The sequence below is a fragment of the Marmota flaviventris genome, chromosome 9 (assembly GCF_047511675.1).
Source record: "Marmota flaviventris isolate mMarFla1 chromosome 9, mMarFla1.hap1, whole genome shotgun sequence".
NCBI lineage: Eukaryota > Metazoa > Chordata > Mammalia > Rodentia > Sciuridae > Marmota > Marmota flaviventris.
In genome coordinates, this window is record NC_092506.1 from 13,970,721 (window position 1) to 14,042,809 (window position 72,089).

At 36.2% G+C, this 72,089-nt stretch overlaps 4 protein-coding genes and 3 pseudogenes across 4 annotated transcripts; 5 read left to right on the forward strand and 2 right to left on the reverse strand.

Annotated features, from left to right (window-relative positions):
* The first annotated feature begins 3,602 nt into the window (after positions 1–3,602).
* LOC114100133 (olfactory receptor 5B17-like) lies at positions 3,603–4,547 on the forward strand. The gene has a single exon (XM_027944776.2). The coding sequence runs from the start codon at positions 3,606–3,608 to the stop codon at positions 4,545–4,547; it is 942 nt and encodes a 313-aa protein (XP_027800577.2). The 5' UTR covers positions 3,603–3,605.
* Positions 4,548–10,024: 5,477 nt separating this feature from the next.
* On the forward strand, positions 10,025–10,966 carry LOC114099977 (olfactory receptor 5B2-like). Its single transcript, XM_027944550.2, has one exon. It carries the CDS (start codon positions 10,028–10,030, stop codon positions 10,964–10,966), a length of 939 nt encoding a protein of 312 aa, XP_027800351.2. The 5' UTR covers positions 10,025–10,027.
* Positions 10,967–27,517: 16,551 nt separating this feature from the next.
* On the reverse strand, positions 27,518–28,444 carry LOC114099815 (olfactory receptor 5B2-like; annotated as a pseudogene).
* Positions 28,445–40,360: 11,916 nt separating this feature from the next.
* Positions 40,361–41,134, forward strand: LOC114099723 (large ribosomal subunit protein uL30-like 1 pseudogene; annotated as a pseudogene).
* Positions 41,135–47,603: 6,469 nt separating this feature from the next.
* LOC114099814 (olfactory receptor 5B2-like) lies at positions 47,604–49,415 on the forward strand. The gene is made up of 2 exons (XM_027944327.2): positions 47,604–47,659; positions 48,470–49,415. Exons 1-2 carry the CDS (start codon positions 47,604–47,606, stop codon positions 49,413–49,415), a joined length of 1,002 nt encoding a protein of 333 aa, XP_027800128.2.
* A 10,018-nt stretch (positions 49,416–59,433) lies between these two features.
* On the forward strand, positions 59,434–60,375 carry LOC114100114 (olfactory receptor 5B3-like). The gene has a single exon (XM_027944752.2). The coding sequence runs from the start codon at positions 59,437–59,439 to the stop codon at positions 60,373–60,375; it is 939 nt and encodes a 312-aa protein (XP_027800553.2). The 5' UTR covers positions 59,434–59,436.
* Positions 60,376–67,168: 6,793 nt separating this feature from the next.
* LOC114099665 (olfactory receptor 5B3-like) lies at positions 67,169–68,094 on the reverse strand (annotated as a pseudogene).
* Positions 68,095–72,089: the final 3,995 nt, after the last annotated feature.

Consider the following 72,089-nt stretch of genomic DNA (forward strand, 5'->3'; position numbering starts at 1 on the left):
CCATGTCCCTGCACATAGTTTAGTGGCTTCTTCCCTCCACACGTAGGTTGAGAAGTGGTGGACCTCAGAGGGAGGTTCTCCTGAGAGAGCCACAGCTGTACCAGGTTCACCTGGTTCCCTTTTGTCACTCCCTGAGATCCCACAGTGACCCCACATGACATTATTTTAAAGAGACGAGACTCTGAACACAGCCTATGGACATAATTTATTGAAATAAATGCTATTTTCTTATTATAGAGCAGTCTCTCCCCAAACTGAGTATTCATAGTTAATCTGCAACCACAGGCAGGGAAAGTGGCCTTAAGATTAAAACTGTATTGGTTCATGTGGAAGGGGTGGTTCCTAAGACCATACACCCCATCCTCATTTGCTATACAGAGACAATTCTGTGATGTACATGGGAGAGTAATTTTATTATTTCTAAATCACAAATAGGGAAACTGAACTCAGCACAAGGTATTTCACTCTTCTGAGTAAACAAATCCATGGTAGATACGAAATTTAAAGATGGGTTTCCTAGTACTGCCTTTATAATGCTATTTGTGAATTTGAATCCTTTTGACCAATACATGAGAGAGGAAGAGTTTCTTTAATATTATTTATTTATTCTTCCAGGGATGAGTTTCTGATTTCAGATGCACAAGCTTGCTTTTCCCTTCTTATCAACCTGCAAGGTAAGCTAAGCACTTATGTTCAATAAACATTTTTAGTGAAAAATGTAAATTGAAGCAAATAATGGAACAACTATTATGTGAGTTGTTTTAGTTCAAATATAGCTGAACACTGTATTTCAAACCTTGACATAAACTGATAATTCAAATAAAATGAATATTTTACCCAACAAATAATACAATTGATATTTATAAAATGGCACACTACCATCCTTAACAGGAAGAGCAGAACCTAGGATAGATGATGTTCTTCTTGAGCAGGTGGTAAATTCATTCTGCTTAAATATATTTTCCTTATCAATGAAGGGATAACTCATCAGTACACTGAAGTAGCACATTCTTAAACACCAGAAAATTCATCATGAAACTACCAGATCCATACTCCTTTTCATTTTAAGTGAAATCTCACCCTATCATTGCTTGTGCACTTAGTAAATCTGGCAGGCAGAGACTTAAGGCACACCAAAGCAATCAGCCAGACATGGATTTATATCTTGAATAGCTTGTACTAGGTTTGGAATTTTAGAGAAGCATATAACTTCTTAAATCTTCTGTTTTCCTTAACCGTAAATGAAGTTACATTCATATGTTTGTGAGAGTATTCTTCATAAACACTACCTCCTCTCTCACTGCTATCCAACTGTATCTATTATTTATCACTTATATGCCTATTATCATCTATATGAGACAAATTTCAAATAAGCATTTAAGTCTAAACTGTTACTAAACTTGGTAGATCTGCTTTGGAAGATGAATTCATTTTAGGTATGTGAACAGGGAAAGGTTTAGACTTCTTTCTGAATCTCCTTTGCAGATATGCAAAGAAATTGGTTCTGTGATCTGTAACAATGTCTCAGCTTCAAAATCTTTAACATGGCTGGACATGGTGATGCATACCTGTAATTCCAGTGACTCGGAAAGCTGAGACAGGAGGATCATAAATTCAAAGCCAGCCTCAGGAATAGTGAGACACTAAGTGACTCAATGAGACCCTGTCTCTAAATAAAATACAAAATAGGGCTGGGATATGGCTTAGTGGTTGAGTGTCCCTGAGTTCAATCCCAAGTGTACCCCTCACCCCCAAATCTTTAATGCTGAGATAATTTACCTACCACATGTTGATTTCATTAGACTGTTGTAGCCTGAATAATGACCATTGAAATATTTACATTACAACTGTTGAAACATATAAGTATGTTGCCCTACATGGTAAAAGAGATTGTTTACATGTGATTAAGTTAAATATTTTGAGATGGTAAGCTTTTCTAGATTATAGAGTGGGGCCTAAAGGGAACACATTAATAATCACAGGAAATGTGTATGTACACACACACACACATATGCATATGATACAATCGTAGCTTACATTTTTGTGTGTATTACAAGTGTAATTGTGTCATTGGCAAACAATTTAAATCTCAAAATGTAAAATGATGGGTTTTGGAGCCAGTAAGCAGGCAATAAATAGTGGTTACAAAAGAATGGATACCCTTCTCGAAGTTCCAAATAAGAGATTTAAATATCATGCCTGCGCAAGAACTAATGTGAGAGTGTTGACTCCCCAACAGTGAGCCTGTAACCCCCAACATCTGTGATCCAGCTTAGACTGACAGCAATGTGGATGAGGATGAATCCAAGGGGGACTCTTTTAACATAAGCCAAAATGTGGGTCTCCAGGAAGATACTAAATAAGAGAGGTTTTGAGGATCCCTTGAAGAACCAATGTCTCCCAGAGATAGAGGACAGAGCTGATATGTGATGCAAATACACTTTTCTCAGAGCCCTGGATTTTCCACGGTACTATATTTTTCCTTCAGAATTAATTGGTTTTTTTGTAGCTCGAGATTGAACCCAGGGATGCTTAACCACTGAGTCACATCCCCAGCCCTTTTTATATTTTATTTTGAGACAAGATCTTGCTGAGTTGCTTAGGTCCTCGCTAAGTTGCTGAGGCTGGCTTTGAACTGGCAATCCTCCTGCCTCAGTTTCCCAAGCTGCTGGGAGTACAGGCATGCATCACCACACCAAGCTTCAGAAAGAATTTTGCTGGCTGTGCATGTCTCTAATGCTGCATTTACCCTACTGCATTCACCATGAATTAATTTAAGAATCTCTCTTCCATGCAATAATTAGGCTTATTACAACAGAAACAATGATTAAGTGTAAACTTAATAAAATTAAAATAAATTCACTTTAAAACTGATGAGATAGATACATTCAACATATCAAAATTACAAAATGTATCAAAACATCATGTTATCCCATCAATATGTAATAATTCTACATATTTATATATCACTTAAACATTAATTTAAATTTAAAAAAAAATCAGTTCAAATTCACCAATAGCATATAAGTTAGGAACCACTATGGTTGGTTTTAAATCTTGGATCTGTCTGTCCTTTAATATGTGCGTAATCATGAATAATTTATTCATCTTCTTTGCTACTAAGTTACTTCATGTATACATAGGCATAACTAATCAATCCAATGGGATTGATGAAAGGATTAAGTGAACATACACATATATGTACACAGTTCTTTATGTGTGAGAACTTCATAAGTGCAAGCAGTTAGACTAAAAAGATCTTAAACTAGAGAAAGACTTCTTCTAAGCATGTGACCTTGGATAGCTCCCATTTCTTTCCTGCAATTTAGTTAATCCGTTCAGAAATTTAACAAGTAGATACTGCTTCTTCATAAGTCTATTGCTGCACAGATAAGTTATCCACTAAATTGCATTGTCATTCCGTACCATAGATGTCAGAATATTGAAAGAAAATTTTTGTTATAATAAAATTATGCTTATAGTTTTATTTATATAATAAAACTATGCTTATACATTTCAATTTTTGTTCGACTGACTTTTGTTCATCAATGTATTCTTTTAGCTCTCTTTGCTACACAGCACCTGGTGGTCCTAATGTACCACCCATGGAGAATAACACGGAGGTGAGGGAATTCATCCTGCTGGGACTGACCAGCGCCCCACAACTGCAGCTTCCCCTCTTCATACTGTTCACTGTCGTCTACCTCATCACTCTGGTGGGGAACCTGGGGATGATCACGTTGATCCTGCTGGACTCCCGCCTCCACACCCCCATGTACTTTTTCCTTAGTAACTTGTCTCTGGTGGATTTTTGTTACTCTTCAACAGTCACTCCCAAGGTCATGGCTGGGTTGCTTATGGAAGACAAGGTCATCTCCTACAATGCTTGTGCTGCTCAGATGTTCTTTTTTGTACTTTTAGCCACTGTGGAAAGTTACCTCTTGACTGCAATGGCCTATGACCGCTATGCAGCAGTGTGCCAACCCCTACACTACCCTACCATCATGACCACAAGGGTGTGTGCTTATCTGGCCATATGCTGTTACATCCTTGGTTTTCTAACTGCTGCTATTGACATTGGAGACATGTTCTGTCTCTCTTTCTGTGTGAATGTGATCCATCACTTTTTCTGTGATATTCCAGCTGTCATGACTCTGGCTTGCTCTGATAAACACCTTAATGAATTGATCATTTTTCTTATTTCAAGCTTTAATATCTTTTTGGCACTTCTTGTTATCTTGGTTTCTTACCTGTTCATATTTACCACCATTTTAAAGATGCACTCAGGTGAGGGATACCAGAAGGCTTTATTCACCTGTGCCTCACACCTCACAGCAGTTTCTATATTTTATGGGACTGTTATTATTATGTACTTGCAACCAAGTTCCAACCGCTCCATGGACACTGACAAAATTGCATCTGTGTTCTACACTATAGTCATCCCCATGCTGAACCCTGTGGTCTACAGCCTGAGGAACAAGGAGGTCAAGAGTGCTTTCAAAAAAGTTGTTGAGAAGGCAAAATATTCTCTAGGTTTAGTTTTTTAATTATGTAGTTTTGATTTGCATTTGCTCCTTGACCAATGATTTTGAAAATCTTTCATGGTACTTATTGGTCTTTTACAAATCTTTGCAAAAATGTCTATTCAAAGGCTTTGCCCATTTTTAAATAGAAGTTTCTTTTTTCATTGTTGCCTGAGGTGTATAAATCCTTTATATATTCTCTATGGTAAACCCTTATTAGATGTATGATTTACAAATATCTCTTTTACTATTCCATGGGTTTCCTTTTCACTTTCTTGATAACATACTTTAAGGCACAAAAGTGTAATGTTGAATGACTTTGTTTTTTCTTGTGGGTGTGTCATACACAAGAAATCATTGCCAAGCCTAAAGTCTAAAAGATTTGCCCATATTTCCAACAATTTTATGGCTGTGGCTTTCACATTTAGGTTATTAATCATTTTGATTTTTGTGAATAATATGAAGTAAGAATGCAGCTTCACTGCATATATTGCATTTAAGGTATACAGTATGATGTTTTATGTGCATGTACATTGTGAAGTGATTACTAAAGTCAAGCAAATTAACTTATTCATCATCTTATACCATCATTTTTCTTTTGTGTATGTTAAGGCTACTCAAAGTCTACTTTGTTGGCAAATATTCAATATAAAATACCCAACTTCACTCTTTTATATATTATTATCCATTTGTCCTAGAACCATTTGTTGAAGATTGTTCTTTTCCCATTAAATAGACAATTCAGCCTCATGAAAAATCAATTAACCATACATATATGGGATTATTTTGGAAGCATCAACTCTATTTCATTGGCTTAGACCTGTATTCTTAAGCCAATACCAAAATGCTTTGATTCCTTTTGATTTGTATTCAGCTTTGAAATCAAGAAGTGTGAGTCTTACTCTGTTCTTCATCAAGATTGTTTTGGCTCTTCAGGATCTTTTGTCCTTACATATAAATTATTTTCAACTTATGGAAAAAAATCTATTAGAATTTGAACGCAGGTTTTCTGGCAAAATGAAGGCTTTCCCTGTGTAGTCATTTAAAGATATAGGCTGATAAGGAATTCACCATATTTACCTGCACCTTCTGGAACATGAACTCTCTTCAATCTCCATGACAGGTGAGAGATACCTAGAGGGCAATGCATATGCTCCAATCTACCTGCCCAGAAATGACACGTACTCAGCCCTCCTATGGTTCATTTTCTACGGGTAGCTCATGTCTCAGTCACACTGCAATGGGGCAGGCACATGCAAGAAAGTAGATGGAAGGCTTTAGCTACACTATTTTTGTGACCCATGCTACCCATGCTACCTCAATTTTTATAAACTGTATAATATTAATGTATCTAACTTTATGCATGCTAGAAATTGTTCTCCAGCTTGTATATAAGTGATATGATAATCTTCTTGACCATCCTATAAGGAAGAGATGATGTTATTATAACTTTCATTACAGATGAGGCACTGAAATTTGATAGAGTTAATTTGCTTGATATGAAACCAGGCCATCTTAGTAAACAGAATAAACATTTAAATACTACTACACATGGTTGCAATGAGAAAGGTGTGATGAGTCTTTTTGGAATTGAAGGCTCAGAGTAGACTGTAGAAAAGAAAATGGATCTATTTTCTTTATAGGAAAAAAATTATAATAAAATAAAAACACTCCCAGACTTTAAATGTGATGATATATAAGTCTCTGTGTGTTTTTAGATTTTGAGGAAAAGACCCTTGATATATCTTTGAAAAACAATAAAAATGCATGGCCCTGAGGATGATTATAGTTAACAATGTTGTGTTATATAATTTAAAATATCGAGAAGAAATTTTGCATATTTTCATCACAAAGAAATGATAAATATTTAAAATGATGGATAACTTAAGTGTTCTAAGTTTGATACACAATGACTAACTATGCTTAAACATCACACCACATACCTCAAAGGATATTCAGCTATGATCTGACAATTTAAAAAAATAAAAAGAAACACTAAATAAATAAAAATAAAATGACACAATATAAAGATTTTGCTGGGAAAACTTGAGCCATCGTTGAGAAATAGCAAAAAGGAAGGTCAGATAAAAACTAAGTGCAAAAAAAGACATGATGAAATTGGAATGAATTGCTCTTGAGAATGAAAACTGATAGAAACACTTCCATAAACAGTTTGGGATTTTCTGTAAATGTTCCTGGTACTTGTGTATTAGCTTCTGAAGTTCCACATGATTCCCAGTGCTTCATTTCAGAGGGACTAGATTTCAATTCTACTTCCTTTGACCATCTTTATTTATCTGAATGTTGATAGTTGAAACAGTTCAAATAAACATATTTACCATATGATGATGCAATCCAATTCCTATCTATTTGACCTAATTAAATAAAACCCCCTGCTCGCACAAGAAAAGTCACCAATATTTAGTTCAACTTTATTAATAATCACCTAAACACTGGAGTCCACAAAAATGGTCCTGCATCAGGATATGACAAAAATAATGTCTACAGTTGACTTATGAAACATTAAGCCCATAAAAGTTCCATTGAAGATACAGTTAACAAAATTGATGGACCCCCCCCAAATGAGTTTTGCTAAGTAAAAGTTGTCAGAATCAAAACCCACATGTTCTAGTGAAAGATATTCTTGCAAAAGAAAAATTAAAAATTTTGTTGAGTGGCTTTCAGGACACTGGGTGAAAAAAGAGGTTGGCCACCAAGAAGCTTAGAAAATTAGTTCAGGTGATTTTGGTAGTGGTTGCATAGCTACATATTTATCAAAAAGTCAAAAACTGTATGCTAAAAAGTATGCATATCATTGTTATTGATACATTAACCTGTAATACAAAACACATGTGCATACTCAAAATTTCCAAATTGGTCCCCACAGGCAGTTTAATTGTTCTTCTTTAGGAAAGAGGAGTTACAGATGCTCTCTTGCAGGGCATCATCTGAGAGATTCATGTCTTCATAATTGACTCTTGGTCCCCGTATATTAGTTTCTGAAATTCAACATGACCCCAGATGACTTCATTTCAGAGGCACAAGATTTCAATTCTACTCCCTTCGACTATTTCCATTTTATTTATCTGAATGTTGATAGTTGCTCATGCATATAGGCCTTGTCCTGATTTGGGGATTTGCTAGAATCCTGCAACAGAGTTAAAGGAATACCTAAAAATAAAATTTATATTAAATGACATGAAAATATAACCCACCTTTAACTTGTTGTTGTATAGGCAGTCCCTTATTTGCTATCTAAAAGCATAATTCTGCAAATTTTGTGGAAGAGATCTTTATATTGTCTTCATTTTACAATTAAGAAGGAGGAGACCATCTCTGCCAAAGACCTAGAAAAAAATGCATTATAGACTCAGGACTTGAACACATGTTAATACCACTCTTTCCATTTTCTTTCCTGCCTTAGGCAGCTTGGGACCATTAACCACTACCTGAGACAGACAGCTTCTCTAAGATAATGGATGCGTTAATCTGTTGTTGAATTTCGTATTTCAAGCTCCCTGTTCAAGATTGTTGCATGCTCCCAAGAGGAAGGTAAGTTTCTATATTCAATAAAGACTCAGTAAAATCTGAAATTCTAGCAAAATAGTAGGATAGCTATACTCAATAGTTTGAATGTTTTTCTTTAAAACTGAGGTGGATATGGGGTGTAATGTCAACAGTCATATCAGCAGAGTTCCATGATATTTACAAAATATCATTGTTTTGCTAAACTAAGAAATTTCGGTCAAAAACAAGAGTATAGATGACGTTCTGATAATTAGGTGGTAATTTCACCTTCTCTGTATGTATGCTTATTATTGGAGATAAACAAAAAATGAACAAGTAAAATGGCTCTCATTTAAGCCAGAGAAGAAAGCACACAAAATTAAGTTATAAAGAATTAAGTTCTGACTTTTATTTTAATATTTTCTCCATAACTGTAATTATTTCTATCACATTTATATATATTGACTTTTATGTGAATAAAATAATAGGCTGGTGATTAAGACCAAACTAGGTTAAATCTTGAATCTTCTTCATCCTAGATATATAATAATAGAGCATAACAAAACTGCACAAATATTAATTTATCTTCCTGGTAAAATAAAAATGCCTGCACATGCATAACACATGCTCACACTTCTGTATAAAGACCCCCTCAATTGTCATAGAATAGATCATATACCAAAAAGTGCTCATGTGTGTGAAGACTGGCAAATATAATGCCTCCAAGGGTTTAGTTTATGCAGTAAGATTGCTGAAAGTTAAGAAGAAGATGGTAGGGAATTCTAGTTAGCCTTTGGTGCTTACCTTCAAAGACTTCATATTCAAATAAAAAGAATTAAAACATTGCTTCTACACAGAAACAGATTCAAAGGAACATTTTTTTAAGTTTGCATTTTTTTGATGTTGTAGGTAAATGTTTATTAACATGGATATTCATTATTTATTGTTAAGTGGAAAAGATGGGTTACCAATTTGTAGCACTACTACCAAACAATTCGTACTTAAAAACAATTAAGCTTGCATATTTTTAACATTTTAATTTTAATTTAATAATTGTGTATATTTATGGACTACATGAGATGCAAGATCTGCAGGCTACAGTAAAGCACAACTAGGAACTTTCAGCCCTAAATCTCAGTGATTTAAATAGATGAATATACCATAGAAAGAAAGAATTGGTATAAGAAATGGATATTCTTCCAGTGTAAGCCAAAATATGGATTTCGAGGAAGAAATTGAACAAGAACAGCAAAAGAAAAAACAGCCACTTGGTAGTGCTAGAGCAGCCAATCATGGATGGAGGAACAACAAAGAGAAGACATAGAAAATCTTAGTAACCCTAAGTGAGAGAAAATGGAAATCAAGAGGGAAACTACAAGACTGCAGAGCTCACTCATTCCTGAAGCTTCGTATAAGGCCACCTACTTCTAAGCCAACACCAATACAATCCATCATTGTACATAGATAATATTACTATAGCTGACACAAAGTCATAATCCCCCAGAATTTAGATGTTATTTTCACATTGAATTCTTACAATAATATTTTGCTTTAGATACCATTACTTTCTTCATTTTGTGTATGTGATGCATGATATACATATATATATATATATAAAATACTACATTATATGTTATAATTATACATATATAATTATATACACATTACCCGACATGTTATGTTGTTTGATTCATAAAATTTAGCATGCATTAATTTAAATCATTTAAAATTTGACAAATAGTATTTGACTTAAATTGAATTTTCAGATTTAAAAGTTTCTAACTCAATAAATAATTAATGCCCTAAATTTTGCAGCTAAGTTCAAATTCACACATTGGAAGAGTTTGAAATGTGTATTATTGCCGCAATGAAATAATTCACCTGTTTTGTATAAATGTTTTATTTTCAGGGAAATATTTATTTCATAACACCTATTTACATTCTTGTACTTTATTTCTCTCTGCTAAAGAGCATCTCCTGACTCCCAAATAGCATGGATGCAGAACAGGACAGAAGTGACAGCGTTCATCCTACTAGGACTCACCAATGCCCCAAGACTACAGGTGGCCCTCTTTATCATGATCACACTTATCTATTTCATTAATGTTCTTGGAAACCTTGGGATGATTGTTCTCATTCTCACTGATTCTCGTCTCCACACTCCCATGTACTTTTTTCTTGGTAGCTTGTCTCTGGCGGATTTAGGCTACTCTTCTGCTGTCACTCCCACAGCCATGGCTGGGCTCCTTCTAGGAGACAAGGTCATCTCCTACAATGCCTGTGCTGCTCAGATGTTCATTTTTATAACCTTTGCCACTGTGGAAAATTTCCTCTTGGCATCTATGGCTTATGACCGCTTTGCCGCTGTGTGCAAACCCTTACATTACTCTACCACCATGACTACAGGTGTGTGTGCCTGTATGGTCATAGGCTGCCATGTCTGTGGTTTCCTGAATGCCTCCATCCACATTGGAGAAATATTCAGTCTCTCCTTCTGTAAGTCCAACGTGGTTCATCACTTCTTCTGTGATATTCCAGCAGTCATGGCTCTGTCTTGCTCTGATAGACACGTCAATGAGCTGGTTCTTGTTTATGTAGCCAGCTTCAATGCCTTTTTTGCTCTTCTAATTATCTTGGTGTCCTACCTATTCATATTTATCGCCATCCTGAAGATGCACTCAGCTACAGGATACCAGAAAGCTCTGTCCACCTGTGCCTCCCATCTCACTGCTGTCTCCATTTTCTATGGGACAATTATCTTCATGTACTTGCAGCCCAGCTCCAGTCACTCCATGGACCCTGACAAATTTGCCTCTGTGTTCTACACCATGGTCATCCCCATGCTGAACCCCGTGGTCTACAGCCTCAGGAACACGGAGGTCAAGAGTGCATTCAAGAAGATAGTTTTAGAGGGAAAAGTGTTTCTAAAATTTTGATTTAAAAATTGTAGGATGCATAATAACTTAATGTCATGCTTCTCAGATCTTCTCCATGTGCTGAACCACATATTAAGGTGCATATCGAAGTCAAGTTCCTGAAGTCAAATACTTATCTCCTCAAAAATCAGTTTATTGTGTAGAAACGAGGAAACATATCCAGAAATATAATATTCTGTATAACAATGGTGAGAGGTGTCACAAGTTATTTTGCTTCTGGCTTATCAAAAGAATGTATTAAGGATATTTGATTAATTCATTTCACCTATATGCACTTTTTCTATCAAACATTAGTAGAAACACACATGTAAAGTTAGAAAAAACTTGTGACTGTGAACATTTTCATGAATATACCCACATGAGTACATATAAATGAGTAGAAAATTTGCCAGACATAAATAGAATGTGACTAATTTTGGTGAAAAAAAAATTTAAGTAATTGAGGTATTAGATAATTAATTTGACTAATATTATTTATTTATTTAGTTGAGTAAGTGTTCTAAGAGTGTTAGTGTAAAACTTAAATGATTATTTGTTTCATAGTAGGTCCTCAATAAATATCTGTTAAATGAATAAAATAATTGATCTTTGAGTTCAATTGTATCAATATTTTGAATCTTTGAGCCATTTATGGTAATACTTTTATCGGCAGTAAGAAAAGCCATTTAGATATACTTCTAGAAAAATTCAGGAGGCACATTGATTTTTCTGCTTTGTAGCAATATTGTTATTTGCATTTCCAGCCCCTCGTTCCCTTCCCACTTTTTGAAATGGTGATTTTTTTGGAAATATCCTCCTCAATTAGATCATTTGAAACTATCTCATAATTTGTATTTAGAAATGCTCTCATTAACTGGCAAGTAACATGGCAATTAGGTAACTATTTAGAAAAACATAAGTTATAAGATTAAAAGTTTTAATACCTGATCACATTTGGAAAATTACTTCCATCATATAAATTATACAAGTGAAATTATTTTAAATATTCATGAAAATCAGAGCATGACAGTTTCCATCAGCCACAAAGATAAAGTACTTTCTATATGCTAACATAGGGAACAATATTCACAATTTTTAATTATCAGAGAGCTCTATATAGCACAAAACCTATTCAAGGGAATGTGCACTCATGTCTAATTTACATTCTCTACACAGTAAGTGCCTTCTACAGCTCAGTACTTGTAAGATGATATTTGAATGTGCTAAAGTGCAGAGGCTGGTACTTCTGAGGCCATGTCATATGGCACAAATACTCACTACTGTCTATATGGTGATCTTTCTCAAGCTGTAATAACTGTCGTTTTTAAATTATAAATCATTATTTAATTGCACAAATTTATCTTGTACAGTATGATTATCTTTTTATATATTACATGAATTTTTAAAAGATACATAACTGTACATATTAATAGAGTAACATGATGCTTTTATACATATACACACTGTATAGTGTTTAGATCATAATTAAACACACCTCCTCACATTTTGTCATTTCTTTTTTTTAATATTTATTCTTAAGTTTTAGGTGGACACAGTATCTTCATTTTACATTTATGTGGTGCTGAGGATCGAACCCAGTGCCTCTTGCATGCTAGGCGAGAGCTCTACCACTGAGCCACAACCCCAGCCCCACATTTTGTCATTTCTTTATGGTATAAATATTCAAAGTCCATTCTTCTAGATTCTTGGCATTTACAGCACATCACTCACTATTCTGTGGGATCACCTGCTCTGCACGGCAGAATTTCTTGCTGTCAACTAACTACAACTTAGTTCCCACTGACCAACCTTTCTCTATCTCTCCATCCTCCCCACTCACCCCAGCATCTGGACCTACTGCTCTCTGGACTTGTATGAGAACAGCTGTTTGGGTTTCACATATAAATGGAATACCAGTGCATCCAGTGGTATTTGTCTTTCTGTGTTTTGCTTATTTTACTTGGCCTAATGATCTACAGTGCCATCCATATTGCACCAAAATTTTGGAAACATGCTCTTTATGGCTGAATAAAGTATATTATATATGCCACATTTTCTTTATCTTTTCATCAGTTGATAGGTTCTTTGCTTCCACTTCTTAACTATTGCGAATAGTGCTGCAATGGACATGGGAGTGCATATGTTTCAATGCTTAGTACCATCATAAGTATATATGTGTGTGTGTGTGTGTGTATACACACATAAAAATATATATTCTTAATGAATAACATGAAATATGAAATATTAAAAGGGAATAAATGAAAAATCATGAAACTAATATATATAAAAATTATATAAAATGCTTTGATGGCTAGTATAAATATTGACTATACAAAACTGAACTTAGAATTAACATATACAAGTTAGATTTTTTTAATTTTCAAAACACAGCTTAGAGATGGAAATACAAAAGACGATAAAGAGAAAGACTGCTTTCCCATTTGATGTTATCACAAGAGCATTTTGATGCTATAGATTCTTGGTTTTATTTCTTAGGCTGTGGGTCTCTTATTAAGGAAGATATTTGCTGCACCTATAGGTGGGTAGGAGTGTAGAACCTCTGTTTTGTTGTATCAGTTGTAATCTCTGGTCGGTCACCCAGGACTTTCAGGCACTTTGAGTTGAATTTAGTGCAGGGTGAGAGGGATCGACCTTCATTATTTTATAAATAATGGCTATCCAGTTTTCCAAGCACCGTGTGTTAAAAAGACTGTCTTTTTTCCTTCTTGGAAACTTTATCATTTTTTTTTTTTAATTTTTTATTGTTGGCTGTTCAAAACATTACATAGTTCTTGATATATCATATTTCACAATTTGATTCAAGTGGGTTATGAGCTCCCATTTTTACCCCATATACAGATTGCAGAATCATATCAGTTACACATCCATTGATTTACATATTGCCATACTAGTGTCTGTTGTATTCTGCTGTCTTTCCTATCCTCTACTATCCCCCCTCCCCTCCCCTCCCCTCCCCTCCCCTCTTCTCTCTCTGCCCCCTTTACTGACATTCGTTTGTCCCCCTTGTATTATTTTTCCCCTTCCCCTCACTTCCTCTTGTATGTACTTTTGTATACCTCTGAGGGTCTCCTTCCATTTCCATGCATTTTCCCTTCTCTCTCCCTTTCCCTCCCACCTCTCATCCCTGTTTAATGTTAATCTTCTTCTCATGCTCTTCGACCCTACTCTGTTCTTAGCTACTCTCCTTATATCAAAGAAGACATTTGACATTTGTTTTTTAGGGATTGGCTAGCTTCACTTAGCATAATCTGCTCTAATGCCATCCATTTCCCTGTAAATTCTATGATTTTGTCATTTTTTAATGCAGAGTAATACTCCATTGTGTATAAATGCCACATTTTTTTATCCATTCATCCATTGAAGGGCATCTAGGTTGGTTCCACAGTCTAGCTATTGTGAATTGTGCTGCTATGAACATCGATCGATGTAGCAGTGTCCCTGTAGCATGCTCTTTTTAGGTCTTTAGGGAATAGACCGAGAAGGGGAATAGCTGGGTCAAATGGTGGCTCCATTCCCAGCTTCCTTCTTGGAAACTTTATCAAAGACAAGCTGAACATGTCTATGAGGCTTTGTCTTGGTGTCCTCTATTTCACTGGTCTTCGTGTTTGTTTATATGCCAGTCCCATGCTGGTTTTGTTATTATAGCTCTGCAGTATAACTTGAGGTTGGAAGTTATGAAGTCTCCAGCCTTGTTCTTATTGCTCAGAGTTGCTTTGTCTATTCTGGGTCTTTGATTCCTCTGTGTGAAGTTTTAGGACTTTTTTTCATGGATATGTGAGGAATGACATTGGCATTTTGATGGAGATTGCATTGAATCTGTATATCACAGTTTGTACAAGACCATTTTGACAAAATGAGTCTGCCTATTCAAGAACCTGGGAGGTCTTTCCATCTTCCAAGCTTTCTTCGATTTCTACTCCTCAGTATTCTATGTATTTTAATTGTAGAAGTCTTCCTCCGCTTTGGTCCTGTTTATTTATTCCCAAGGCTTTTTATTTATTTTAATGTTATTATGAATGGAATTGTTCTCCTGATTTCTTTTCATTGGGTTCTCTGTTGGTGTGTAGAAAAGATGTTGCAGTTTGAGCTTGTACCGTGCTATTTTGCTAAATTCATCAGGGTAGGAATCTGGTGGAGTTTTTCGGATCTTCTAAATATAGCACCCTGTCATCAGAAAACAGAGATAATTTGACTTATTTTTTTCCTATTTGTATTCCATTAAATTACTTATGTTGCCTGATTGCTGTGGCTAGAGTTTCAAGAAATATGTTGAATAAGAGGGGTGAGAACGGACATCCTTCTGTCTTTGAATAATGACTTTGAATGACCAGTGGGCTATTAAAGAAAACAAGGTAGAAAGTTTTGAATTTCTAGAAACAAATGCAAATGGAAACACAACCTATGGGATAGTTAAAGCAGTACTAAGAGGGAAGTTTACAGTTATGATTGCCTAGATTTTAAAAATCAGAAAGATCTCCAATAAAAAAAAAAAAAAACTAATGATGCATCTCCAGGTCTTAGAAAACAAGAAATAGCCAAACCCAAACAGTAGAATTTTTGAAAGACAATAGAGAAAAAACAAATGAAATAGACACTAAAAAATACAAAGATCAATTAAATGAAGAGTTGTTCCTTCCAAAAGATAACAAACTTGACAAGTCCTTAGAAAACATCACCAAACGAAAGTGGGAGAAGACCCAAATGTACAAAATTTGAGTGGTGGTGGCAAAAGGGCATATTACAACAGGTATCACCGAAATCATAAGGGAATACTTTGAAAAATAATATGCCAATAAATCAGAAAACCTAAAAAAAAAGAAGTACAAATTCCTGGGTATGTATGAACTGCCATAATTGAGCCAAGATTTAGAAAACATAAATGATCAATATCAAGCAATATTATTGAAGCAGTAATAAACAGTCTCCCTACAAGAAAGGCCTGAATTTTACCATACTTTTAAAGAATATCTAGTGTTAAGGCTCCTCAAACTGTTTCATAACAGGGAAAGGTATATGTAATATAGCATATAAGTAGAATCAAGGATGTAAACAACATGATGATCTAAATAGATGTTGACAAATTTCAATATCCCTTCCTGAAAAAAATCTAAAGAAACTAAGTATATAAAGATCACACCTTAACATAATAGAAGCTGTGATATGAGAAACCCTATAGCCCTCATCATACTGAATGGAGAAAAACTGAAAGCATTTCCTTTAATATCAGGGACAAGACAAAGTTCCCACTCTCCCCACTCTCATACAATACAATACCTGAAATTTTACACAGAGCAGTCATGCTTGAGAAAGAAATAAAAGGGATATTAATACTAAAGAAGGAAGTTAAATTATCCCTGTTTGCAGATAATATAATTCTGTGTTTAGAGTACTCTATGTCACTTCCAAAAGACTCTCAAAGATAATAAACAAGTTCAGCAAAGTTACAGGGTAATATCAACATACAAATTTTTGAAGCTGGTTCATATACCAACAATTAATTGACTGAGAAATAAATAAGGAAAACAATCCAATTTACAATTGTCCCGAAAAGCAATACTTAGGAATAAAACTAACCAAGGATGTGAGAGACCACTACAATAAAAATTATTAAAAAAACTCCAAAACAATATTAAAGATGACACTAGAAGATGAAAAGACCTCCTGTGTTCATGAATTGGTAGAATTAGTATTGCTAATATGGTCATATTGTCCATAGGGATCAATAAAGTCAGTGAAATTACCATCAAAATACCAATGACGTTCTTCAAAAGATGCCAAAGCACCAAAATTGCCAAATGACCACAGAAATCTCACACAGACAGAGCAATGCTGGAGGCATCTTAATACCTGGCTTCAAATATACTATAGAGGCACATTAACAAAATAACTTAATATTGGCATGGAAACTGACATGTAGATCAATGAACTAGAAAATAGGGCACAGACATAAACCCATGCATCTACAGCCATTTGCTTCTCAACTGAGGTGCCAAAAACATACATTGGATTAAAGGCATCCTCTTCAAAGAAAACAGTGCTGGGAAAATTTTATATTCACTAGCACAATTTTGAAACTAGACCCCTGTCAGGAGCTGCTCTGGACAGGAGCTATGTACACAGCTTTAAGTCCTGAGTCAAGAGGTACTGAACTGGTATTGTACCCATTGCACTGCAATTGGACCTTACCTCCACTGGGATAAGAGAGGTCCAGCTCTAGGAGTGGGCATCACCGGATGGAGTTGGATCACACCCACTTGTTTGTTGTAACCCTACCCCTTGCTCATTTGAATGGCTTCTCCCCAATGAAACCCAGGTTTGAGGCGTGCTCCTCCTCTTTCTTGCCTGCCTGGCCCCCCCTTGTGGGAGCTGTGGCTGAGGAGCAGCCACTGAACCTAAAGAAAAGGTGCTTTCTGTGTCTGTATCTTTATTTAGTCATACCAAAAATCACTTGGAGTGTCCCTGACCGGTTTAGTCGTGTGTCATGACAGATCCCTAGGTCTCATCCTGAACAACAAAAAAAAAAAAATCAGTTCAAAATAGATCAAAAATCTTAATGTAAGATCTGAAATTATGACGAGAAAAACACAGGGGAAAGATCTCAAGATATTGACATAGGCCATTATTTCCTGGACAGGACTCTAACAGTTTGGAAATAAAAGCAAGAACTGACAAAGGAGATTACACCAGATTAAAAAGCTTCTGCATAGCAAAGGAAACAATCCACAGAGTGAAGAGATAACCTACAGAAAGAGACCAAATCTTTGCCAGTTGCCTATATGATAGGCAGTGGATTAATATCCAACACACATAAAGAATTCAAGAATGTTATCTACAATTAACACCAAAAAATAACCTAATTAATAAATGGATAGAAGAACCAAACAGGTATTTTTTCCAAAAATACAAATACCTAACAAATATGAAAAAAAAATGTTCAACATCTCTGACAATCATGGATGTGTAAATCAAAACTACCTTGACGTTTCATGTCACTCCATTTAGAAAGGCAGTCAGGAATTCAAATAACAATAAATGCTGTTGAGGATGTGGAGAAAAAGGTACACTCAAGCATTTTTTGGTGTGATTACAACCACGTTGGGAAGCATTATGAAGATTCCTCAAAAAACTAGGAATGGAACCACCATATGACACAGCTAACCCCCACTTTGGTGTATATCTAAAAGAACTAAAATCAGCATACTATAGTGATTCAAACACACCGGTGTTTATAGAAGCACACTTTGCAGTAGCCAAGTAATGGCATCAACCATGTACTGGTCAACAGAGGAGTGGATAAGGAAATTGTGGCATATATATACACACATTGGAGTTTTTCTCAGCCATGGAGAATAATGAAATTTGCTGACAAATGTACACAATTGCCAAATATTATGTTACATGAAATAAGCCAGACCTAGAAGTCAGGGGTCAAATGTTTTCTCATATGTAGAAGCCAGAACAAAATAAGGATAAAATAATGGAGGGACGAATCCCATGAAAATAGAAATCAGTGGATGAGAAGGAGGGGGTTGTGGAAGAGGAAGGAGAGACAGTGGGATGAAATTAATCAATCTATCCTATGTGTGTATATGAATATACCACAGTGAATTTCACAGTGAATGTATATTTATAAAACACTAATTTTAAAAACAATAACTATATGGAAGACCAGTAAAGTAGAGGAAAATGAATGGGGGGGGAGAGAGAAAGAGAAATACTGGGGACTGAATTGAAGCAAATCATACTGCATGTTGGTATGATTATGTCAAAATGGGGTTGTGGCTCAGGATTAGAGCACTCACCTAGTGGGTATGAGGCACTGGGTTCAATCCTCAACACCACATATAAATAAATAAATAAATAAATAAATAAATAAATAAAGGTATTGTGTCCATCTACAAATAAAGAACATTAAAAAAAAGATGAACCCCAGTATTGTATGTAACTACAATCCTCTAATAAGAAGAAGTACAGGACCGACTAGTTCTGGAGTTCATAGTATATTCCATTCTCCTGAACTGAATTGAGATTGTGTCATATTTTTAATGAAAATGTCTGATATTTATTTCAAGAAACATGAATATAAGATTTGTTGTTAGATTTAGAGTTTTATAATTCACACATAAATGTAGCTAATAGATTTACTTAAGATTATTTTTTGTAAATGTAAATCCATAAAAAAAGGGAACTAAGACTGAAAAAAGAAAGAAAGTCAAGTATCAAATTTTTCCTGTCATATGCAGGAACTAGACCGAAATAATGAGGAAAGGGGGAAGGGAATCCATGAAAATAGAAGAAACAACAGTGGAGCAGAGGAAGGGGAAATATTTGGAGGGATGAGGGATGGGAAAAGGGAGGAACAGTGTAATGAAAGTGGCCAAGCAATCCTGTGTGCATATACGAATATATCACAAAGGGTTTCACCTTTTTGTATGTCTAAATTGGACTAATTTTTTTTAAAAAAAAATATATATATAAATATATAGAAGTAAGACCAGTAGAATTGAGGAAGGGGAAGGGGAAAATTGAGAAAGAAAATTGAGGAAAAGAGAAAGCACTGGATACTGAAATGGAGCAAATTATATTTCATGCATGTATAACAATAATGCTCTAATAAAATATTTTTAAAAGATATCAATAAAAGATTGAGTATTCCAATCAAAAAAAGAATAAATGATCTAAAAATGATCTAAACAGACACCTCTGAAAAAAAGTACAAATTATCAATAAATATGTGAGAAAATGCTCAAAAGTTTTAACCATCAGTGAAATGAAATCCAGACTACATTGTGATTCCATGTCAACCTAGTCAGAATGTTTATAGGAAAGACAGTCAAATGAATCAGACATAACTTTCCTATATTTCATATATGAATACACCACCAATGACACTAAACTTCATCTATAACGACAATAAAGGGGACCTAATTAGAATAGGTTATACTTGATGTATGTATAATACATCAAAAAACACTCTATAGTCATGTGTATCTAAGTAGATCAAATAAATAATAAAATAATAATAATGACAGCAACACATGCTAGCAAGAACATAGAAAAAAACAATTTCTTGGGCTGGGGATATGGCTCAGTTGGTAGAGTGCTTGTCTTGCAGGCACAAGGCCCTGGGTTCAATCACCAGCACCACGAAAAAAAAAAAAGAATTTTTTCACACATTTTTGGTGAGAATATAAATCAGCACAAAAACTAGAGAAAACTGTAGAATTCTTTCTCATAAAATTAAAAATAGATCTACCATAGGATACAGCTATGCAATTCCTGTGTATATATCCGAAGGGAGGTCACCACATGCAGGTATGTCAAGAGAAGTATGGAATCAGGATAGGTGCTCATCATGTTAGCAAAATAAGTCATACACAGAAAAAGACTATTACTTGTTCTCTCTTAATGTGGAAGCTAAGGGGAAAAAAGAGGATGGTCTGAAAGCAATAGAGGAACTACTAGGGAAGGGACAGAGAACTGGTGAGTAAGGAGACTGTCAGAGAGGAGTACGAGTAAGATCAAAGCATGAAATATGAATTTATGGAAACGTTATAGTGAAACCATTAGTTTGCATAATTAATATGCATAAATTATTATACTTCAAAACTACCAACATGATGGGACCACGAAAGACAGAGAAAAGTTAAAAAAAAAAAAACCCTGAGATGTAGAGGAGGGAAAGAAAAAAAACAAAAGCTAGAGAAATCACAATATCTGACTTCAGAATATACGTTACATCTTTTTTTTTTAATTTTTTATTGTTGGTTGTTCAAAACATTACAAATTTCTTGACATATCATATTCCACACTTTGATTCAAGTGGGTTATGAACTCCCACCTTCACCCCATACACAGATTGCAGAATCACATCAGTTACACATCCATTGATTTACATATTGCCATACTAGTGTCTGTTGTGCTCCGCTGCCTTTCCCATCCTCCACCCTCCACCCTCCCCACCTCTCCCTCCCCTCCCCTCCTCTCTCTCTACCCCCTCCACTGTATAACCCTGAGGGTCTCCTTCCATTCCCATGCAATTTCCCTTCTCTCTCCCTTTCCCTCCCACCTCTCATCCCTGTTAAATGTTAATCTTCTTCTCCTGCTCTTCGTCCCTACTCTGATCTTAGTTACTCTCCTTATATCAAAGAAGACATTTGGCATTTGTTTTTTAGGGATTGGCTAGCTTCACTTAGCATAATCTGCTCTAATGCCATCCGTTTCCCTGCAAATTCTATGATTTTGTCATTTTTTAATGCAGAGTAATACTCCATTGTGTATAAATGCCACATTTTTTTTTATCCATTCGTCTATTGAAGGGCATCTAGGTTGGTTCCACAGTCTTGGTATTGTGAATTGTGCTGCTATGAACATCGATGTAGCAGTGTCCCTGTAGCATGCTCTTTTTAGGTCTTTAGGGAATAGACCAAGAAGGGGAATAGCTGGGTCAAATGGTGGCTCCATTCCCAGCTTTCCAAGAAATCTCCATACTGCTTTCCAAATTGGCTGCACCAATCTGCAGTCCCACCAGCAATGTACAAGTGTACCCTTTTCCCCACATCCTCGCCAGCACTTGTTGTTGTTTGACTTCATAATGGCTGCCAATCTTACTGGAGTGAGATGGTATCTTAGGGTGGTTTTGATTTGCATTTCTCTGACAGCTAGAGATGGTGAGCATTTTTTCATGTACTTGTTGATTGACTGTATGTCCTCCTCTGAGAAGTGTCTGTTCAGGTCCTTGGCCCATTTGTTGATTGGGTTGTTTGTTCTCTTATTGTCTAATTTTTTGAGTTATTTGTATACTCTGGATATTAGGGCTCTATCTGAAGTGTGAGGAGTAAAGATTTGTTCCCAGGGTGTAGGCTCCCTATTTACCTCTCTTATTGTTTCTTTTGATGAGAAAAAACTTTTTAGTTTGAGTAAGTCCCATTTGTTGATTCTAGTTATTAACTTTTGTGCTATGGGTGTCCTATTGAGGAATTTGGAGCACGACCCCACCGAATGTAGATCGTAGCCAACTTTTTCTTCTATCAGACGGCGTGTCTCTGATTTGATATCAAGCTCCTTGATCCATTTTGAATTCACTTTTGTGCATGGCGAGAGAAAGGGATTCAGTTTCATTTTGTTGCATATGGATTTCCAGTTTTGCCAGCACCATTTGTTGAAGATGCTATCCTTCCTCCATTGCATGCTTTTAGCCCCTTTATCAAATATAAGATAGTTGTAGTTTTGTGGATTGGTTTCTGTGTCCTCTATTCTGTACCATTGGTCCACCCGCCTGTTTTGGTACCAGTACCATGCTGTTTTTGTTACTATTGCTCTGTAGTATAGTTTGAAGTCTGGTATCGCTATACCGCCTGATTCACACTTCCTGATTAGCATTGTTTTTGCTATTCTGGGTCTTTTATTTTTCCATATGAATTTCATGATTGCTTTCTCTATTTCTACAAGAAATGCCGTTGGGATTTTGATTGGCATTGCATTAAACCTATAGAGAACTTTTGGTAATATCGCCATTTTGATGATGTTAGTTCTGCCTATCCATGAACAGGGTATATTTTTCCATCTTCTAAGATCTTCTTCTATTTCTCTCTTTAGGGTTCTGTAGTTTTCATTGTATAAGTCTTTTACCTCTTTTGTTAGGTTGATTCCCAAGTATTTTATTTTTTTTTGAAGATATTGTGAATGGAGTGGTTGTCCTCATTTCCATTTCAGAGGATTTGTCGCTGATATACAGGAATGCCTTTGATTTATGCGTGTTGATTTTATATCCTGCCACTTTGCTGAATTCATTTATTAGCTCTAATAGTTTCTTTGTAGAGCCTTTTGGGTCTGCTAGGTATAGAATCATATCATCTGCAAATAGTGATAATTTAAGTTCTTCTTTTCCTATTTTTATGCCTTTAATTTCTTTCATCTGTCTAATTGCTCTGGCCAGTGTTTCAAGAACTATGTTGAACAGAAGTGGAGAGAGAGGGCATCCCTGTCTTGTTCCAGATTTTAGAGGGAATGCCTTCAGTTTTTCTCCATTCAGAATGATGCTAGCCTGAGGCTTAGCATAGATTGCTTTTACAATATTGAGGTAGGTTCCTGTTATCCCTAGTTTTTCTAGAGTTTTGAACATAAAGGGATGCTGTACTTTGTCGAATGCTTTTTCCGCATCTATCGAGATGATCATATGGTTCTTATTTTTAAGTCTATTGATGTGGTGAATAACATTTATTGATTTCCGTATATTGAACCAGCCTTGCATCCCAGGGATGAATCCTACTTGATCATGGTGCACAATTTTTTTGATATGTTTTTGTATCCGATTCGCCAGAATTTTATTGAGGATTTTTGCATCTAGGTTCATTAGAGATATTGGTCTGTAGTTTTCTTTCTTGGAAGTGTCTTTGTCTAGTTTAGGTATCAGGGTGATGTTGGCCTCATAGAATGAATTTGGAAGTTCTCCCTCTTTTTCTATTTCCTGAAGTAGCTTGAAAAGTATTGGTATTAGTTCTTCTTTAAAGGTTTTGTAAAATTCTGCTGTATACCCATCCGGTCCTGGGCTTTTCTTAGTTGGTAGTCTTTTTATGGTTTCTTCTATTTCCTCAATTGATATTGGTCTGTTTAGGTTGTCTATATCCTCCTGACTCAATCTGGGCAGATCATATGACTTAAGAAATTTATCTATGCCTTCACTATCTTCTAATTTTTTGGAGTATAAGGATTCAAAATAGTTTTTGATTATCTTCTGTATTTCTGAAGTGTCTGTTGTGATATTGCCTTTTTCATCCCGTATGCTAGTAATTTGAGTTCTCTCTCTTCTTCTCTTTGCTAGCATTGCTAAGGGTCTGTCGATTTTGTTTATTTTTTCAAAGAACCAACTTTTAGTTTTGTCAATTTTTTCAATTGTTTCTTTTGTTTTGATTTCATTAATTTCAGCTCTGATTTTAATTATTTCTTGCCTTCTACTTCTTTTGCTGTTGTTTTGCTCTTCTTTTTCTAGGATTTTGAGATGAAGTATGAGATCATTTATTTGTTGTTTTTTTCTTTTTTTAAGGAATGAACTCCAAGCAATGAATTTTCCTCTTAGAACTGCTTTCAATGTGTCCCATAGATTCCGATATGTTGTGTCTGTGTTTTCATTTATCTCTAAGAATTTTTTAATTTCCTCCTTGATGTCTTCTATAACCCATTGATCATTCAGTAACCTATTGTTCATTCTCCAAGTGATGTATGCTTTTTCCTTCCTTCTTTTATAGTTGATTTTAAGTTTCATTCCATTATGATCAGATAAGATGCATGGTATTATCTCTACTCCTTTATATTGTCTAAGAGTTGCCCTGTGACATAATATATGATCTATTTTTGAGAAGGATCCATGTGCTGCTGAGAAAAAAGTATAACTGCTCGATGTTGGGTGGTATACTCTATATATGTCAATTAAGTCTAGGTTATTAATTGTGTTATTGAGTTCTATAGTTTCCTTACTCAACTTTTGTTTGGAAGATCTGTCCAGTGGCAAGAGAGGTGTGTTGAAGTCTCCCATGATTATGGTATGGTGGTCTATTAGACTCTTGAACTTGAGAAGAGTTTGTTTGACGAACATAGCTGCACCATTGTTTGGGGCATAAATATTTATGATTGTTATGTCTTGTTGGTGTATGGTTCCCTTAAGCAGTATGTAGTGTCCCTCTTTATCCCTTTTGATTAACTTTGGCTTGAAATCTATTTTATTTGATATGAGTATGAACACTCCTGCTTGTTTCCGAAGTCCATATGAGTGATATGATTTTTCCCAACCTTTCACCTTCAGCCTATGTATGTCTTTTCCTATCAAATGCGTCTCCTGTAGGCAGCATATTGTTGGGTCTTGTTTTGTGATCCATTCTACTAGCCTGTGTCTCTTAATTGGTGAGTTTAAGCCATTAACATTTAGGGTTATTATTGAGATATGGGTTGTTCTTCCAGCCATATTTGTTTATTTATGTTACTAAACATGGTTTGTTTTCCTCTTTGATTATTTTCCCCCCTTTACTGTCCTACCTCCCACTGTTGGTTTTCATTGTTATTTTCCATTTCCTCTTCCTGTAATGTTTTGCCGAGGATGTTTTGAAGAGATGGTTTTCTAGCTGCAAATTCTTTTAACTTTTGTTTATCGTGGAAGGTTTTAATTTCATCTTCCATCCTGAAGCTTAATTTCGCTGGATACACAATTCTTGGTTGGAACCCATTTTCTTTCAGTGTTTGAAATATGTTATTCTAGGATCTTCTAGCTTTCAGAGTCTGTGTTGAAAGATCAGCTGTTATCCTGATTGGCTTACCCCTAAATGTAATCTGCTTCCTTTCTCTTGTAGCTTTTAAAATTCTCTCCTTATTCTGTATGTTGGGCATCTTCATTATAATGTGTCTAGGTGTGGATCTCTTATGATTTTGCACATTCGGCATCCTGTAGGCTTCTAGGATTTGGGATTCTGTCTCATTCTTCAAGTCTGGGAAGTTTTCTCATATTATTTCATTGAATAGACTGCTCATTCCTTTGGTTTGGAGCTCTGTACCTTCCTGTATCCCAATGACTCTTAAGTTTGGTCTCTTAATGTTATCCCATATTTCTTGGATGTTCTGCTCATGGTTTCTTAACAGTCTTGCTGAGCTGTCTATGTTCTTTTCCAGTTGATATACTTTGTCTTCATTGTCTGATGTTCTATCTTCTAAGTGTTCTACTCTGCTGGTAGTATTCTCCATTGAGTTTTTAAGTTGGTTTATTGCTTCCTGCATTTCTAGGATTTCTGTTTGTTTGTTTTTTATAACCTCTATCTCCCTGTATAGTTGATCCTTTTCTTCCTGGATTTGTTTGCGTAATTCATTGTCGAAGTGATCTTTCATTGTCTGATTTTGCTGTCTAATGTCTTCCTTGATACTCCAGATCATCTGAAGCATGTATATCCTGAATTCTTTATCTGACATTCCATCTGCTGCAGCTGTTACCTCTTCTAAAATTGCGTTGACCTGCATTGCTTGTGGTCCTTTCTTTCCTTGTCTTTTCATACTGCTTGCGTATCTTTCCTGCAGGCGCGGGCGGCGGCTCTGCTCTCTCCTTATTCCAATTGGGGTGTCGTGGCTACCACTCCGGTAGGTCACTGGGCCTGTTCTGGGCGCTGGCGGCGGCTCTGTTCTGCCCCTACTACAATTGGGGTGACGAGTGTACCACGCCGGCAGGCCACCGGGCCTGATCTGCTGGTCAGTTGCAGGTTTGCCTACCCTGCAGGCGCGGGCGGCGGCTCTACTCTGCCCCTACTCCAAATGGTGTGACTTGTCTGTCGTACCGGCAGGCCACTGGGCCTGTCCCGCTGGTCGGTCGCAGATCTGCCCACCTTTCGGGCACGGGTGGCAGCTCTGCTCTGCCCCTACTCCAATTGGGGTGTCGTGACTACCCCGCCTGCAGGTCGCTGGGCCTGTTCCTGGCACGGGCGGTGACTCTGCTCTGCCCCTACTCCAATTAGGGTGGTGTGTGTACCACGCTGGCAGGCTCCTGGGCCTGATCCGCCAGTCTGTCGCAGTCTGCCTACCTTGGAGGCGCGGGCGGCGGATCTGCCCTGCCCCTCCTACCACGCCTGCGGACCCCTGGGCCTGATCTGCAGATTGGTCACAGGTCTGCTCACCCTGCGGGCACGGGTGGTGGTTCCACTCCGCCCCCACTCCAATTGGGGTCACGTGGCCACCACACCGGCAGGGCCTGATCCGGGCGTGGGAGAAGGATCTGCTCTGCCCCTACTCCAGTTGGGGTGACGTGTGTACCACACTGGCAGGCCACTGGGCCTGACCCGCCAGTCTGTGACAGGTCTATTTACCTTGCAAGCGCGGGCGGCGGCTCTGCCCTGCCCCTCCTACCACGCCCATGTACCACTGGGTCGCGGGTCTGCCCACCTTGCGGGTGCGGGTGACGGCTCCGCTCCGCCCCCTCTCCAATTGGAGTCACGCGGTCACCACGCCTGCGAGCCGCTGGGCCTGCTCCGGGCGCTGGCGGCGGCCCGGCTCCTCCCCTCTGGCTCGACGACAAATTGAGGAGACTCGGGTGTCTGTGCCTCACCCCCCCTACCAGGAGACCAACTGTTTCTGTCGCCGCTGGTATTGATGAAGTTCTCTCCTCCGCCGCTTTCTGATGACATCAGATCTCTGCCATGTTGGTATCCTATGCGAATGGCAGCATTTCGTTCCCCTTGCCGGACAACCAAAGCAACGGGTGAGTCCTGACCGGCCCTCAGCAGGACCCGGACCGAGAAGCAGTTTCCGTGGGCTCCTAGCCCGGGGCCAGGGCAGTTCCGGGAGCCGGAACTCGGCCGCTCCATGCTCGGTGTAAGCTCCGATAAGAGTAGGCTCCAAGAAGCAGTCCCCGCGGGCTCCACGTTACATCTTTAAATTTGGTGATAGTTACCAAAATATCGTGTTCCTGGCATAACACATAGACCAATGGACCAGAACAGAGAACTCTGAAATTAAGTCATGCATACACAGAGCCAATTTTTGACAACGAGCAAAGAACATATTGCAAAAAGCACATTGTCTTCAAGAAATAGTGCTTCCAGTAACTCTTTTGAATGCGCTTTTCACTTCCTTGTTCCTGAGGCTGTAGACCACTGGGTTCAGCATGGGGATGACCTTAGCATAAAAGACAGAGGCAATTTTGTCTGTGTCCATGGAGTGACTGGAGCTAGGTCATAGATACATGAAGATAACAGTCCCATAGAAGATGGAGACTGCAGGGAAGTGGGAGGCACAGGTGGACAAAGCTTTCTGATATCCTACAACTGAGCTCATCTTCAGGATGGTGATGAATATGAATAGGTAGGACACCAAGGCGACTAGAAGGGCAAACAGGACATTAAAGCTGGCTGCATAAACAAGAATCAGCTCACTGACGTGTCTATCAGAGCAAGACAGAGCCATGACTGCTGGAACATCACAGAAAAAGTGATGCACCACATTGGACTGACAGAAGGAGAGACTGAACGATTCCCCAACATGGATGGAGACATTCAGGAAACCTCCCAGGTAGCAGCCTGCAGCCAGACACGCACACACACGTGTTGTCATGGTGGTGGTGTAGTGCAAGGGCTTACACACTGCAGCATAGCGATCATAGGCCATCGCGGCCAAGAATAAATTTTCCACACTGGCAAATCCTCCAAACAAGAAGGCCTGAGCAACACAGGCATTGTAGGAAATTTTGTAGTTTCCTAGAAGGAGCCCAGCCATGACTGTGGGAGTGACAGCTGAAGAGTAGCAAAAGTCCACCAGAAACAGGTTACCCAGGAAAAAGTACATGGGAGTGTGGAGACGGGAGTCCAAGAGGATCAGTATGATCATCCCCAGGTTCCCAACCACATAGATGAGGTAGATGAGGGTGATCATGATAAAGAGGGCCACCTGTAGTTCTGGGGCACTGGTGAGTCCTAGGAGGATGAACTCTGTTATTTCTGTTCTATTCTCCATCAATGTTGCTGGGGAATTAGGAGGTGCCCTATAACAAAGAGAAATAAAAATGGGGCACTGAACATAGTAGAGACTGCAGTGAGATCGGAATGTTTATGTACCATGTGCATTATTTTATTACTGTAGCCACACTATGTACTTCAAATTTCTCATAACTAAAAATGAGCTTAACAATATAATTGAGTGTATTACTTATCTCTACAGCTCCAGAATGTTGAATGAGGAGTCTACATGGATCATGTTCATGATTTATGAATTTGATATCTGTGTGAGCTGAGATTTTAAAAATTTATTAGATTATACATGACAGTTCTGGAATTTTTAAGTCAATCAGTTTCTGTTTTCCTGTCTTGGTGAAGGCATAAATTCCTTCTGTATACCTCATGTGCCAGAAACTTGTCTGGATTCTGGACACTGTATCTATAGTCCCTGATTTCTCAACAAGTTTATGAAGTTGGACAGTTGTTAATTTAATTTAGATTGTGTGACACCAGAGCCTGAGTAATGTATGTATGTTTATAGAAGTATTAATTGGAAAGCTTTTGTCCCATACATTTTAGTTACCATGACCGATGGCCTAAATTAAACTAGAAGTGAGTTGCAATTTACAATTACTCATTGTCTCCATTGGTTCAAGCTCAGTGTTTGGGATTTTGCAGCAGTCTCCTGAGATGTATGCATGGTGGAGGCGGTGAGATAACGGGGACCATGGAGACAGTTCTGGTAGGAGAGAGCACAGCCTCAGTGCAGGGCTGGTCTCTGGGCAGAGGTGCACATCAACCCTACATCTACAAGCTACAAATCACTGCTATAATCTAACTTCCCTGAACCAGATTTTCTTTATCTGAAAATGAAGATACTATTGACTCTACATCCTCTACACACTATTGTGAAAATTGAGGTGATACATGAAACACAAGTAAATTCTGAATGTTTACCTAAAAAGTTCTATCTATACTGTCATTACAAGGATGGACTTAGGGTCCTTCTGTGGTTTGAGAAAGGTGGGTGCCAACATGAAGGTCTTTACAGGTGGGTGAGGACATCTATTTGAAAACCTTATCCTCAAGGTGCTTTTCTTACTAGTCCACCAATTCCACTGAGATTTTATGTGCCTTCTGTTTACACTCTGTCCATGATCCGCCCATAGAGTTGAAGGCTTTGGGCATTCCATGTGAGTTCACCTTCTGTTTAATTTCTTTGAAGTCTGTATTTTCTCTTGAGTTGAAAGAGTGTTTATTTTCTCCTTACTATAAACCTATAATTAATCACACATATAAATGGTCAAATATTCATATTTTGGGGGGTTTCTTTAGCCTTCAAATCTGTTTTGGTGGAAAGCTCCTGCTTTCTTTTTTCTTTTTTAAATTCTTTTATTCTAATTTTTTATATATGACAACAGAATACATTATAGTTCATATTACACATATAGAGCAAAATTTTTCATATCTCTGGTTGTATACAAAGTATATTCACACCATTCATGTCTTCATACATGTACTTAGGGTGATGATGTCCATCTCATTCCACCGTCTTTCTTACCCCCATGCCCCCTCCCTTCCCCTGCCACCTCTTTGCCCTATCTAAAGTTTGTCTAATCCTCCCTTACTCTCCCTCCCAACCCCACTATGAATCAGCCTCCTTATATCAGAGAAAACATTCAGCAGAAAGCTCCAACTTTAAAATCTTTTATTTTTCAGTACATTGACCCCATATTTTAAAACTTTTTTTCATGCACACAAATCTTTTTTTTTCTGTTTTTTTTAATTAGTTGCTCAAGACAATACAATGATCTTGACATATCGTACATTTGATTCCAATAGGGTATGAATTCTCATTTTTCCACGTGTACAGCTTGCAGGATCACATTGGTTATACATCTATGTGTATACATACAGCAATCCTAGTGTCAGTTGTATTCTGCTGCCCTCCCTATTCCCCCCTCCCCTCCCTTCCCCTCCCATCACCTCTCTACCCATTCAACTGTGACACTTATCTCTCTCTCTCTCTTTTTTTCTTCCCTTCCCTCTCACACCATCGTATATGTATTTTGTGAAACCATGAGGATCTCCTTCCATTTGAGACATTTGAAAATACTCGTTGCCTGCTAACAATGATTCCCTATCATTCGCATTCTGTTCTTTGCAACTTTACAAGTCCAGCCCATGCGGGCTTTATGACTACTGACCTTAACATACATAACACTTTTGATACAGAGTTTCTGCAATGCATGATGGGAGCTTTACATGTAAGTACCTGTGTGATTCTATTTGCACCTCTGTATACGTAGGTATTCTTCTTATTATTATTTTACTATTAAGGCAACTGAGAATTTGTGAAGTTTAGTGATATTCTAACATTCCAAAAGTAGATTGAGAGAGATATAAGAATCGACATTTAAACTGAGTTGAATCTTAATCAAAAGCCTGTAACTTTAGCTGCATCACATCAGTATTTGTAGACTTGCCAAAAATAATAAGACTGAGTATGGATTATGGTCAGAATGTTACAATGAAGTTAAGATATTGCTAACTCATTAAGTCCCTTCCTGTTTAAAGAAGGGCCACTGCACTCTCTGTGCCCTTTACTCTCTAGTGAGAGACCACCAGGTTGTAAACAAATTGAGATTATGATATATTCATTCAGAGTTTGATCTATAACAAATATTTTTAGAAAGCAGCAAGATGACCTTTGATAAATATCACTAAACTCTTTCCTGCTGACCTTTTGATATGTATATTCCAGCCACACCTCAGTGTTTTAGAAAAATGGTCACTCTCCCAACTTCTGTGCTCACGTAACTCATAGAAGGTCCAGCTGCCCCACTACCTCTCATGAACATCAATTTTCAAAACGTTCATATTGATTATAGAAGCTTACTTCCCTCCTCAAACACAAATGATAGTCCTGAACAGAGTTTGAAGCCAGAAATTCTTCCATGGAAAAACACATGGTGGGAGCATCTCTCTGGTGGATAATGGTCAAAAGATTCTGAGGTCCCTAAGGCAGGAAGGGACACATGGAGAAAAGACTAGTAAGCATGTGAGTCTTGAATCTACAATGCATTCTTACTGTGTCTGTGGAGGACTCACCTCCTCCTTTTCTGTAAAAGAAACATTATAATGTTACATCTTCAATATCATCCACAGTAGTATGTTTGCAAATAATAAAATTTAAACACAGTTAGCTTAGTGGTTATTGTGTCATAATCAATCAATATAATTTCAATCTTGGGGTATTTTTCTTGACCATGTGCACTCACAGCAAGGCTTGTGGCTGGAAGAAAACCTGCCTGTACTCCCAGATAATAATATTCAGATGAATTAATAATGACCACAGGGGCACTGCATGCCAGCCTCTAAAATAAACACCTGGAATTCTGTCAGACTTCAGAGACAGATGCATGTACATCAGCAGGGAATGATGAATACACAGAGCTCTCCTGGGATGTTCTCCCATGAGGGAATCTTTAGTGTTTCATCTCACTTTGTAAGGAAAGAAGAATTAAACTACCTGTGGGATTAAGCTGGATAGTTTAAGTGTGCACAAATATAATTGTGTTATTATTTCTCATTTTTAATCTTTAATATATAACTGAAACCCCAATATGCATATTTGTTAGTATAGAGCTTTAAATTTTTGTTTTTCAAATGTATATTCATGGAACCACTATCACAATCACCCATAATAAATTTTCTTAACCATGATGGTCAATTGTATCTCCTGGAAAACACCATCAACTTTTTCCTTTTGGTTTTACATTTGCCTATAATATCCTTGACGATGCCCCTAGGATATTACACATTTGTTTCATTCAACTAGTGTAATGTAACTAAGGTCCATTCATACCAAGTTATGCATACCAGTAATCTCTATTATGCATATTGAGTTTTACATTTCCTCATTGAGGGACATTTATGCTGTTTTCAGTTTTGGAGATTACAAATAAAGCTAACCTAACTCTTCATTTCACTATTTTTTTATTTTAATGTATGTTTTATATCTTCTGGGTATATATATTGGAAATACTGCCTCACTCATTCTTCAAAGTCAGCATAACCTCATAACCAATCTAGACAAGAACATTAGTGAAATTAAACTATACTCTTGTTTAATATAGTGAAGCAATGTTAAAAAAAAAAACACTCACAGGACAAATCCATCCTGAATAAACATAACTATGAATATGACTGAGTTGAATTTACTCCAAAAAATGTAAAGGTTCTTCAGTATACAAAAAGTAATCCATGTAATAAACCATATTATTATAATGAAGAGAGCAACAAGATCATTTCTGTAATCCAGAATAAGCATTTGCCAATGTTCCACTTCTTTTCATAGAGAATATTCAGGAAGATAGAAACTGAAGTGAACATACAGAAGCTAAAAAGAACATACACAAACCATAGCTAAGATCATAATCCAAAGTGAAAGACTGAAGATTTCCCAAAAACATCAGATGCAAGTATTTCTGCTTTCATCACTTATACTCAAATTTGTACCAGAAGTTCAGGCCAGACCATAGGCAAGGGAAATAAAAGAAACTAAATTGGAAAGAAGCAAACTATATCTATTTTCTGATGACATGAAATTCTACAATAAAAGTCTTAAATATGTATTTAAAAAGTATTACCTAATAATATTAATCAGTAATATCACAGGATTTAAGATTTATTGACCAAATTCTACTGCACTTCTACATACTGGCCATAAGTAATCTTAAAAGAAAATATACAAAATAATTCCACTGATAGCAGCATCTAAGTCAATCAAATATTCAGAAATGGATTTTACCAAAAAGCTACACACATATATCTTGCATGTACAAAAAAAAAAAGTTGCTGAAGTGCAAAACCCCTACACTTTAAATTTTCATTGATTTTAAGAGTAAGTATTTTAAATGGCAATAATTTCCAAAGTAATCTATAGATTAAATGAAATCTCTACCAAGATGCTAATGGCTTGTTTTCAGAAATGTAAAAGCCAATACAAAAAGTCGTATTGAATTTCAAAGGACGCTCAATAGCCAAAGTAATCTTGCAGGAGAACAAAGTAGAAGCACACACTCATTCCAAATTCAAAATGCACTCCTCAACCCTCAGTCATTGCAATGTGGCACTGGTTTATGCAAACCCATGGAATGGAATTAACAGTTCAGGAAAACATCATGTGTCCATGGTCAACTGAATTTTGACAAGGGTGACGATTTTACTCAATGGAGAAAAACATTCTCATCAACAAATAACATTAGGACAAGTGGAAATACCAGATCAACTCAAAATATATCAGGAACTGAAACAAGAGTGAAAAACCATAAAATTGTTAGAAGAAACCATGGGTAAAATTCATGACTTTGGATTTCGTAATGGATTCTAGGATACAAACTAAATGATGAGAACCAACCCCAACAGTGTATCATAATGACCTCTGTGTGGGAGATGTGGCTGTGCTGAGTGTCAGAGATGGACTGTCAGAGCATTGTTGCTGGAGTTTCACTGAATACACTTATTTACTTTATTATAGCTTCAGATTTGCAGGAGGTGAGCTGTCGGTCTGTGCTAAACAGAAAAGTTTAAGAGGCTCCTGAATGTGTGGAAATCCAGTTTTTACTTGCTGGAGGCTAGCACTTCCCCACAAAGCAAGGGGGAGGGAGGGAGGAGGGAAGTAAGGAAAGAACTGGGGAATGAATTTGACCAAATTATTCTATGTTCATGTATGGATATATCACAGTGTATTCTGATTTCATACACAAATATAATTAACCAATTAAAAAATAAATAGAAGAAAGACCAATAGAGTAGAGGAAGCAGGGTGGGGAAGGGAAGAAGAGGGGAAATACTGGGAGTGAAATGAAGCTATGTTATATGCATTTATGAGTACGTCCCAATGAGTCCCACTGTCATGTATAACTATAATGCACCCATAAAAACATTTTTAAAGAGTAAGAACCGAAAGAAAAAATTTGATGACTTGGACTTCATCCAAACTTAAAACTTCTGTTCATCACTGGGTATCAAGCATTGCAAAGGCAGCCTACAAAATAAGGAATAAACTCCTTACAAATTTTATGTCTGATAGGTTTTAATGTCTGGATTATATAAAGAACCTCCACAAATTAACAACAAAAAGACTTGCAACCCTACTAAAAAATAGGCAAAAGACTTGAATGAACATTTCTTTAAAGACTACATACAAATGACCAGGCTGGGGATGGAGCTCAGTGGTACCTGAGAACCTGGCTAGAAGGCCAGAGGCCCCAGCCAAAACTACAACAACAACACAAACAAACAAACAAACAAACACCAAAAAAATCTCAGAACAAAAATAAATAAAACACAAACAACAACAAAAAAGGAAGAGAATATATGCAAATGACCAATAAGCAATATAAGTAGTCACTATGAAATTTCTAATCAAAAGCTCAATGAAATAGTACTTTACCATTGCTAGCATGACTTATTTTTTAAAAATTGAGACACATGTGTTGTTAAAAATGTGGAGAAAAAACAAACCTCGTGTATTGCTGATGGGGGTATACAATGGTGCACCTGCTGTGGAAAACAGTTTGGCAGTTCCACAAAAAGCTAAATTACCAGGACTCAACCATTAAGATCCTAATTATGCACTCAAAGATTTGAAAGTAGTTAGACAAATATTTGTACATGATTTTCGTAGTAGAATTATTCACAATTGTTATATCAAATACTTGTCATCTGAGGAATGGAAAAACAAATATGGTATATCAATACAATGAATATTTTTCAGTCATAAAAAAGTAAAGTATCCATAAAATGCTGAAGTAATGGTGACCCTTGAAATCATGATAATTGAAATTAGTTAGATAAAAGTCACCTATTTGATAATTTTTTTTAAAAAAACAAAATGCTCAGAATAGATGAATTCATACAAAAGCAGATCAGTGATCACCTTGGACAGAGGACATAGGATAAAACAGTTATATACTAATGTGTTTAAATGTGCAACTCTGTGTGCACTGTATAGATAATGAAAATGTTTGCAATTTGATCGATAGAGGTAGCTGCACCTCAGTGTGAATGTGCTAACTGTCATCACGTTGTACATTCAAAGGGAGTAATTCATATGTTTTGTGAATTTCAGGGCATTTAAAAAGATCAAGGAAAAGGGAAGTTAAAAAAGACAAAGTGAAGAAAGCAAGGTGGCAGTGGAGACAGATCGGATTTGCACTGGCAGAAGCTAAGGAATGAGGGCAGCCACCTCAAGATGGTGACAAGGACCAATTTGCCCAGAGGCTTCTGGAAGGAACATAGCCCTCTTTTTTGATTTCAGCTCAATGATACTGATTTTGGACATCTGGCCCTCAGAACTCCCTTGAGGAAGTTGGACTAGAATGAATTCAAATTGAATTGTGTGTATATGTGTGTGTGTGTCTGTGTGTGTCTGTATTTCATTTGCTTATTTTGATTTTGGTATGGTAAACATCATCTAAACAATTTTAAGTGTACTGTTCATATGTTGACATATGTGTTGATGCCAAGGGATGTGATCTGAGTTCCCCATCTGGTTCTTCCTCTTTGGTTCTTTGTTGTTGGTTTGAAGTTTTTGTCTCCTCCCTTCTTTTAGTTGGAATAGGACTGTGTAGGGGTGAGATTCACTGTGGTTTCACTGAGATGTATATCTTAGCTGCAGGGTCTCTACTCTTGGATCCTAAAGTGTCCAGTCTCTTTCCAGCCCCTGTAAATATGTTAATATTTAACATACCCACATTGTCTTTATACAATTTCTATTATCTTTCTGCTGTTGATTTTCAGTTTAATTTCATTATGATCTGATAGGATAAATGAAATTATATTGATTTTTTAAATATTTGATAAGATTTACTTTGTAGCCTAGAATATGACCTAATTTGGATAAAGTCCCATGCACATCTCAGAAGAAGATAAATTCAGCTTTTTGGGGATGCAGTATTGTGTAGATGCCCATTAGGTCAATTTGATTTATAGTGTTCTTTAGGTTGGAAATAGCTTTATTGATTTTATGTTTTGATGACCTGTCTATTGGTGATAAGAGGGTATTCAAATACCCCAATATTGTGTTGGTGTTTATGTGGGACTTAACGTCATGGAATATAATTTTTTATGTATTTGGTTGCACTGACATTTGGGGCATAAATCCTTACTATCACTGTATGTCCTTGTTTAATTTTTCCTTTATTAGCATGTAGTGGCATTTTTTTTTGTTTCTTCTGATTAATTTTTCCTTCAAATTTTCTTCTTCAGATATGAAAGTAGCCAATCCTGTTTATTTTCATGGTCTGAATGCATGAAAATATTTTTCCATCCTTGTACCTTTAGCCTGTGGGTGTCTTTGAAATTGTTCCTTATGCTTCTAATTTGTATCTCCCTGTTCTTTTCTATCCCAGTGATTCTTAAATTTGATCTTTTAATGTGGTTTCAGAATTCTTGTATGTTCTGGTCAGGTTCTATCCTTTTTTTGTTTCTTTATTGCCTTCTGTGTTCTGAAGATCATATAACCAACCTGTCTTCAAGGCCTGAAGTTCCATCTTTAAGGGCTCAGGGTCTATTTTCTACACATTTTAATCTGCTGGTGATGCCTTCCAGAGAGATTTTCATTTCATTGATGGTGTCTTTCATTTCTAGGAGTTCTGCTTGGTTTCTTTTCACTATGTTTAGTATTTTATGAAAGTGGCCTTTAATCTCATGTAATTGTTCTCTTAATTCCTTTTTGAGATTTTCTCTTAATTCATTGAACATTTTGGTAATCAGTTTTTATAATCTTTCTCTAGTATTTCATCTAACTCTGTATCAGTGGGATCCTTTGTGGGAGAATTGTGGATTTGGGAGAGGAGATTTATTTGCCCATTTCCTCATGTTTTCAGAGGTTTTAGACTTGGGCATTAATGGAGCTGCATCCCCCCACCAATTTTTTACACTTGTCCTTATGTGTGTACTTATTTCATTTGTTCTGGGGCTTCTGCTTTTGACATATGTGATGCCAAGGGATATGACCTGAGTTCCCTCTCTGGTTCTTCCTCTTTGGTTCTTTGTTGTTGGTTTGACGTTTTTGTCTCCTCATTTCTTTTATTTGGAATAAGACTTGGTAGGGGTGAGATTCACTGTGGTTTCACTGAGATGTATATCTTAGCTGTAAGGTCTCTACTCTGGGATCCTTAAGTGTCCAATCTCTTTTCCAGCCCCTGTAGAGGGAGGGGGAGCCAGGAGTGGTGCTAAGTCTGTCAACAAATGTACAACTCTGTGTTAAAGGTCTGGTGTCTACTTTGATGTCTGTGATACTATTTGTCACCCATATAAGAAAGGTGGAGTCAGCATTTAACAACATTACCAACAACAAAAACAAAGAGCTGGGAACTAGAACATGAATTCAGCAATAGGTGTCTAAGAAGATGTCTAGTGTATTAATGATCTCCTCAACTTGAATGGGGTTGGAATTGTATAGTCTAGGAAGTAGTTTGGGTTTTTGTCTCTTGTATTTATTTTATTAAAGTATAGCTGGAAATTGGGTGTCATTAATTTGTGTGTGAAGGTGTGCTGTCTTTCGGTTGAGTTTAGTGCATATGTGATATGTGAACTTTTACTGTCCCTGTAGGTTTCCAGCACCTCACATAATGGGGAGAAATAAAGAATAGAAAGAACCATCGCAAACAATACACAGCATTACAGTAAATACCCAGCCCCTACTATGACACCCTCAATAATAATTACCATCACTAAACAAGAATTGTGGATTCAGCAATTGTCAACAGTAAAAGTAATAACCATGAGCTAGATCAGACTTTAAAGGAAACAGCAGGTGTCAATTATGTTCATCCATAACAGTAATGATTTCATCAGCATTGATGATGGGGGCAGAGTTATATAAACCAATTAGTTCTGAAACATGGTAAAAGTACGGTTAATTAGGAAAAAAGAAAATGTGTTAGGAAGTTAAAAAGGAGTACATGATTTCAAAAAGTAAACAGATGTAGCAGGTAATGTTTACATGGAAAATGGGGGACAAACAGGAGAATCAAGTATTGCGAGAGAGGGAGAGAGAACAATAGAATTTGGCCATCAGCAGGAGAAGAAAAACAAGAGACATAAACTCATGAAAATAATACAAAACCAAATCCCCAAATCCTGAATCCTCAAAAACAAGGCAAGGAAAATTGACTACATTTTAAATACTCTAAAAATGAAACAAATAAATGTGTGTATTTATGTCCCTGAAGTCATCAGCATAGCAAGAATTCACATGTATACACACAAACATACAGAGAGAGAGAAAAAAATTTCTTAATAAAGAATGAAAAAAACCCTCCAAGAAGGTGGACAAAATAGTCAGCCAGTTTGGGTGGCACTGTCTCTATCCAACAGGTTTTCTTTCCAATTCTTCTTCAGTTCTGTACCATTAAGAGAGCAAGCAGTGGGAGTTCTTAACCCATTTCCATTTCTCTGCTGCTCTCTGAGTTGTCAGTTGGAGTGGCCTAAAATTGAAGCTGTTTGATATAAGACCCAACTTCCCTTCTCACCAGTATGAGTTGTTATTTTGTCCATTGAGACCAGTTCAATGAGCTCCCAGGGTACAGCTTCTGAGTTCTGTGAGTGAGGCTTAGACAGCTCTCAGGAACGTTGTTGGGCGGTTCCTTCTTTGGAGAGACAAGATTGACCCATCCCAAGACAGTAACCAATCTCTTAGGTGGGTCTGGAACTCAGGAGCTTCCAAGGATTCCACTGTGGGGCAGGGTGGGGCCAGTCCTCCACTCACTGCTGCCCACAAGCACACCCTTTCCTGGCTTAGTCCCTGAGTGTATCCTCCTGCCCACTCAGACCTCTGGCCTGCTTCAGCTGCTCATGTGAGATGCAGACCCAAAGGGGAAGTGAATCAAGCTCCCTTCCCTCTTCCAACTCACATCCCAGTGGGTAGAGTCCACTCGGTACCTGTTTCACTCACATCCCACCAGGCACATCCTAGGTCATGTGATAGTCACCTGGTTGGATTCGCAGTAGTGTTTTCTCTGATCTCCCATCTCCCAGAGCCACCTCTGTGGCCCACTGCCGCAGTCTGGCTGGGCACAAAATCACAAGCCACTCAGGCAGGAACAAACTTTATTTCCAAAACTCCCGCAAACGCCACGCACGCGGCCTTCTCCCGGGACACACCACACCAACAGGAAATCCCTCCTCCGGAAATCCCTCTTACCGCACATCCCCAACCAATGGGAACTCTCCCTCTGGGAATTCCTGCAAGAGCTCCAAAGTAGCAGGCCAAGGCAGACAGCAGGGGTCTAATATCCAATTGAATACACATTTTAACATAACCATTATCATCTCAATGGCTTGCTGGTGTCACCTTTCAACCAAAAATGCCATCCTACTCGGCTATGGCTCTCAGCAGCCCACTTGCCCTAAGATGGCTTCCACCTCAGCTCCATGAAGGGAGTGCACAGTGAAGCTGAAGGATCAGCTAAGATTACACAGCATTTTTTTATCTCAGGTTTTTCCATAGGAAATCTGTATTCTCCCTCCCTCTGTCTGTGGTGAACGTCCACTGTTCAGTGCTGATGTGAAATCTGGGTTGGTTCCCATGTTTATTGTACCCAAATATCTGAGTCCCTAAGCCACTTTGAATGTCCAATATTGAATTGTAGTAAAATCCATCTTTCAATCATCTCATTGAAAAATTGCACCCTCCTGCTTTGGTCCTGAGCCTCAGAAAAACTTGGAAGGCAGCTGTCCTCTACTTGGCCATCTTCCATTTCTCTTGACCCTTCCCATTTTCCAATTACTTTTTTCCTATAGGAAGTACTTGGATCATAGCTTGAAAGTCTACTTCATATGGCAAATGAGCCAATACTTCTTTTGTGCCTTTAGAAGACTCTTCTATGGCTTTTTTACATTAAAAAAGTGTTCAGGGCACATGAGCAGTAATCACAGCCCTGGGAAGATGGTGGAGGAAAAGCGAAGTAAAAAGATCTCCCTGGTTCCAGAAAATCTCCTGAAAAAAAGGAACAATTAGCAGGCCCTTAAAGCTACCCAGGCAAAGTAGGCACTTTGGATAAAGAAGGAGAGAGAAGGAAAAGGCTTCAGATTTAAGTGACTGGAATCATTCCTACATGATTCCTGGCATCAGAAACGCGACCAAGTGCATATTACATGACTAGAAGTAAAATCTTGTGCTTTGGAAATGCCTGATAGACACTTGTTGGCCTTTGTTGTAAGCATCCAAAGGATTGATGGGATGAGTTTACTGGTGCAGAAGACCATTGCAAGACTTCATCTGAAGGAAATCTTTAGTGGTGTCTTTCTTAAAAGTCACCTCTCAAAGCCTAAAAATGCTTAGTAGAAACTTATGTGACCTGGGGATTTCCAAATCTGAGATCTGGTCTGAGATCTGCCCTGGAACTCATCTTGAACAAGGACAAGCAAAGACAAAACATGGACAAACATCCTGCTGAGAGACAGCACATTGATTGAGCGGCTCCAGGGGTTTGATGTCATTTGTCTGGAAGACCTCATTCATAAAATTGCTTTCCTGGAGGAGTATTTCTGGGAGATCACTATGTTCTTGGCCCCTTTCCACCTCTCTGTGGCCCATGATGTTACCAGAAATAGAGTGGGCTTCCTTAAGAAGATGGGCTTGCCTGGATATTGGGGTGAAGGCATCAATCAGCATATCTAGCAGCTAAACTAAACCCAGAATATCTGAAAGCAGTGCATTGGAAGGATGTATTTTCATTTGATGGGACTGTTATCAAGTGTCTTCAGAGAAGATTATTTCCTGCCTGCAGAAACTGGAAGGAAGGGACTGGGGAGGAAACAGTAGGTTACGATCATGGTAGGCACCTCTCATCACAGCCCAGTTCCAAGGAAAATTCCATTGCTTTTCACATTGACCACCTTTGCCTCTACAATCAACATAGATAAAGGAGTCCTGCTTTCTCACATCTTTGGTCCTGGGGTTTAATGTTGGTGAATAAATAACCCAAGCACATATATAATGCTCCCTAAGACTCTTGCAACTGTGACAGTGTCCGGGAGCTTACTTGAATCTAGAGGTCCCAAGAGGCTTGTTTTGAAAACACTTGAAACACTTAAGAAGAAAAGCCCCAAAACAAACAAACAAACAAAAAAAGTGTTCAGACACAGAGGAGCACACCTGTAACCCCAATTTTCCAATATGAATTTTATGATCCGTTTACTATATTCTGCAAAGCCAGCTGAAGGTGGAAAGAGAAGACATCAACACTGAAGACACATTGAAGAGTATTTCCAACTTTAGGACTTTGAGCCATGAACAAAAGATGTCTTTCCTAATTTAGATTTTATTTAATGTCTTTCAATTGGGTTTGATGATTTTGAGCATCAGTATTGCCAAAACATGTTAAGTAGAAGTCATAAGGTCTAATGTCCTACAGAACTGTGGCATGAGTATAGTTCATAATAACCCATCGTGTGTCCCACCAAGAACTAGCTCAAAAGCTCAAAAGCTTCACACATATAAGTAATGATAAGGAGATGAAAGTGTTAAAAAGGGAGTCTGTTCCCCAGAGAAGACCATGGTTGCAAAAATTTTCCTAGCTGTATCCATTCCCTTTTGGCCATCATTTACCCAAGTGAATTGCTGAAACTTCAAGTACACACCCTGGCCTTTCCCTAAATGGAGTATTTTGAGTGATTCAGCAACTGTAGGCAGGAGAAACATGCCGAAATAAAAATTATGTCCTTTCCTGCTGAAAGGATAATGCTTTTACTAAAGTGCAGAGAAAACAGAGACTACTGAAAAATATGATTATCATAAAAAGTAATGCTTACACTTTTCTATTTCTGTTCAAATGAGTTTTTCTCTTCAAAATCAAAATTTTCCTCTTGCTACACAGCACCTGGTGGTTCTAACACACCATCCATGGAAAATAACACAGAAATGAGTGAGTTTATCTTCCTGGGTTACTGACCAGCACCCCAGAACTGCAGCTTCCCCTCTCCATAATCTTCACTTGATAAGGTCATCTCCTGCAATGCTTGTGCTGCTCAGATTTCTTTTTTGTACTCTTTGCCACTTTGGAAAGTTACCTTTTGACTGCAATGGCCTATATGGAATTTACATAAAATAAAATTTACTAGTTTGCAACTTAGTAGTTTCTGTTGCATTCATAATGTCCTTTAACCATCACATGTTTCTAATTCCAAAAGTTGTTTTTTCACTCACAAATATATCATACCTTCTCACTCCCTCTTCCACCTAATCTTGTGAACAAATAATCTACTTTCAATCTCTGTGGATTTACTTATTTTGGATATGCCATATGTAAGAAATCATACAGTATGTAAACTTTTATGTCATTTACTTAACACAATGTTTTCTTCCTTTTTATTCCTATTATTTATTTATTTAGTCATGCTGAGGGCCAAACCCAGGGCCTCACACATACTAGGCAAGTGCTGTACCCCTGAGCCACATCACAGCCAAGCATAATGCTTTCAAGGTTCATCTGTATTATAGTGGGTGTCAATGTTCCATTGTATTGGGTTCCTGTTCCTTTCCCATTATTGAAACATGCCACACTTAGGAAAAATCAATAGTCCACAGATAAATGCATGTGTTTCTGGACTTTTAATATGTTTCATTACTGTATCTCTAGTCTTAAAGCAATACCAAATTGCTCTGATTTCTTTTGATTTGTGTTGTGATGCATTTTCTACATGTATTCTTACTTGATGGATGTTTGGGTCATTTTATATTTTGTCAATAGTTAACAATGTTGCTATGAACATTTACATACAAATATTGTTTATGAACTTGCTCCCATTTGGGGGATATATAATTAGGGGTAGAATGGCTCACGAATGTGGTAATTCTGTTTGTTTTGAAGACGATTACAGTCAATCCTGTTTTCCAAAGCAATGGGAAAACTTTGTATTTCCATCCGTAATGTCAAAGTATTTTAATTTCTCTACATTCTTGCCAACACTTTTAGTTTCTGTTCTGTTGGGGCTTATACATATAAATAGTTATTCTAATGGGTGTGAAGAGGTATCAGACTGTAGTTTTGATTTGCATTTACCTCTTGACCAATGATTTTGAAAATCTTTTCTAGTACTTATTGGTCTTTTTCAAATCTTTGCAAAAATGTCTATTTAAGTGCTTTGCCCATTTTTAAATTGAAGTTTCTTTTGTCATTGCTGCTGCTGAGGTGTATAAATCCTTTATATATTCTCTATGATAAACCCTTATTAGATGTATGATTTACAAATATCTCTTTTACTATTCCATAGTTTCATCTTCACATTTTTGATAGTATACTTTGAGGCACAAACATGTAATGTTAAGTTTATGTATTTTTTTCTTTTGGGTTTTGGTGTCATACACAAGAAATCATTGCCAAGCCTAAAGTCTAGAATATTTACCAAAATTTTGTAAATGTTTTAGGTCTGTGGCTTTCAAATATAAGTTTTGTTCATTTTGAGTTGATTTTGGTAAATGATATGAAGTAGGAATGAAGCTTCACTGTTTTTATTTCATTAAGGTATATAATATGATGTATATGATATAATCATACAATGTGATTTATATGCACAATGTATAAGCACATTGTGAAGTGATTACTATAATCAAGAAAATTAACCTATTCATCATCTGATACTGTCATTTTTCCTTTGTGTGTGTGTTAAGGCTACTCAAAGTCTACTCTCTTGTGAAATATTCAATATACAATAACCAACTTCATACTTTTGTACACAATTATCCAGTTGCCCCAGAACTATTTGTTGAAAATTATTCTTTTCCTATTAAATAGAAATCCAGCCATATAAGAAAAATCAATTGTCTACAGTCATATAGGTTTAAGAGCATCAATTGTATTTCATTGACTTAGACCTATATTCTTAAGACAATACTAAATTGCTTTAATTTGTTTTTATTTGTGTTCAGCTTTGAAATCAAGAAATCTTTTTCATGATTATCTTGGTTCTTCAGGATCCTTGGCCCTTACCTGTAAATTTTATTGTTAACTTTTCCACTGATGGAAAAAAATTTATTAGAATTTGAACACAGGTTTTGTAGTGAAATAAAGGCTCTCCCTATGTAGTCATTAGGCTGATAAGGGCTTCATCATCTGCAATTACACCTGCTGGACTATGAAGTCTTTTCAATATCCATGACAGAAGAGAGACACCTGGAGGTAATGCATGTGCTCCAACCTACCCAGAAATGACACAGCTAGTACCTGTCTCTGTCATACTGCAGAGGGCAAGAACATGCAGAGAGGTAGCTGAAAGTCTTGGGCAACACTATTTTTATGACCCCTGCTACCTCAATTTTTATAAACAATAAAATATTAATATATTGAAATTTATGGAATACCTGATACATGTAAGAAATTGTTCTGCAGTTGATATATATGTGATCTGATAATCTTCTTCACCATCCTATGAGATATGACATTATAAGTTTCATTATCGATAAGACACTGAAATTTGATAAAGTGGAATTACTTGGTATGAATTCAGGCAATCTAACAAACAGGACAAACATGTAACCATGGCACATGCCTGGAATTAAAGGCTCAGAGTACACTGTAAAAGAGAAAATGGATCAATTTTCTATATGGTAAAAATATATGATAAAATAAAAACACTCCAAGATCTTTTATGGGATGATATGGTAAGTCTGTTTGATTTTATATTTTGATGAAAAGACTCTTGAGATATCTTTGAGAAAAATGGAAAATATATTACCCTGGGGATAATTAGAGCTAATAATTAACAATATTATATCATTAAAAATATCTAGAAGATTTCATTGTAGAGGTCTTTCATCTCTTTTGTTAGATTTATTCCTGAGTATTTTATTTTCGTTGAGGCTATTGTGAATGGGATCATTTTCCAAATTTCTCTTTCAGTAGATTCATTATTGATGAATAATAATGGGTTTTATTCATAGGTGTTGATTTTATATCCTGCTATTTGCTGAATTCATTTATTAGTTCTAGAAGATTTTTGGTGGAATTTTTGGATCTTCTAAATAAAGAATCACATGATGTGGTGTGTATATATGTCATGGAATATTACTCACCTTAAAGAAAAACGAAATGATGGCATTTGCCTATAAATGTATGTAGCTGAGAAATATCATGCTAAGTGAAATAAGCCAATCCCCCAAAAAACAAAACCCAAATGTTTCTCTGCTATGCAGATGCTAATTCACAACAATGGGGTCTAGAGAATAGAGTTACTTTAGATTAAGTAGAGGTAAGTGAAGGGAGGGGAGGGCATATAGAGGTGAGAAGCATAGTAGAATGAAACAGACAACATTACTTTATATTCATATATGACTACAAGACTAGTATGATTCTATAACATATACAACCACAAGAATGAGAAATTATACTCCATTTATGTATGATGTATCATAGTGCATTCAACTGTCAGGTATAACTAATTAGAACAAATTAAAAATACAAAAAATAGAAGAAAAGACTTTGCATATTGCCATCACAAAGAAATAATAATATTTTAAATGATGGATAACTTGTGTTCTAAGATTGAGAAACAAGGTCAAGATATAAAAATCACACTATATATACCAAAAGATATTCATCTATGATCGCTCAGTTAAAAAATAAAAAGAAACATTAAAAAATAAAAATAACTTGACACAAAATAAAGATTTTGTTGGGAAAACTTGAGCCATCTTTCAGAAACCGCAAATAGGAAATTAATTTATTTTAGTAAAATGAAAACCAAATTGAGTGCAAAAAAAGATATGATGAAATTAGAAAGAAGTACTTTTGGGAATTAAAACTGATACAACCACTTCTATAAACTGTTTGGGATTTTCTGTAAACATTCTTAGTCCCTATGTATTAGCTTCTGAAATTTAACATGACTCCAGGTGACTTCATTTCAGAGAGACTAGAATTCAATTCTACTCGCTTTGACCATTTTTTGATTTATATGAACGTTGATAAATCAAACAGTTCAAATAAATATACGTACCATATGATAAAGTGATCCAATTCCTGGGTATTTGCCCTAATGAAATACAAGCCTCTGCTTGAACAAGAAAGGTCACCCAATTTTTATATCAACCTTATTCATAATCACCAAAATACCAGAATCAACAAAAATGGTCCTGCACTAGGAAATGACAAAGACAATGTGTACAGTTGATCTTATAAAACATAAGTCCAAAAAATTAAAAGTTCCATTAAAGATACAGTTAACAACACACATGGACCTCCAAATGAATTTCTGCTAAGTGAAAGATGCCAGAATCAAAACCCACGTGTTCTAGTGAAAGACATTCTTGCAAAAGAAAAATTAGATGGAAAATCTGCTGAGTGGTTTCCAGGACACTAGGTAAAAGAAGAGGTTGGCCACCAAGAAGCTTGGAAAATTAGTTCAAGTGATTTTGGTAATGGTTGCATAGCTATGTATTTAACAAAAAGTCAAAACTGTATGCTAAAAAGTGTGCATATCACTGTTATTGATACATTAACATGTGATACAAAACACTTGTGCATACTCAAAATTTCCAAATTGGTCCCCACAGGCACTTTAATTGTTTCTTCCTTAGGAAAGAGGAAAGAAGAGTTACAGATGCTCCCTTGAGGGGCATCCTCTGAGACATCCATGTCTTTATAATTTACTCCTGGTCCCTCTGTATTAGCTTCTGAAAATCAACATGACTCCGGGTTACTTTATTTCAGAGGGGCAAGATTTCAATTCCGCTCCCTTCCACCATCCTTTATTCATCTTATTTTTGATAGTTCCTTGTGCACACAGGAATTCTCTTGATTTGGGGATTCTCTCTGAGGCTGCAACATGGCTAAAGGAATACCTGAAAATAAAATTTTTATTAGGTGACTTGAAAATGATAACCCCCGGTTAGCTTGCTGTTTCATGGCCATTCCCTTATTTGCTATTTAAGAGCACAATTCTGCAAATATTGTGGAATAGATAGTTTTATTGTGTTTATTTTACAATTGAGAAGGAGGTTAGTTAACTCCTCCAAAGACCAAGAAGAATGCATGAAAGACTCAGGACTTGAATCCCTGAGAATAGGACTGTTTTGATTGTTTCCTTCCTGCCTTAGACAGGTTGGGACCATTAACTACTACGGGAGACAGACAACTTCTCTAACATAATGGAACCATTAATCTATGGTTGAATTTCAGATTTCAAGCTTCCTGTTCAAGATTGTTATGTTTCCAAGGAGGTAAGTAAGCTTCTATTTTCAATAAAACTCAGTTTAAAAAAAACTGAAATTCTAGCAAAATAGTAGGACAGCTATACTCACTATGACTTACTGACCACAGAAATGGGTTTTGAATATTTTTCTTTAAAACTGAAATAGATCTGGGATGTGTGTGTCAAAGTTTACATCAGTTGAGTTTCGTGATACTTGGAAATTATCATTATTTTGCTAAACTAAGATCACCCACCCCTGAAGCTTGGCATACAGCCACCTACTTCTAAGCCAATACCAATGCAGTCCATCATTGCATTTGGATAACATCATCATAGCTGACACTTACAAGGTCTTAATCACCAGGAATTTAGATGTTATTTTCTATGTATTTTCACATTAAATTCTCACAATAATATTTTGAGTTAGATACCATCACTTTCTTCATTTTTTGTGTGTGATGTAGGAGATATATATATATACACACACACACAATAACATACGATATAATTATACACACATATATAATTATATACATGTTTCTCAACATGTCTTGTTGTATGTTCATAAAATTTGTCAAATATTAATTTAAATTACATAAAATTTAACAAATACTGTTTCACTTGGATTGAATTTTCAAATTCAGAAGTTTGTATCTACAAAAATAATTAATGCACTAACTTCTGTGGTTAAGCTCATATTTACACATTCTTGAGCTTAAAATCTACATTATTGCTGTAAGAAAATAATTCACCTGTTGTATAAATGTTTCATTTGGGGGAAAATATCTATTTCATAACACCTATTGACACTCTTGTGCTTCATTTCTCTTTGCTAAAGAGCATCTCCTGATTCCCGAATAACATGGATAGAGAACAGGACAGAAGTGACAGAGTTCATCCTACTAGGACTCACCAATGCCCCAGGACTACAGGTGGCCCTCTTTATCATGATCACCCTCATCTACTTCATTAATGTTCTTGGAAACCTTGGGATGATTGTTCTCATTCTCACTGATTCTCGTCTACACACTCCCATGTACTTTTTTCTTGGTAGCTTGTCTCTGGCGGATTTAGGCTACTCTTCTGCTGTCACTCCCACAGCCATGGCTGGGCTCCTTCTAGGAGACAAGGTCATCTCCTACAATGCCTGTGCTGCTCAGATGTTCATTTTTATAGCCTTTGCCACTGTGGAAAATTTCCTCTTGGCATCCATGGCTTATGACCGTTTCACAGCTGTGTGCAAACCCTTACATTACTCTACCACTATGACTACAGGTGTGTGTGCCTGTATGGTCATAGGCTGCCATGTCTGTGGTCTTCTGAGTGGCTCCATCCATGTTGGAGAAATATTCAGTCTCTCCTTCTGTAAGTCCAATGTGGTCCATCACTTTTTCTGTGATGTTCCAGCAATGATGGCTCTCTCTTGCTCTGATAGGCATGACAATGAGCTGGTTCTTTTTTATGTAGCCAGCTTGAATATCTTTTTTGCTCTTTTGGTTATCTTCGTATCCTACCTATTCATATTTATCACCATCCTAAAGATGCGCTCCGTTGCAGGATACCAGAAAGCTCTGTCCACCTGTGCTTCTCACCTCACTGCTGTCTCCATTTTCTATGGGACAATTATCTTCATGTACTTACAGCCCAGCTCCAGTCACTCCATGGACACAGACAAATTTGCCGCTGTGTTCTACACCATGGTCATCCCCATGCTGAACCCTGTGGTCTACAGCCTCAGGAACATGGAGGTCAAGAGTGCGTTCAAGAAGATAGTTTTAGAATGAAAGTGTTTCTAAAATTTGGATTTAAAAAATGTAGGATGCACAATAACTTAATGTCGTGCTTCTCAGATCTTTTCCATGTGCTGAATCACATATTAAGGTGCGTATGGAAGTCAAGTTTCTAAAGTCAAATATTTACCTCCTCAAAAGTCAGTTTATTGTGTAGAAACAAGGAAACATATCCAGAAATACAATATCTGTACAACAATGGTGAGAGGAGTCACAAGTTGTTTTGGTTCTGGCTTATCAAAAAAAAAACTCATTAAGGATATTTGATTGATTCATTTGATCTATATACATTTTCTCTAGCACACACCAGTAAAAAGCACACATGTAAAACAAGAACAAACTTGGGTTATGACCATATTCATAAATATACTAATATGAATATAAGTGTCTCCAGTGATATTTCTCTTTCTGTGCCTTTGCCTATTTGACTTACCATAATTATCTACAATTCCATCCATATTTGTTGCAAATTACAGAAACGTGTTTTTTATGAATGTATTGTGTTCCATTGTGTATGTATGTCACATTTCGTTGGCTTTTCATCAGTTGATGGGCACTTTGTTTCCGTTTCTTGGCTGTTGTGAATTGTGCTGCAATGGACACAGGTGTGCAGATGTTTCTGACATTCTGATGTCACTTTCTTTGGTTGTATTACCATGATGGTGGGATTCACTTAGGCATTTTCATATGTGTACATAAGAAAACAATGTTAGATTTATTTTACTATCTTTGGTATTCTTATACCACTCCCTTCCTTTCATTTTCCTTTGTCTAATCCTACTGAACTTTTCCTTTTCCCCTCCCTGCCTTTACTGTGGTTTAGCTTCCACATATCAGTAAAAGTATTCGACCTTTGGTTTTACCAGCTTTCTGTATATACTTTATCCTAGTGGATTTGTTACAAAAAATTAACAGACACAGGTAAAGACTGTGAATTCTAGAGCATGCTACGTGAGTTTTTACTTGCTATGGGATGGATGTGAGGTATACCCCAAAAACTCATGTGTGAGACAATGCAATAAGTTTTAGAGGAGAAATTATTGGGTCATGACAGCCTTAACCCAATCTGTGAATTGATTCCCTGATGGGATTAACTGAGTGATAACTGAAAGTGGGTAGCATGTGGCTGGAAAAGATGGGTCATTGGGGGCATGCTTTTGGGGCATATATTTTGTATCCAGCAAGTGGAGTCTCTGTTTCTCTCTCCTCTTCTGATCATCATGTGAGGTGCATCCCTTTACCACATTCTTCTTCCATGATGTTCTGACTCACCTGGAGCTCAGAGGAATGAAGTCATGGAATGAAGTATATGGGCTTATACCTCTAAAACCATGAGCCCTCAAATAAATGTTTCCTCCTCTACAATTGTTCTTATCATGTCTTTCAGTCACAGCAGTGAAAAGGCTGGTTAAAACATAATTTCACTTAAATTGTGAAAATAAATGAAACAAAATATATTGTTATTGCCAGGTGTGGTGTCACATGTCTATAATTCCAGAGACTCAGGAGGCTGATGCAGGAGGATTGCAAACTTGAGATCTGCCTCAGCAACTTAAAGAAATCCTGTCTCAGAAAATAATAATAAGCCAGGAATAGTGGTGCACTTCTGTAATCCCAACAGCTTATAGCCTGAGACAGGAGGATTGCAAGTTCAAAGCCAGCCTCAGCAAAAGTGAGGCACTAAGAATTCAGTAAGACTCTGTCTCTAAATAAAATACAAAATAGGGCTCAGGATGTGGTAGAGTGCCTCTGAGTTCAATGTTTCTCAGTGTTAGAGCACACTTATGTTCAATCCTTAGTACAACCAAAATATATATGTATATATGTATATAAGCTAACATAAATATATATGTGTATATATGTACATATAAATATATATATACCACATAAATATATATGTATGTATATATGTACATATATACACATAAATATATATGTTTATATAAATATATGTTTATATATATTCTTAGTGAACAACATAAAACATGATATATTAAAAGGTTATAAATGAGAAATCATGAACTAATATATGCATATTAACAATTATATAAAATACCTTGATGGAAAGCATAAATATTAAACTAGATGAAACTAAATTTAGAATTATCACATACAAGTTAGATTTTTAAACTTTCAAAATACAGTTTAGAAAGCAAAGGTATGGAAACACAAAAACAACTCAAGAGATAGGCAGCTTTCCATTTGGATGTTATCACACTCATTGTTTCTTGGTTTTGTTCTTATTCTTTGGGTGTCTTACTGAGGAAGGTGAAGATGAAGATGATTACTGTGCCTCTATGTTGCAGTGTGGAACCTCTGTTTTGTGGTATCTGTGACCAGGTCTTTCACACACTTTGCGTTGACATTACTGCAGGGTGATAGGAATCTAGCTTCCCAGCTTCATTCTTCCACAAATAGCTATCCAGTTTTTCCAGCACCATTTGTTAAAAAGATGTTCTTTTCTCCCCCTTATGTTCTTGGTGACATTATCAGTGACAAAGTGAACATATCTGTGAGGCTTTGCTCTGTGTTCTCTACTCCATTGGTCTTCATGTTTGCTGAAATGCCAGTTCCATGCTGGTTTGGTTTTACAGCTCTGCAGTATAACTCAAGGTGAAGTCTTGCGAAGTCTGGTTCATATTGCTCAGGATTGCTTTGCTGGGTCTTTGATTCTTCTGTGTGAATTTTAGGACTCTTTTTTTCCTTAATCTGAAGAATGACATTGGTATTTTGATGGAGATTTGCTTTGAATCTATATATCACTTTTAAGTTATACCATTTAAACAATTTAATTCTGTCTATCCAAGAATATGAGAAGTCTTTTTCCATCCTCCAAGGATGTCTTCAATTTCTATACCCCAAAGTTCTATTTTTTTTGTTTTATTAGTTCTTCTTGTTATGTATGACAGTAGAATCCACTTTGATAAAATTATACAAGCTTGGGAAATATTTATACTAACTAGGATTCCATTATTGTGATTGGGCATGATAGTGGGATTCACTTAGGTATTTTCATATGTGTACGTAGGAAAACAATGTTAGATTTATTTTACTATCTTTGGTACTCTTATACCACTCCTTTCCTTTCATTTTTTTTCTACTGAACTTCTTCTCTTACCCTCCCTGCCTTTACTATGGTTCAGCTTCCACATATCAGTAAAGTATTTGACCTTTGGTTTTGGGGGATTGGCTAATTTTACTTGCACAATAGTCTCCAGTTTCATCCATTTACTGGAAATGTCATAAAGTCATTCTCCTTTATGGAGAAGTAATATTCCATTCTGTATAAATACCACAATATCTTTTTCCATTCGTGTGTTGCTGGGCATCTAGGTTGATTTCATAGTTTAGTTATTGTGAACTGTGCTGCTATAAACATTGATATAAACAAGCTTGTCACTGTACTACACTGATTTTAAATCTTTTGGATATATGCCAAGGAATGGGATAACCAGGTCAAATGGTGGATCCATTCCTAGTTTTTTTGAGGAATATCCATGCTGCTTTCCAGAGGGGTTGCTGATTCAATGCTCAACTTCCATCAAACTTGCAATGACATGCTTCATAGAAATAGAAAAAGCAATCATGAAATTCATTTGGAAAATAAGAGCCCCTGAATAGTCAAAGCAATTCTTAGTGAGAAATATAAAGCAGGAGGTATCACAATCCCAAACTTTATATTGCACTACAGAGGTACAGTAACAAAAACAGCACGGTATTGGCACCAAAATTGACAAGAATACCAACAAGTCAGAATAGAAGACACAGAGACAAATCCACACCAATACAGTTACCTCATACTAGACAAAGGTGCCAAAAACAAACTCTGAATAAAAGATAGCCTCCTCAACCAATGGTAAAAGATAGCCTCCTCAACCAATGAAAATTCATATGTAATCAAATTAAAGTTAGCCCTTATCCTTCACCCTGCACAAAAATCAACTCTAAGTAGAAAAAAATTAATTATGTCTATCCAAGAACATGAGAAGTCTTTCAGTCTTTCCATCCTCCAAGGTAGTCTTCAATTTCTATTCCCTAAAGTTCTATATTTTTGTTTTATTAGTTCTTCTTAGTTATGTATGGCAAGAATCCACTTTGATAAAATTATATAAGCATGGGAAATATCTTATATTAATTAGAATACCATTATTGTGATTGGGCATAATGGTGGGATCACTTAGGCATTAGTGAATTAGACTAGGAATTAGACCAGAAATACAGCTAGGCCCAATGCTTCAACATATGACACAGGAAATGACTTCCTGAATAAGACTCCTAAAGCAAAAGATAAAATAAAAAATCAATAAATGGTATGGCATCAAACTAAAAATCTTCTTCACAGCAAAAGATACAATCAAGTGCATGAAGAAAGAGTCTACACAATCAGAGACAATCTGTGCCACCTGTACCTCAGAGAAATTGTTGATATACAAAGAACACAAAAAGCTTAACACACACACACACACACCAAAAAAAAGACATATAACCCACCCAATAAATAAGCAAAGGAATTGAACAGACCATTCTCAAAAAGAAGAAAAACGAATGATCAACAAATATATAAAAAAATGTCCAACATCTCCAACAATTAGAGAAATGCAAATTAAAACTACACTGAGAATCCATCTCACTCCAGTGTTCTATAATTTTTATTATATAGGTCTATATTATTTATATATTATTATATATGTTCTATATTATTTACTATATAGAGAAGAGAAGAGAGAAAGTGAAAATAGTGGGGACTGAATTGGAGCAAATCATATTCCATGCTGGTATGATTATGTCAAAATGAACCCCAGTATTATGTGTTAACTACAGTCCCCTAAGAAGAAGCAGTACAGGACTCCACTGGTTCTAGATTCCACAATATATTACACTCTTCTGAACTGAAGTGAGATTATATCACATTTTTAATGAAATGGTCTGATATTTAAGAAACATGAACGTAAGATTTTTTGTTACACTTATAGCTTTATAACTCACATAAATGTAACTAATAGATTTGCTTAAAATCATTTTTAAATGTAGATCAATAAAAGACAACTAAGATTGTCTGAAAAAAAAAGAAGGAAAGTCAAGGGTCATTTTTTTTCTCCCATATATAAGGAACTAGACCAAAATAAGGGGAAAAGGGCAAGGGACTCCCATGAAACTAGAAGGAACTCCAGTGGAGCCAAGGAAGGGGATCCAGGGGAGGGTTGAGAGATGCGAAAAGGGAGGAGGGAAGAGACAGGGAGGAAGAGTGTAATGACGCTGACCCACAATCCTATGTACGTATATGAATATACCACAGAGAGTTTCACCTTTTACTATGTCTAAAAGGCATTAATTTTTAAAAAACCCTATAAATATGTAGAAGGAAGACCAGTAGAGTTGAAGAATGATATTCACTAATGTATAGAAATGCGTTTTATTTATGGGTGTTGATTTTATATCCTGCTACTTTGCTGAATTCATTTACTAGTTCTAGAAGTTTCCTGGTGAAATTTTTCCGATCTTCTAAATACAGAATCGTGTCATGTGATTTATATACACAAGGGAATATTACTCAGCCTGAGAGAAGTATGAAATGATGGCAGGGCTGGTAAATGGATGGAGCTAGAGAATAGCATGCTAAGTGAAATAAGCCAATCCCCCAAAAACAAAGTCCAAATGTTTTCTCTGATATGCGGCTGCTGATTCACAATAAGTGGTGGGGGACTAGGGAAGAAGAGGGTTACTTTAGATGAGGGAAAAGGGAGTGAAGAGAGGGGAAGGGGTATAGCAGTAGAAGACAGTAGAATGAATCAGACATTATTACCCTATGTACATATATGAGTACACGACTGGTGTGAGTCTACATTGTGTACAAGCAGAAGAATGAGAAATTACACTCCATTTATGTATGATGTATCATAGTGCATTCTACTGTATTACTAATTAGAACAAATAAAAAATACAAAAATAATTAGTAGAAGATATTTTGCATATTACCCATCACAAAGAGTTAACAATTATTTTAAATGATGGATAACTTGTGTTATAAGTTTGAGACACAGTGTCTAAATATAAAATCACACTACATACCCCAAATGATATTCAGCTATGATCTGTCAAATAAAAAATAAAAAGGCACAAAATAAAGATTTTTCTGGGAAAGCTTGAGCCATCTTTGAGAAACAAAAATCACGAAAGTAAAATAAAAACTAAATTAAGTGCAAAGAAAGATATGATGAAATTGGAGTGAATTGCTCTTGAGAATTAAAACTGATAGAAACAGTCCAGTTAAACTATTTGGGATTTTCTGTAAACATTCTTAGTCCCTATGTATTAGCTTCTGGAATTCAACATGACTCCAGGTGACTTCATTTCAGAAGGACTAGATTTCAATTCCCCTCCCTTCGGCCATCCTTCATTTATCTGAATGCTAATAATTGAAATAGTTCAATTAAACATATTTACCATATGATGAAGAGATCCAAATCCTAGGTATTTGCCCTAATGAAATAAAAGCCTATGCTTGCACAAGAAAGGTCAGCCAATGTTTAGATCAACTTCATTCATAATCACTGAACGGTGGAATCAACAAAAATGGTCCTGCATCAGGAAATGATAAAAACAATGTGCACAGTTGATCTTATGAAACATAAGTTCATAAAAGTTAAAAGTGCCATTAAAGATACAGTTAACAACATTCATGGACCTCCAAACGAATTTCTGCTAAGTGAAAGATGCCAGAATCAAAACCCACGTGTTCTAGTGAAAGACATTCTTGCAAAAGAAAAATCAGATGGAAATTTTGTTGAGTGGTTTCCAGGACACTGGGTGAAAGAAGAGGTTGGCCACCAAGAAGCTTGGAAAATTAGTTCAGGTGATTTGAGTAGTGGTAACATAACTATATATTTAACAAAAAGTACAAACTCTATGCTAAAAAGTATGCATATCACATTTATTATATAAACGTGTAATACAAAAATCAGGTGCATACTCAAAAATCCAAATTGGTCCCCACAGACAGTTTAATTGTTTCTTCCCTAGGAAAGAGGAAAGAGGAGTTATAAATGCTCCCTTGAGGGGCATCCTCTGATACATCCATGTGTTCATATTTTACTCTTGGTCCCTGTATATTAGTTTCTGAAATTCAACATGACTTCAGGTGACTTCATTTCAGAGGGACTAGATTTCAATTCTACTGCCTGTGACCATTCATTATTTATCTATCTGAATGTTGACAGTTGCTCATGCACATAGGCTTTATCCTAATTTGGGGATCCGCTATGAGCCTGCAACATGACTAAGGGAATACCTCAAAATAAAAATTATATTAAATGACTTGAAATGATAAGTTATTTTATAAACAGCTCCTTCTTTTCTACTTAAAAGAATAATTACATGAATTTTGTGGAAGAGGTCATTTTAGTGCATTTATTTTACAATTGAGGAGGACGTAAAGGACTCCTCCAAAAACCTAGAAAAAATGCATGGGAGACTCAGGACTTGAATCCCTGTTAATACCATTGCTTCCATTGTTTCCTTCCTGCCTTAGGCAGCTTGGGACCATTAACCATTACCTGAGACAGAGAGCTTCTCTAACTTAATGGAAGCATTAATCTGTGGATGAATTTCAGATTTCAAGCTCCCTGTTCAAGATTGTTGCATGTTTCCAAGGAGGAAGGTAAGCTTCTATATTCAATAAAGACTCAGTAAAAACTGTAATTCTAACAAAATCATAGGACACCTATACTCACTATGACTTACTGACACAGAAATGGATTTTGAATGCTTTTCTTTAAAACTGATGTGGATGTAGGGTATATGTGTCAAAAGTCACATTGGTAGAGATTTGTGATACTTGGGAAATATTATTTTTTCTGTACTAAGAAATTTGAGTCATAAACATTAGTATAGAATGATGCTCTGATAATTAGGTGGTAATTTCATTTTCAGTGTATGTAAATTTATTATTGGAGATAAACCAAAAATAGACAAGTGAAATGGCCCCTATTTTATCTACAGAAGAAACCAGACAAATTAAGTAAGTTCTGTTTTTCGTTTTAATATATTCTCCATAACTGTCATTATTTCTAACACATTGACATTAATGTGACTAAAACAACAGACTGGTGATTAGGTCCAAACTGGGTAAAATCTTAAATCTTCCTCATTCCAGATGTATAATAATATAGCCTCACATCACATAATTGCACAAATATACATTTGCCTTACCAGTAAAATAAAAGTACTTGCACATGCATAACACACACACACACACTCCTGTATAAAGACCCTCCCCACTTGTCATAGAACAAAACTTATGCTAAAAAGTGGTCACGTGTGTTAAAACTGACAAACACAATGCCTTCAAGTGTTTAGTTGATGCAGTAAGTTTGCTGAAGGTTAAGAAGAAGATGGTAGGGGATACTAGTTAGCATTGGGTGGTTACCTTCCAAAGATTTTATATTTAAATACAAAGAATTAAAGCATTGATCCTACATAGAAAGAGATTCAAAGAACATTCTTTAAAGTTTGAGTATTCTTTAAAATTTTATTTTAATGAACATATAATTGTGTACACTTAAGGAGTACATGTGGTGCTTTAATTTACAACACTCAGTTTGCTACAAAAAAAGCTTTGCAGATTAACATCAAGTCAAAACTATGAACTTTCAACCCTCAATCTCAGTGATTCAACTGTGTGAATATACCATAGAGATAAAGACTTGGTATAAGACATGGATATTCTTTCAGCATCAGCTAAAATATGAATTTCAAGGAAGAAATTGAACAACAACAGAAAAACCAGCTATGTCATAGTGTTAGGGCAGCCAATCATATGGGTGGGGAACAATAGAGAAAGAGTTACTTAGAAGGCATCAAAAATCTCAGCAACCCTCTGTGAGAGAAAATACAAATCAAGAGGGAGACTCCAAGACTACAGAGCCCACACACTACTGAACCTTGGCATATGACCACCTACTTCTAAGCCTGTATATATAAAGTCTATCATTGTATTTGAATATTATTATAGCTGACACTTACAAAATCATAATCACCCAGAATTGAGATATTATTTTTGTGTATTTTCACATTTAATTCTCACAACACTATTTTGAGTTAAATACCATTCACTTCTTTATTTTGCACGTTGAAAGGATGAGCTTGGCAGAGTTGGATTAGGAAAATTGACTCATAGATGGTAAATGGCAGGTCTAATTTGTAACTTTTTCTAGAACCCAAACATCTATCAGATGCCACGTCTTCTGCTGGGCTCCCACTGCCCCAGGTGCCTGACGACATGAACTGTGCACATACCTCAGTGACTGCACTGTGAAACCCCAAATGCTGAGTTACACTAATGAAGACAATGAGTAACTACAAATTCAGCTAAAAAAATTATACATATATATATATATATAGATGTGATTATGACAATTTTACTTGGGAAACACTCTGCTTGGATTTGAAGATTGCATGTTATTAATTGTTATTAACACATTGTAAACATAACTAAATTACTAAACCAAGAATTCAATATAAAGAATCTAGAGCAATCCTATCAAGTGATCAATTCAAAGGTATAAGCTAGAGCAAGAAAACAGAATTGGCAGACAATTGTATATGTATCTGTACACATGTGTGTGTGAAGCATGATACACATTATACTATATTATATATATTATAATTATGTATGTAAAATTATATACATGCTTACCCACATGTCATAAGATTTATAAAATTTAGTAAATGTTAATTTAAATTATATAAAATTTGACAAATAGGGTTTGAATTGGGTTGAATTTTTAAATTCAAAAGTTTGTAACTACATAAATAATCAATGCATTACAATTTGTGGTTAAGCTTACATTTACATGTGGTGAAGCTTGAAATGTGTATTATTATGCTAATAAAACAATTCACATGATGTATATACATGGTTCAGGTTCAGGGCAATATCTATTTCACAAACTTCTTCACTATTTTGTCCTCCAGTTCTGTTTGCTTAAGAGCATCTCCTGACTCCCAAATAACACACATGGAGAACAGGACAGAAGTGACAGAGTTCATCCTCCTAGGACTCACCAGTGCCCCAGAACTCCAAGTCGCCCTCTTTATCATGATCATCCTCATCTACTTCATTAATGTCGTTGGAAACCTTGGGATGATTGTTTTGATTCTCACTGATTCTCGTCTCCACACTCCCATGTACTTTTTCCTCAGCAATTTGTCTCTGGTAGACTTTGGCTACTCCTCAGCTGTCACTCCCACAGTCGTGGCTGGGCTCCTTCTAGGACACAAGGTCATCTCCTACAATGCTTGTGCTGCTCAGATGTTCTTTTTTGCAGCCTTCGCCACTATGGAAAATTTCCTCTTGGCATCTATGGCCTATGACCGTTTCGCTGCCGTGTGCAAACCCCTTCATTATTCCACCACCATGACGACAAGTGTGTGTGCGAGTCTGGTCATAGGCTGCCATGTCTGTGGTCTCCTGAATGCCTCCATCCATGTTGGGGAAACATTCAGTCTCTCCTTCTGTAAGTCCAATGTGGTCCATCACTTTTTCTGTGATGTTCCAGCAGTCATGGCTCTCTCTTGCTCTGATAGACATGTCAATGAGCTTGTTCTTGTTTATGTAGCCAGCTTCAATGTCTTTTTTGCTCTTCTAGTTATCTTGGTGTCCTACCTATTCATATTCATCACCATCCTAAAGATGCATTCAGCTACAGGATACCAGAAAGCTTTGTCCACCTGTGCCTCCCACCTCACTGCAGTCTCCATTTTCTATGGGACAATTATCTTCATGTACTTACAGCCCAGCTCCAGTCACTCCATGGATACAGACAAAGTTGCCTCTGTCTTTTATACTATGGTCATCCCCATGCTGAACCCTCTAGTCTACAGCCTCAGGAACAAGGAGGTCAAGAGCGCATTCAAAAAGATAGTTTTAGAGGCAAAAGTGTTTCTAATATTTTGATTTTAAAATTGTAGGATGCATAATAACTTAATGTCATGCTTCTCAGATCTTCTCCATGTGTTGAACCACATATTAAGGTGCATATCAAAGTCAAGCTCCTGAAGTCAAATACTTACCTCCTTAAAAGTCAGTTTATTGTGTAGAACAAGGAAATATATCCAGAAATATAATATCTGTACAACAATGGTGACAGGAGTCACAAGTTATTTTGCTTCTGGCTTATCAAAAAAAATCTTATTAAGGATATTTGGTTAATTTACTTGATCAGTATTCACTTACTCCACCAGAACAAACTTGTGGCTGTGAACATAAATTTACGTTTATTAATTCATAAATATACCCATATGAGCACATCTAAATGAGGAGAAAATTTACCAGACATAAATGGAATGTGAATAAATTTGATAAAAAATAAGTAATTGAGATATTAGAGAATTAATTTGACTAATGTTATTTATTCATTTAGTTGAGTAAGCGTTCTAGGAGTTTGGGTGTACGAATAAAATTGACATTTTACCTAGAGATTCAAAAATATTACATATTAAATGAATTGATTTTTCTGTCTTGTCTGAGTCATTTTATATAACCAACCTACTCAAGTTTAATTTTCAAAATCAAAATAGCCAGAGTACCAGAAAATTGGAGGAAAATAAAAATATTTTCAACATATTCATATAAACATCAACTTTCACACTATTCAAAATATACAGCGGGTACCAATAATGCTAGACATTTTTTTTTTCTTTTCAAATGACTTGACTTTGGTAATGATGCTCATTCATTTATACTTTAGTTGCGTTGCATATCTTTGACATCCCTACAGTCTTCTATTTCCTCATGTTATTCTCACTGCCAACCTTGCTATTTCTTCACAACTCCAACCATGTACCACTTCAAGGCTTTTGCAGTTACTACATAGAATGTTCTTATTCCACTTGGGTCTTTTTAAATATTGCCTTACTACAGAGTCCTTCCCTAACCACCTTTATAAAATTGTCACTTTCTGTTCACCATGTAAGCTGTCCCTTCTCCCTACGTTTATCTTCATACCCCTTATCAACCCTCACACATTGTATCTGTTTATTTGTTCTCTTGTTTATTTCTCCCACTACAATTAAAACCCCATGGGTACAGTGGTTTTATTTTGTTCCATATTCATTATTTTCAAAACTTAAGTGAATGTTTGTTTCATAGTAGATTCTCAACAAATATCTGTTAAATGAATAAAATAATTAAGCTTTGAGTTCAATTGTATCAATATTTTTGAATCTTTGAATCATTTATGGTTATACGCTATCAGCAATAAGAAAAGCCATGTTCTAGAAAATTTCAGGAGGTACATTGATTTTTCTGCTTTGCATCAATATTGTTATTTGCATTTCCAGCCCCTCTTTCCCTTCCCACTTTTTGAAATGATGATTTTTCTGGAAATCTCCTCCTCAATTAATTCATTTGAAACTATCTCATAATTCGTATTTAGAAATGGTCTCATTAACTGACAAGTAACATGGCAATTAGATAACTGTTTAAAAAAATATAAATTATAAGATTAAAGGTTTAATACCTGATCACATTGTAAAATTACTTCATCCATATAAATTAAACAAGTGAAATTATTTTAAATATTCATGAAAAACAGAGCATAACAATATCTGTCAGCTGTAACAATAACATACATTCCATATGCTGACATAGGGAACAATATTTGTAATTTTTAATCACCAGAGAGCTCTATATAGCACAAAACTTATTCAAGGGAATGTGCACTCATGTCTAATTTACATTCTCTACACAGTTAGTGCCTTTCACTACTCAGTACTTGCAAGATGATATTTGAATGTGCTAAAGTGCTGAAGTTAGTACTTCTTATGCCGTGTGATATGACACGAATATTCACTACCGTCTGTATGGTGATCTTTCACTAGCTGTAATAACTGTCTTTTTATTTCTTTATTATTAATTATTTTTAATTGCACAAATTGACAGTATATAGTATGATTATCTTTTTATAAATTACATGTACTTTTAAATGATGAATAAAAACATGAAAACTGTACATATTAATAGAGTGCCATGATGCTGTGATACATATATTCACTGTATAGTGTTTAAATCAGGTTAAACACACCTCCTCACATTTTGTCATTTCTTTATAGTATAAACATTCAAAGTCCATTCTTCTAGATTCTTGGGATGTACAGCACATCACTGTTCTGTGTGGTCACCTGCTCCGCACAGCAGTATTTCTTGCTGTCATCTAACTGCAACTTAGTGCCCACTGATTAACCTCTCTCTTTCTCGCTCCCTCCTCCCCACTCTAGTAGTTAACACTCTACTATCAACTTCTAGGAGATCAACTGTTTGGGGTTTCACATATAAATGGAATACAAGTATATCCAGTGATATGTGTCTTTCTGTGCTTTGTTTATTGTACTTATCATAATTATTGACAATTCCATCCATACTGAAAAACCCTGAAGAAACTAAGTATAGAAGTATCACACCTTAACATAATAAAGGCTATGATATGAAAAACCCTATAACCGTCATCATGTTGAATGGAGAAAAACTGAAAGCATTTCCTCTAATATCAGGGACAAGACAAAGTCCCCACTCTCACCAATCTTATACAATATAATACTCGAAATTTTAGACAGAGCCCCTGCGGCTTGAAAAAGAAATAGAGGGGATATAAATAGTAGAGTAAGTAGTTAAATTATCCCTGTTTGCAGATAATATGATTCTGTGTTTAGAGGACTCTAAAGACTCCTCCAAAAGACTCTTGCAGATAATAAACAAATTCAGCGAAGTCGCAGGTTAATATCAACATATAAATATTTGAAGCTGGTCCCTATGCCAACTGTGAATTGACTGAGAAATGAGAAGGGAAAACAATCCCATTCACAATTGTTCCAAAAAAGCAATACTACCTAGGAATAAACCTAACCAAGGATACGGGAGACCACTACAATGAAAATTATGAAAAACAATGAAAGAATAAATGAAGATGGAAAGATCCCCTTTGTTCATGAATGGGAAGGATTAATATTGCTAATATGATCATATTGTCAACAGGAATCAATAAATCAATGAAATTACTATCAAAATTCCAATGACAGTCTTCGAAACGTGCCAATGCACAAGAGATGCCAAATGACCACAGCAATCCCACACAGATGGAGAGCAATGCTGGAAGCATCTCAATACCTGACTTCAAATATACTATAGAGTCATATAAACAAAATAGCATAACATTGGCATAAAATAGATGCGTAGATTAATGGACTAGAATAGAAGTAACAGATATAAACCCATGAATCAACAGCCATTTGTTTCTCAACTGAGGTGACAAAAACATACATTGGATTAAAGACATCCTCTTCAAAAATTAGTGCTGGGAAAATTGTATATTCACTTGCACAATTTTGAATCTAGATCCCTAGGTCTCATCGTGTACAAAAAATCAATTCAAACTAGATCAAAAACCTTAATGTAAGATCCGAAACTCTGAAATTATGACAAGAAACACACAGGAAAGACCCATAGGCCGTTATTTCCTGGACAGGAATAACAGTTCTGGAAATAAAAGCAAGAACTGACAAATGAGATTATACCAAGTTAAAGAGCTTCTGCATAAAGGGCAGTGGAATGTGACGGACATCATTATCCAAAGTACATGTATGAAGACTCAAATTGGGTGGCAACATACTTTATATATAAAGAGATATGAAAAATTGTGGTATATATGTGTAATAAGAATTGTATAGTGCAAAAAAAACCAAAGTACATGCATAAAGGCATAAATTGGCATGAACATACTCTATATACAAAGATATGAAAAATTGTACTCTATATGTGTAGTAACAACTGTAATGCATTCTGCTATCATGTATTAAAAAAAATAAATCAATAAAACTAAAAATAAATAAATAAAATACAAAAAAAGCTTCTGCATAGCAAAGGAAGCAGTCCACAGAGTGAAGAGACAATCTACAGAATGGGACAGCTACTCATATGACAATGGATTAATATCACACACACATAAAGAATTCAAGAATATTATCAACAATTAACACCAGAGAAACAAATAACCCAATTAATAAGTGAACAGAAGAATCAAACAGGTATTTTTTCCAAAATTACAAATGCCTAACAAATATGAAAAAATGTTCAACGTCTCTAACAATCATGGAAGTGTAAATCAAAGCTACCTTGGCATTTCATGTCACTCCACTTTAAAAAGGCATTCAAGAATACAAATAACAATAAATGCTGTTGAGGATGTGGAGAAAAAACATCCACTCATACATTTTTGGTGGGACTACAAATTAGTACAACTGCTCTGGGAAGCATTATGAAGATTCCTCAAGAAACTAGGAATGGAACCACCATGTGACCCAGCTAACCCACACTTTGATATATATCCAGAACTAAAATCAGCACAGTATAGTGATTCAGACACATCAGTGTCTATAGAAGCACACTTCACAATAGCCAAGTTATGGAATCAACCCATGTACCAGTCAACAGAGGAGTGGATAAGGAAATTGTGGCATATATACACATTGGAGTTTTGCTCAGCCATAAAGAATAAATTATGATATTTGTTGATAAATGTACACAACTGCTGAATATCATGTTACATGAAATAAGCCAGACCCAAAAAATCAGGGGTCAAATGTTTTCTCATATGTAGAAGCCAAAACAAAATAAGGATAAAAAATGGAGGGATGAATCCTATGAAAATAGAAATCAGTGGAGGAGAGGAAGGGGCTGTGGGAGAAAGAGGAGGGACACATCTATCCTATGTGTATATATGTATATACTACAGTGAATTTCACCTTTATGTATATTTGTAAAAAAAAATTTAAAAACAATAAATAAATAGAAGACCAGTAGAAGAAATGAACAGGGCAGAGAGAAAAGAAAGAGAAAGTAGTGGGGACTTAATTGGAGCAAATTATATTCCATGCTGGTATGATTATGTCAAAATGAACCCCAGTATTATGTGTAACTACAGTCCCCTAATAAGAAAGAAGTACAGGACTCCACTAGTTCTAGATTCCACAATATATTGCATTCTTCCCAACTGAAGTGAGATTATATCACATTTTTAATGAAATGGTCTGATATTTAAGAAATATGAACATAACATTTTTTGTTAGATTTATAGCTTTATAACTCACATAAATGTAGGTAATACATTTATTTAAGATCATTTTTGTAAATGTATATCAATAAAAAAGCAACTAAGATTGTCTGAAAAAAAAAGAAAGAAAGTTAAGTGTTAAAATTTTTATCTCATATGCAGGAACTGCACCAAAATAAGACTTTCAACTTTTGTATGTCTAAAAGGTACTAATTTGAAAAAATAATAGAAGGAAGACCAGAAGAGGTGAGAAAAGGAAGGGGGAATTGCGATAGAAAAATGAGGAAAAAAGGAAGTACTAAAGACTGAAATGGAGCAAATTATATTCCATGCATGTATAACAATACTGCTTTAAAAAAAACACTTTAAAAATGTAGCAACAAAAATTGAGTAATCCAAACAACAAAAGAATAGATGATCTAGACACACACTTCTCAAAAAAAGTACAAATGGTCAATAAATGTGTGAAAAAAATCTCAAAAGTTTTAGCCATCAATCAAATGCAAATTCAAACTACATTGTGATTCTATGTCACCCTAGTCAGAATGGTTATACAACAGATAGTAGGATGAATCAGACATAACTTTCCTGTGTTCATATATGAATATTCCACAAGTGACATCACATAGAGCCACAATAATGGGATCCTAATTAGAATATTATACTCCATGTATGTATAATATGTCAAAATGCACTCTACGGTCATGCATATCTTAGAACAAATAATATTAACAACAACAACAAATTCTAGAAAAATTTAGAGAAAAAAGAAATTCTCACACATTTTTGGTGAGAATGTAAAACAGTACAAAAACTGTGAAAAACTGTAGAGTGAGTTGTTTCTCAGAAAATTAAAAATAGATCTACCATATGATGCAGCTATACAACACCTCAGTATATACCTAAAGGAAAGTCACCAAGCAAAAGAGGTACCTGCGTATCCATGTTTCCTGTGTATATTTCATAATTACCAAGTTATGGAATCAGGATATATGCTCCATCAAAGATGAATAAGAAAATATGATAGACACATACATGCACAAACAGGAGTGTTATCCACCAAAAAATGAAATCATGCCATTTGCAGAAAAATGGATAGAATAAGAGTTTATCATGTTAGCAAAATAAATCAGAAAGAGAAAACAAGAAATACTTGTTTTCTTTTAATGTGGAAGCCTGGGAGGTGGCAGGGGGAGACAGCCTGAAAGCAGTAGAGAGACTTTTAGGGAAGGGAAAGAGGACTGGTGAGTAAGGAGAATATAAAAGAGTAGCAGGAGTAAGATGAAAGCACGACATGTGCATTTATTGAAATATCGTGGTAAAAAACATAAGTTTGCATAATTAATATGCATAAATAATTAGACTTCAAAACTAACAATGTGATAGAACCACAAAAGAAACAGAACAATCAAAACAATCCTAAGCTTTGGTGGTGGGGTTTAAAAAGTTGGAGCTATCACAATAACTGACTTCAAAATATGTAAGTTACAACTAAAACTTTGGTGATAGCAGATTATCATGTTCCTGGCATTACATGTAGACCAATGGGCCAGAACCTGGGAACTCTGAAATTAAGTCATATGCATACACAGAGCCAATTTTTGACAAAGGTGCAAAGATCATATGGCCAAAGGAACGTCCTCTTCAATAAATGGTGCTTCCAATAACTTTTTTGAATGCACTCTTGACCTCCTTGTTCCTGAGGCTATAGACCACTGGATTCAGCATGGGGATGACCATCGTATAAAAGACAGAGGCAAATTTGTCTGTATCCATGGAATGACTGGAGCTGGGCTGTAAGTACATGAAGATAATTGTCCCATAGAAAATGGAGACTGCAGTGAAGTGGAGGCACAGGTGGACAAAGCTTTCTGATATCCTGCAACTGAGCGCATCTTCAGGATGGTGATGAATATGAATAAGTAGGATACCAAGACGACTAGAAGGGCAAACAGGACATTGAAGCTGGCCACATAAACAAGAACCAGCTCATTGACGTGTCTATCAGAGCAAGACAGAGCCATGACTGCTGGAACATCACAGAAAAAGTGATGCACCACATTGGACTGACAGAAGGAGAGACTGAACGATTCCCCAACATGGATGGAGACATTCAGGAAACCTCCCAGGTAGCAGCCTGCAGCCAGACACGCACACACACGTGTTGTCATGGTGGTGGTGTAGTGCAAGGGCTTACACACTGCAGCATAGCGGTCATAGGCCATCGCGGCCAAGAATAAATTTTCCACACTGGCAAATCCTCCAAACAAGAAGGCCTGAGCAGCACAGGCATTGTAGGAAATTTTGCAGTTTCCTAGAAGGAGCCCAGCCATGACTGTGGGAGTAACCGCTGAGGAGTAACAGAAATCTGCCAAAGACAGGTTACCCAGGAAAAAGTACATGGGAGTGTGGAGACGAGAATCCAAGAGGATCAGTATGATCATCCCCAGGTTCCCAACCACATTGATGAGGTAGATGAGGGTGATCATGATAAAGAGGGCCACCTGTAGTTCTGGGGCACTGGTGAGTCCTAGGAGGATGAACTCTGTCACTTCTGTCCTGTTCTCCATCAATGTCGCTGGGGAAATCAGGAGATGCCCTGTAGCAGAGAGGAATAAAAATGGGGCACTGAACATAGTAGAGACTGCAGTGAGATCAGAATGTTTATGTACCATGTGCATTATTTTATTACTGTAGCCACACTATGTACTTCAAATTTCTCATAACTTAAAATGAGCCTAACAATATAACTGAGTGTATTACTTATCTCTACATCTCCAGAATGTTGAATGAGGAGTCTACATGGATCATGATCATGATTTATGAATTTGATATCTGTGAAAGCTTTTTGAAAATTTAGTAGGTTATACTTGACAGTGTTGGAATTAATAATTCAATCAGTTCATGTTTTCTTGTCTTGGTGAAGTCACAAATTCCTTCTGAATAGCTCATGTGTCAGGAATTTGTCTGGATTCTGGACATTATATCTATAGTCCCTGATTCCTCAACAAGTTTTTGAAGTTGGACAGTTGTTAATTTAATTTAGATTGTGTGACACCAGAGGCTGAGTAATGTATGTGTGTTTCTAGAAGTATTAATTGGAAAACTTTGGTCTCATACATAATGGTTACCATGACCGATGGCCTAAATTAAACTAGAAGTGAGTTGCAATTTACAATTACTCATTGTCTCCATTGGTCCAAGCTCAGTGTTTGGGATTTTGCAGCAGTCTCCTGAGATATATGCATGGTGGAGGCGGTGAGATAACGGGGACCATGGAGACAGTTCTGGTAGGAGAGGGCACAGCATCAGTGCAGGGCTGGTCTCTGGGCAGAGGTGCACATCAACCCTACATCTACAAGCTAAGAATCACTGATATAACTTAACTTCCCTGTACCAGATTTTCTTACTTGCAAAATGAAAATGGTATGGACCCTCCCTCAAGTCATCATTGTGATAATTGAGATAATACATGAAAAACAAGTGAATGCAGAGTGTTTAAAACAACCTGAAAAGTGCTATCTATACTATTATTAAAAGGATGGACTTAGGGTGTCACTGTGGTTTGAGAAAGGTGGGTATTAACAGGGGGGGGCTTCAAACTTGGGTCAGGTCAGTCATCTAAAAGCCTCTTCCTTACGTTTCTTTTTCTCACTAGTCCCCCAAGTCCACTGATATTTTATGTGCCTTCTGTTCACACCCTGTCCTTGAACTGCCCATAAAATTGAAGGCATTCCATTGAGCCCCTCTTCTGTTTAATTTCTTTGAAGTCCATATATTTTCTCTTGAGTTGAAAGAGTGTTCATTTTCTCTTTACTATAAATCTATAGTTGAATCACAGATATTAGTGGTCAGATATTCATATTTTCAGGGTTACTTTAGCCTGCAGATCTGTTTTGGTTGAAACCTCCAACTTTAAATTTTTTATTTGGTGAAGTACATTGACCATGTATTTCAAATCTTTTAATTTTAAATTGAGACATTTGAAAACACTCATTTCCTCCTAACAATGATTCCCTATTATTCTCATCCTTTTCTTGGCAACTTTACAAGTCCAGCCCAGGCAGGCTTTATGATTGCTGATGTTAACATCCATATATTTTTAACACAGAGTGTTCTCCAGTGTGCGACAGGAGATTTAGATATAAGTACCTGTGTGATTGTGTGTGCATTTGTGCCTCTGTATATGTAGGATTTCTTATTTTTTCTTACTATTAAGACAAATGATAACTTAAGAAGTTAAATGATATTCTAAAATTCCAAAAGTAGATTGAAAAAGATTCAAGAATCAATACTCAAACTGAGTTGAATCTTAGTTAAAAGCTCATAACTTTAGCTACATCCCCATCAGTATTTGTAGACCTGCCACTAGTAATAAGAATGGGATTATGGGCAGAATGTTAAGATGAAGTTCAGATCTTGCTAATTCATTAGGTCCCTTCCTGTTTAAAGAAGGGCCACTGCACTCTCTGCTTGTGCCTTTTAATCTCTAGTGAGAAACCACCAGGTTGTGAACAAATTGAAATTACCATTTATTCATTCAGAGTTTGATCTAACCTTTAAAACATATTTTTAGAAAGCAGAAAGATGATCTTTGATAAATATCACTAAATTTTGTCCTGATGACCTTTTGATATTTATACTCCAGCCTCACTTCAGTGTTTTAGAAAAACGGTCACAACCCCAACTTCTGTGCTCACGTAACTCATGGAAGGTCCAGCTGTCCTACCACCTTTCATGAACAGCAGTTTTCAGTAACTTTCACATTGATTATAGAAGCTTACCTTGCTCTTCAAACCCAAATGATAGTCAGTCCTGAACAGAGAATCTGAAACCAGAAATTCTTCCATTGAATAACACATGGTGGGAGCAGCTCTCTTGTGGGGAGTGAACAAAATATTTTAAGGTCCTATGTGGAGAAAAGACCAGTAAGCATTTGGGTCCTGAATCTACAATGTATTCTTACTGTGTCTATGGAGGACTCATCTCCTCCTGATTTGCAAAAGAAACATTACAATGTTACATCTCCTACATCATCTACAGTAGTATTTTTGCAAATAATAAAATTTAAACACAGCTAGCTTAGTGGTTATGATTTCAGAGTCAAATCAATAGAATTCAATCTTGGGGTATTTCTCTTGACTACAGTTGTGCACTCACAGCAAGGCTTGAAGTTGGAAGAAAACCTTCCTACGCTAACAGATAATAATATCCATATGAATTAATAATGACAGTGCATGCCATCCTCTCCCTCTAAAATAAACACCGGGAATTATGTCAGACTTCAGAGACAAATGCATGTACATCAGCAGGGAATGATGTATACACAGAGCTCTCCTGGGATGTCCTCCCACAAGGGAACCTTCAGTGCTTCATCTCACTTTTTAAGGAAAGAAGCAATTAAACTATCTGTGAGACTCAGCTAGATAGTTGTGTGCACAAGTATAATTGTATTATTATATTTCGTTTTCAATCTTTAGTATATAAATGAAAGACCAGTATGCACAATTGTTAATATAGAGCTTTAATTATTTTCCAAATGTATAGTATAACTACTATCACAATCAACCATAATCAATTTTCTTAACCATGATGGTCAATTATATCACCCACTTACTGCCCTGGAAAACACCATCAATTTTTTCCTTTTGGTTTTGCCTTTTCAAGAATGTCCTAACCTAGACCCCTAGAATATATTACCTATATTTCATTCAATTAGTGTAATGCAACCAAGAACTATTCATACTGTTATGTACATCAGTAATTTTCATTACGCATATTGAGTTTTATTTACATTCCCTAGTTGAGGGACATTAATGCTGTTTTCAGTTTTGGAGGTTAAAAATAAAGGACTTCTTACTTTTCTTTTCCTTAAGGGTTTTTTGTTTTATTTTGTTTTGTTTCAAAGATAGGTTTCATTTCATTGAGTAGGAAACACTGCCTCACTCGTCCTGTGAGGTCAGCGTAACATCACAGCAAAGCTAGACCAAAAAAATTAATAAATAAAACTATAGACCAATACCCCTTTTTAATATAGTGATGTTAAAAACAGTCACAGGAAAAATCCATAAATTAACATAACTATAAATCATGACTGTGTTGTATTTACTCCAAGAATGTAAAGGTGCTTAGGTAAAGAAAAAGAAAGCCTTGTAATTAACCATATTATTATAGTGAAGAGAACAACAAGATCATTTCTGTAATCTGGAATAAGCACCCACTTAAGTTTTAATTCTTTCTTGAAAAGAATACTCAGAATGCTAGGAACTGAAGAGAACATTCACAAACTAAAGAGAACATGGACAAACCACAGCTAAGATCATAATCCAAAGGAAAAGGCCGAAGACTTCCCCAAACATCAGATACAAGGATTGCTGCTCTCATCACTCATGTTCAAAATTGTACCAGAAGTTGAAGGCAGGCCAAGGGGCAGGGAAATAAAAGATACCAAATTGGAAAGAAGGAAACTATGTCTATTCTCTGGTGACATGAAATTCTATAACACAAATATTTAAGTGTATATGTAAAAAGTATTCCCTAATAAACTTAATCAGTAATGTCACAG

What these genes read in the sequence shown, in the direction of transcription:
- LOC114100114 (XM_027944752.2), top strand. Translation starts at nt 59,437, where the DNA reads ATGGAGAACAGGACAGAAGTGACAGAGTTCATCCTCCTAGGACTCACC.
- LOC114099977 (XM_027944550.2), top strand. Translation starts at nt 10,028, where the DNA reads ATGCAGAACAGGACAGAAGTGACAGCGTTCATCCTACTAGGACTCACC.
- LOC114099814 (XM_027944327.2), top strand. Translation starts at nt 47,604, where the DNA reads ATGGTTGAATTTCAGATTTCAAGCTTCCTGTTCAAGATTGTTATGTTT. An exon ending in ATTGTTATGTTTCCAAGGAG is followed by an intron (nt 47,660 to 48,469) that starts GTAAGTAAGCTT and finishes TCTTTGCTAAAG; the next exon opens with AGCATCTCCTGATTCCCGAA.
- LOC114100133 (XM_027944776.2), top strand. Translation starts at nt 3,606, where the DNA reads ATGGAGAATAACACGGAGGTGAGGGAATTCATCCTGCTGGGACTGACC.